Genomic DNA, 72,089 nt, shown 5'->3' on the forward strand with positions numbered 1-72,089 from the left:
CGGTAGGGGGGTGAGACAGAGGTGCGTTTTAGCACCCCTGTTGTTTATCATCTACATCAATGGCCTTTCTGGAACTCTCAAACAAGTCACCAGTGATGTACCGACAATTTTGGGGAAACCTCTTTCAGTTTTATTATACGCAGATGATGCGGTGCTTATGGCCCGCACAACAAATGCCCTCCGCTTACTTGTTCAAAGTTTTGTACAACATATGGAGGGACTGGATCTGCGTGTACATTTTTAAAAGTCTTTTATCATGTCATGTGGCCCTGGGAAGCGTAAGCTCAACACTATACACATAGGGACAGATAAACTCGAATCCGTCCCTACGTTTCCTTATTTAGGGCTGGTTTTCGCTGCGAACGGCTCGTGGAGTGGGCTTTTGGCCCACGCCACGAGCAAGTTCTCGAAAGCCACCAATTCTATTTTGAGCTTGCCTCGCCCGAAGAAAATAGGTGCCACAAGAGCCATTTTAAAAATATTTAGATTACAGTGCTCACCAGTAGCTTCATATGGAGCAGAGGTTTGGGGGTTGGGAGACAGCTCATGCATTCAGCGGGAAGAAAGCCGCTTTTGCAGAAAAATACTGGGCACCCCAATCTCATCTTCTGATTTTATTTGTCATAATGAACTAAACCTCCCCTATGTAGGTGATTTTATCAGAGCCAGACCAGCACTCTTTTGCGTTAGGGTTTGGAGGAACAATTCAGCCACTCTCACACAAAATATTATAAAAGATTGCCTGAATTGTGACCGTGGCATGGAGATCCCATGGCTCTCAGGAGTATCCACAACACTAACAGCCTGATTCATCAATCTTGCGTTTTGCGAGCCCCTAATAGCGAATCATAAGGAATCGCTATTAAGGACTTGCAAAACGGGATTCATGTAGGAATTGCAAAAAATATTGCGATTCCTACATGTTCCTTATTTGCGAGTAGCAAATTGCTAATCGCAAATAAGGAACAACTCCCCATTCATTCCTATGGGCCTACAGGCCCATAGGAATGAATGGGGAGTTATTCCTTATTTGCGATTAGCAATTAGCTACTCGCAAATAAGGATGCGATTTCAAGGGTGCAGGGGTGTCCAAAGGACACCCTGTAGCACCCCTGAAATGTAATCTACATTGGTGTTGCGCACACACATGCCCAAAGGACATGTGTGTGTGTAACATGCAACTTAGAAAAATGCATTTAAATGCATTTTACTAAGTTTTTGCTATTTACCACGAGGTCAGACCTCTCGGTAAATAGCGGCCCAAAATTGTGATTTCGCAATTTTAAAATGATTCATGAATTGCATTTAAGGAATCTCAAATAGAGATTCCTTAAATGCAATTCTTCGCAAATGTGCGAATTCTTTAATAGCGAATTTTGCATTTGGGATGATGAATCCCAAATGCAAAAATTGCACTCGCAAAAGGCAAGATTCTGAGAATCTTGCCCTTTGCGAGTGCAATTTAGCTTGATGAATCAGGCTGTAAGTGCCGTGGACAAAGGTGATCTTTTCTCCGACCCAACCAAGATTGAGCTCAAGGACAAAATCGAGGTTAAACACGCACTGTATGCACTTTTTGAATCTGAAAGGATGGGAAGAGATTCAACAAAATCAACTGTTGTAAAATATATGGGAAATGAATTGTGTAGGTATCCACTCCCGCCCTACCTTACTCTACCCATGACCAACTGGGAGAGATCACTCTTGTTCCGTTTAAGAGCGGGTACAGTGACATTTTTGTTGTCTTTCCCTTTGGGTTATCGACATAGCACTGACTTTAACCCATGCCCGTGTGACGGTGTCAGTACACAGAATGATTTGCACTTCCTATTCTTCTATAAATTTTATTTAAGATATATTAAATGGCTTTTAACTCCATATTTTAGGAAATACAGATTCCTCTCGCTGGAGAAGTCTTATTTGATGTTGGTTTCCCTGGACTCAGATGAACAAATTTTTCGCACCAGCACTTTACTGAGACTGATAACGCGAGTGCGTAAAATGATGGAAAATCCTTGAAATTAGCCTCATTAGAACTGTATTGTACTGTATTATATTTTTAATCTTGACATTCTCGTAATGATGTGTTATGCAAATGAATTGTTTTTTATGTGGTAATTTTTTGAATTTTATGAAATTCGAATAAAGGTCTTTTGAACTTGAACTTGAACTTGACTGGACCAATGAAGCTGCCCTGCAGCTCCCAAGCCTTTGTGAACCACTTCAACAAAGTACCCTTTCACTTGTTCCAGCAAACAGGAATTACCAGCTGTGACATGTTCTAAGGAGCATGGGAATAATGCTCCAACAGTCATGTGAAGCTGTAGCAGCAAGGCGCAAATCAATTCAAATACATTTTCTTTTAAACAGTGAGGATGGAGAGTGGCTAATATTAACAAGAGTAAAAACACGGTCCTGAGCATTAGCCCTCCAGGTGATCAATATGAGGACAGAAATGTCAAGTAATTTGAAGCGAGACAATTACAGCAAGTATCAATATCAGTCTCATGTCTAGTAATGTAGGACACTCTACCAAAGAGGAAATTAAGTTTGGAGTCAGGACACAGGTCTGCTGATTGGAAGACCATTTCTGTGACCGAGAGCAACATTTAAACCAAGATGATGAAAGCAAGAATTTATAAATAGGAATTGGCCTCTAGTTAAGAACAAGGTCCAAACCCCAAGGGCAGGTGTCATGGGGGCTTGAAGTGGAACAATGAGAGCGAGAGGAGTGCTATACATGAAACTATGACCTCTACTTAGGTAACATCTTCCATAAAGCACTGTAAAACAATCAATTTAAAATGGAGAGGCACTCCTGATACAAAGGAAAGGTCCTGGAAAATGTCAGCTGGGAAGGCACCATATACAGCTTTGCTATTCCACAATCAGAGAAGAATAGCTTTTGAGTTCGAGCCGTGGTGCCATTTGCCACTGCGGGAGAGTTATTTAAGCTTCTCCAGATTCTGTAATGTGCCTGAAATTAATCAAGTGGTGCGGCATCTGTAGATGTCTGAAACACGATTCCACCTCCCACTAGGAAAAATTGTTACTAGATGCCCTTCAAATGAGAGCTAACATTTTTTTTTGCTTCAGTTTCAATTACTCTTAGTTATAGAATAAGAAATATTGACTTTTGTACATAGTGTATCACTCTTTTAGACTCTTTTGCCTAGGTTTTAATTTATTTATATATTTTAATCAGATTTTTGGTCGGAAAACTATACTACTGATTTGAATTACTAAGCCCCGAACATGAAGCTGATTGGTAGATTGTATTTATATTTGTTCTTTGTATTGTATATTCGCATATGTGTGTCATGCATCTTTTATGGTTCTGTTTCAAACCGAAATAAAGAATAAATGATTCAATTACTCTTGTGACCCAAATGTGTCCCTGATCATTGATACTTTACAGTCAATGTACATTGATATATAGTAACTAATGTTTATTTTCTTTAAGCTATAACCCCACCAACTTCTACTCCGCATGTTGTGATGGAACTGTGTACTTGATGTTGCTGTTGTCCATGTAATAAATAGATATACTTCATCAGACAATTTCTGATGCTTTCAGTTTTACAGCAACAATTACATTGCTGTGTTCATCTAATGATGATAATGAATTTCAATCCATCTTATTTATTTTGAAGGCGAACATCTGTTTTCTCATCACAACAAAACTGATCTAACTTAAGTGTCAATTAATTCGTTTTTAAAGGGACCCAAACACTTACCTAAAGTTGAACTGCTACCTTGATTCGAGGTCACTGCAAGCACATAAATGAGATAAGCAAATATCATTAATTTAAGCTCTCTTTCTCTCTATATATATATAAATGTGTGTGTGTGTGTATATATATATTCACTGAAAAAAACGTAGGTTTCATACATGTTATAGTTAGCTGGACATTTCACATGTATTCACTAAGATACACATAAAAAGTCAGTTATACAATCAATTTTAGAAAAAAAAACATCCATTTAGACACTTATTTACCTATTTATTCTTCCTTCGACCTTTAGATATACGTATAAAAAAAGATATATTTTTCAGAAAGAGACACATTCACTGGATGATGTCATCATTCACTGGATGATGTCATCAATGTTGTCATCAGTGATGTCATTTGAGATGTCATCAGTGATGTCATGAGTGATGTCACTGCCATGTCATGAGTGATGTAATGTATTGCATTGCGGGCGCGCGAGTTATAGTTAGCTAAACTAACTCTAACGGGGGAATTTCAATGGTTTTGTATGAGTGAAATGTCCAGCTAACTATAAAATGTGTGAAACCTATGGTTTTTTCAGTGAATTTGCAAGGTTTTTTAAATGCTTATTCCTAACTATAACATGTGTAAAATCTATGGTTTTTTCAGTGAATTTATATTTATTTAATTTTGTAAGTTATATTTCATATTCTTAATGTGAAATAATAACAAAAGTAAATTGAAACATATTTTTTTATTAATTTTTCCCCCCCAATATATTAAAATTAAATTCTATTTAATTCATTTTTCATAGTTTTTTGGGGGATAATCGTATTGTACCCGTATGGTGATCGCACCTTACTTTGTTCAGCAAATTGTACTCTGTGCGTACCCATGCATACAATACGAATACGCTTTGACGTTACACATCACATCAACGCTTTGGTGTGACGTCATGTACGGCGCCCCGTACGTGAAAGGCCCGAAGGTTTTTAATTCTTTAAGTATTTAATGTACATACTAAGAGAAGACATTATCTAGATAATTAGGAAAATAGTTTTTTAAACTTTTATTAAGAGTATATTACTTTTAAAATAAATTACGCAAATCACGGCGGGATGTCATATGTACTCACATCGTAAGAGCACTCTAAGCGCTCGCAAAGCCATGTGCCGTTTTTGTCCCATGGTGCACCCCATTGTAAATATGACGCATCCATGGTGGTGGTGTCACGGTGCACAATAACTGGCATATTCCTGGGGATATTCCAGTTATTGTATATGTGCCCATTAGTGTTTTAATGTAGTGAATGGATTACTACATACCGATGAATGAGTCACTACAAAACTAAAACAGCAGTGACAGAGTGTTTGGTGGAAGTGTAAAGAAACAGACTGGCCAATTGAAAGTTTAAAATCCAAGTTTACAAGTGCATAGAAAAGAGCATTTATTATTTATTAATCTTCCTAATGCCCCAAGCGCCAGCACACCTTTCCGAGGATAGGCTTACGATTTACAAATGCTAGCATTTTTTAAATTAAGAAGTATAATAATAACAAATATTAATACTTTTTTTCTTCTAATGATAACAAACAAATTTTTATGTCTTCTATTTAGATGTTTTTAATCATAAAAATGCAAAGAACACAGTTTACCGAGTAACACTTTTTAAACTCCCCAACGTATGTAGATAATAATACCTTAAACGTGTTACGATCGAAATCGAAACCTTCACAGTTTGTAACTTTTCCGAACACGTGCAGAAGAAAAACAGTTAAAACGTGAGCACGTGTAAACTGCAAAACGTGACATCTAAATAGGCGGACCGACCCACAGCTTCCTTCCATAAACTACTAAACAACCAAAAACTATATAAACCACACCTACTGTGCAATTAGTTTTGTTTTCGCGAGTTATTTCTGAGTCGCCAATCTATGTTGCAGGTTCCGTTTTCTAGCATCGGATTCTCTTTTTGCGTCAACAAACATATACCGGAGTTGTAAGTTGTTTCAATATGGCATAGGCATAGTACTTAGTTATAATTTACGCCTATTTGTCAATATTTAAACATTTATATCTAGAAAAAATGTTATTGCATGTTTTTCGCTTTTTCTCTGTAACGTCAGCAGCTTGTTTTCAGAAACAGATAGATTATAACAAACATTGCTCCTTTTCTGGCTCCTTTCACCTTATATATAGTGACTTTCTATATTATAATATTGACACTGTACTTCGCTTGAGAGGTGTTGGTGACCCGTCGACGCAAACCCTGAACATTTACAATCAACGTCACCATCTTCCAGTTGTTTATGTTTTTTCCCCTAGAGATCACATACTGTTAATATGTATATTATAACACTAACAGTCTTGGGGCCTGATGTAGGTAGGCATTTACCGGTCGGTAACGGCCGAAATCGGCCGTTACCAACCGGTAAATGCCTTTTCCTATGTAGGGGGCATGCATTTACAGAATCTGTATTTTTTCCATATCTGTATTAACCGATTCGGTAAAATTACCGAATCGGTAAATACAGACTCGGTAAAAATACTGAATCTGTAAATGCAGATATAGGTGGCACTTTTAAGAGTGCCACAGGCCCTTTTGAATTCGGTATTTACCATGTAATACTATTGCATGGTAAATAACGAATTCAGGTGTACATTCACATCTGTGCATGCACACCTGTGCCATGTGACGCACAGACATGCCCTTAGGGCATGTATGTGTGCCACATGGCACACAAGCCTGGAATTGGGGTGCTACAGGGTGTCAAAGTGACTCCCCGTTCCCCATTGCAGGATTCAGTATTTACCGATTCGGTTAATACCGAATCGGTATTTCCCATTGATTCCTATGGGCTTCAAAGCCCATAGGAATCAATGGGAAATACCGATTCGGTATTTACCGAATCGGTCAATACCAAATCTTACAGAATCGGTAATTTTTAAATAAAAATTACCTACATCTGCCTACTTCCAATTTACCTACTCTTAAATACCGAATCGGTATGATTCGGTATTTAAGAGTAGGTAAATCGGAATTACCTACATCGGCCCCCTTGGTGATCTTAGTGGAGTTCACGATCTGTCGTCACAAAGAGTAACGATAAGTAAGCAACGTTACCGGCTTGCGGTTTTCAATCTATTATCCCCTTGTGATCATGTGCTGTGAGAATATATACATATTATTATTCTCACCGTCATGATCTCAGAGGAGTTTATGACCTGTCACCACGAAGATCAAACTTTCTCCCCTCCCGCAGAAAAGAAGTTCAGTAAATAATTACAGCTCAAAAGTATTTAATTATGGATGTTCTGTTAAATACATAACTTTATTTTCCTTTTCTTTTTACTGTAAATGGTATCAATCGTAATAATATTTTTTTTAAGTTTGATTTATTGAGGAATAGAAACAAGGGGGGATTGAGGGAGGGGGTGAAGGAGAAGAGTTAAAATAAGCGGATGGAAGAAATAAACAATATAATAATAATTTCATAAAAAGTAAGCATTACAAGCATGAAGAATTGTGAACACATCATAAGAGTACAAATACAATAAGTAAAACACAGTATATTGAGACTTAATAATTATAGTAATCAAATAAAAAGAGAAAAGCAGGTAATAAGAAAATCACGGGGGTTTGCGAACTTCAACTGTTTCAGGATCAGGGGAGGGATGAACAGGGGCGGAGGAAGAGATGTATGTTACCAATGGAAGCCAAATCAGGTTACGTTTGATAGCTAGGGAGATGGGAGATACATAATTGGTGTCTAAACGATGGTTAAAACAGGCTGCATTCCACCAAGACTGATATGAAATATTTGCAGCCTGTTTCCAGTTAGAAGTGATTATATGAAAGGCTACAGCAATGAAAAGGTCAAGTAAAGGGTAGTGATTGGAGGAGTGAGGGAGGTCCGAAGAAAGGGAGCCAGGAAAATCTAGTGAGGGTGAAAAGGGGACCTGAAACTGGAAAATCTTTTGTATTTGCCGCCAAACCAACTGCCAGAACTGGGAAGTAGGAGGGCATTCAAACAACATATGTTTAAGATCAGCAGAAGGGCATGGACAAGACCAACAAGTAGAGGGAGTGTCTGGTGAAAAACGGGATAAAGCAAGTGAAGTAAATAAAGTTCTGTGATAAATGAAAAATAAAGTTTGGGTAGTTTTTAGCAGCTCTAGAGGTCTTATGAAGTTTAGTCCAAATCTTATCCCAAAAAAGTACAGGCCAATTCTGAGAAAAATCCAACTCCCATGCAAGTTCAATGCGAGATTTCAATCTATCAGAAGTAAAACGAAAGGAATTATATAGAGCGGATGCAGAAGGAGAAGTCTCCAGTAAAAGGGAAGTGGATCTGCGATCTAAAGGAACATCGTTGGAGGGTGAAAGAGATTGAAGATAAGAGAGCAAGACTGGATAAAGGATAGTGTACTGCGATCGGGCAGAAGCAGGCAGAGAGAAAAGAGATTGAAGATCCTGGAAGGAGAGAGGCGTATCCTGAGAAAGTAATTGAGAAATCCAACATATTCCTCGGGAGTGCCAAGTTTTCCAATAAATGGTACGATTACGGATTTTGAGAAGAGAGTTATTCCAAATCGGTTGTTCGTGAAAAGAGAGGAGGGATGTATAGGATGAAGTTAAGTAGGGAGAAAGAAGATTACGAGAATGTGAAAGAATAGGCGAGCGAAGACAAGTTAAGGCAGACGTAAAGGACAAGAATTCACGGAAGGTAAAAGGAGAAATGAAAGAGGACTCCATACTTAGCCAAACAGGAGGGTAATGAGGCAGATGAGATGAAAACCAGCGAGTTGATTGCTTCAGGGAAAAAGCACGGTGATAGTGTTTGAAATCAGGAAAACGTACTCCAGATTGAGCTTTGTCTTTAAGCAAAGAAGCAAGGGCTATTCGAGGACGTTTACCGTTCCATAAGAATTTTAGTAATAAAGAGTCAATCTTCTTAAAGAAAGAAAGAGGAATGTGTAAAGGAAGCATGGAAATAGTATAGAGAAGTAAGGGGGATCGCATCATCTTTATAGAGTTGAGTCGACCCCACCAAGACAAAAAGAGCGGATGCCAACGAGTGATGGCCGTATCCATTTTCTTGTAAACATAGTCAAAGTTTAATTTGAGAGTATCAGATAATAGAGGAGCAAACCAAACCCCTAGGTATTTGATTTTGGATGGTTGCCATGAGAAACCTGTACAAGAAAAGAGATGTTTCTGACAAAGAGTATTCAAAGGTAAAATTTCACACTTGTCGGCGTTCAAGCGATATCCAGAGACTGCAGAGAAGGAAGAAACTTGCTGAAGAAAAGAGGGAATAGAGGTGGCAGGGTCGGAACAATAAAAAAGAATATCATCGGCATAAACCGAGAGTTTGACTTGTTGGGAACCAAAATGAAAACCAGAGATAGTGTCATCTAAGCGAATTTTAGTAAAGAAGGGTTCTAAGGCTAAAACAAAAAGTAAGGGAGATAAGGGGCAACCTTGTCGAACCCCTCTATGTGAAGAAAAATAATCAGAGGACATCCCATTAACAAAAATAGAAGCTTGAGGATCAGAGTAAAGTAAAGAAACAATAGAAATGAATTTAGGAGGAATACCAATCCAACGTAAAGCCTGAAACATGAAGTCCCACCCAATCCTAACAAAAGCCTTCTCCGCATCTAGGGAGATAGCTGCGAAAGGAAGAGTCAAGGAAGAAGATTTGCTAAGAATGTTAAGAAAAACCCGGGAGTTATCAGAGGAGAGACGCCCCTTGACAAAACCAGAATGTTCTGGGCCAATTATATCCGGTAAAAGGGGGTCCATGCGCAGTGCTAATATCTTTGCTAGAATTTTGTAATCAGTGCTGACCAAAGAAATTGGTCTATAATTTTTGCACAAGGAATGATCCTTATCTTCCTTTGGAATTAAGCAAATTAAGGCTTGCTGAAAAGAACCGCTAGAGGAACCAGCATCAGAGAAATATTGAAATAAGAGTAGGAGTTTAGGAAGAAGGAGAGAGGCAAAGTGGCTGTAAAATTCAATAGTAAACCCATCAGGGCCTGGAGATTTACCATGACGAAGTTTAGATACAGCATGGGAGATTTCAGAAAGCGAAATGTCCTGTTCCAAAGTGTGAAAATCAACATGTGAAACCGAGGGACATGGAAGAGATTGAAAATAAGAGAGGAGATCATCAGACGTTGGAACCCATTCTGGGGTATAAAGGGTGTCGTAAAATTTGGCAAATTCAGTGAGGATATCTTTATCTTTAAATGTGGATTCACCGGAGGAAGTTTTGATAGATTGAATTTGTGTGCGTTCCTTACGAATCTTTAAGTAATTGGCGAGAAGCTTCCCCGTTTTATTCTTACCCCCATAGTATCTAGAATTACATTTGAGCAAAATATTAGAAGCAGCGTCTGTTGTGAATTTGTTAAAAGAGATTATTGCTTCAAGAAGAGCCAGATTTAGAAGCGTAATAAGCAAGTTCTAAAGCTTTAATGTCAGCCAAAAATTTCTCCGACTTGGCCTCTCGAAGTTTCTTCCGCCGGGACACAAAGTTAATAATAAAACCCCTAGAGGCTGCTTTGAATGAATCCCAAACCATAACAAAAGGGGAGTCAGGGGTTTGATTGAAAAGAAAAAATTCCTTGGCAAAGGCAATGAATTCGGTACAAAAGGTGGCTTCCAAAAGTAAAGCATTATTAAATCGCCATCTGCCAGAGTGGGGAGAAAATGGGATTAGGTCAAGATCTACAAAAACTGGGGCGTGATCAGAGAGTAAGATGGAGCCAATTTCAGAACGGATAGTGTATTGGGATAAGGATTTACTGAGAAAGATATGGTCAATGCGGGATTGGGATTGATGAGGAGGGGAGAAAAAACTATATTCTCTAACATCAGGATTGCACAGTCTCCAAATATCTACTAAGGCGTTGTTTTGAAAGGAGTTTACAAATTGCGTGTGCATTCTAGAGGGAACAAAAGTGACTTTCGAGTGTCGATCAAGGAAGGGATCAACAATCTGATTACAGTCTCCACCGAGAAGTATGTAATCCCCAGAAAGGGAAGACAACTTGGAAGAGATAGCAGGCCAAAAGGATCTATCGATTCCAGTAGGAGCATACACATTAAAAAGGGTTAGTGGGATGTTATCAATAAGTAAATTAACAATGAGCCAATGACCCTCGACATCACATTCATGAGTAATCGAGGAAACATTTAACTTTTCATGTAACAAAAGTACAACACCATTCTTCCTAGACGTCGTAGGAGAACAAAAAACATGACCCACCCAACAACGTTTAAGTTTCAAAGCCTCCGGTTCAGCAAGATGAGTCTCTTGAAGGAGGGCAACGTCAGTTTTAAGTCTTGCTAAATGTGAAAGAACCCTCTGTCTTTTAATGGGAATATTTAATCCCTTAACGTTCCATGTCGTTACACGGAATGAAACAATTTAGAAAAACAGCAGAGTGCAACATGCTCATTAATGCATAAGAAATACAATGGAGAGAAAATGAGAAAAATGGAAAGGAAAAGAGAACAAAGAAGGAGAAAAAGAAAAGACGAGAAAAAGAAAAGTTGATAATAGTCCAAGAAAAGAGGAAAAGAAAAGAGGACAGCATCAATAACGATCAAGAAGACAATACACGTCCAAAACGAACGACTGAAAGACATACTTACTAAAACGAAAAAAAAACAGAAATGGGGGATGGTGGTGGCAGAAGACAACGGCAACGACATCCAGAGCGAACACCAAACCTCAGTTATTATGACATCAAAAACATCAAAAAGGCAGCACAAGGAAATAGTAAGGTAAAACAGGGTGACGAGGGGAAGGGAAATACCTGTTGAAAGAAGAGAGAACATTAGGATAAATACATGAGAATGAAATGAACAAGAAGAAAAATGGGTTGAACAATGGGAGTACAAAAGCGGAAAGGCAAACATAAGGGTAACAGTAGGTACGTCATAACATCATTAGTACAAACGAGGAGAACACCAGAACCATATTATAATGAAATCAAAAAGAAAATTAACAAGACCAGTCAGCCAGGCTTGGACATATCCATGGCATCAGGACCATGTCGGTGAAGAAAAGCTTGTAGGACCGCAGGATCCTCGTAGGTGGTTGTTTTGTCTTTATAAGTAACCTTGAAGAGACAAGGATGCAAGAGACCATATCTAGCATTAAGGGCTCTGAGCTGCGGCCTCATGTCCAAAAATTTCTTCCTGCGCTCCGCGGTTGCCTTGGAGACATCCTGCGATAAGTAGAGACGATGACCCTCCCATATAATCTGCTTCTTGAGTTTGGCAGCTGAAAGGACCTGTAGAAGGTCAGTATACTGGAGGAACAGCATGATAACACCCCTAGGCTTGGTGGCGACCTTAGGACCAAGACGATGAGCTCGTTGAATGTTAATGGAGGATAGGGCCGGAGCGTCTAGGATCTTGGCAAGGAAGGACTGGAAGAAGGTGGTAGGATTATACCCTTCTGAAAGTTCCGGAATGCCGTATATGCGTAGGTTGTTCCTACGATTCCTGTTTTCCAAATCCTCTGTCTGACGTTTAAGTAGTAGTAATACCGCCTCCATGGACGGAATACGGGAACAAGAGGACTGCAAGGAATCTGTGGATTGTTCCAAGGTGAGAACACGCGTATCCAGGGATGACCACTTCTCCTGCATCGCCTGCATATTTTTGGTGGTGGCTTCCATAAATGGCTTGAATGCGCGCAGCTCCTCCAATATGAGATCCATAGGGGAGGGTGAAGAAGTACTCTCAGGAGAAGGTGGAGCCTTTTTCAGACGCTTGGAAGAAACTAAAGAGGATGATGCTTTACCTCCTGTGGACGCCTTAGGAATGGCTCCATGTGCGGAATCAGATTTTGAAGAACGACTCTCTTCCATGTCTTGAATAGGTGAGTCGGAGTCTGAACCAACCGGCACTTTAGATGCGGAGTTGAGCTTCAAGTTGCGGAGTTTCCCCATGAAATCCCAATGAAACAGTGAAGAAGAAGCAATGAGTCAAAGGGAAAGAAGCAGGAATCTAGGCACTGTGTAAAAAGAGGAAAATGCAGGCACTTAAATTGGACAAAAAGAAATGAGTAGCAATATTCCATGGAAGCCTGAGAGAAATGAAAGGTCTGCACTGTCATGTGGTAGTCATTAGAGGCAGTGTTACAGCCAGAAAGACAACGCTGAATGAGCCATAGCTTAAATGAAGAGGCCACGTGAATACCTCTGCGCAGGATGACAGGAATGCAGTGTAGACAGTAAACAATGATAAAGGTTTGTAAAGCACGCTAAAAAAGTGAGCTGCGTTAATCAGAGACCTTGTTGAGACCTGAGGGAGTCTACAAAATGGCGGGCTGGGCCACAAATGCCAGGTCACACCAAGCGCAGAAGAGAATAAATGTCCAAAAGCCACACCAGCCACAGGTCCAGGTCATAGTGAAGAAACAACTCTCAGAAGCATGAAGAAAAAATATAACTGCAGGCAGAAAATTCACTTGTACACTAGAACTCAGTGAAAAAACAGCCAGAAGAAGGGCAGGCAGTATATAAATCAGTCATTATGTGAGGCAAGAGCAGCTAATGCAAGGAGCTTATCAAAACGAACAAAATGGCGGCCGGGGCAGCAGGAGCCGATTTGTAGTAATAAAATAACTGAAAAATGCCCCTAAAAAGGAACTAATATAGGCGCAGGGCTCACCTTTCATTAGAAAATAATGTCCATATGTGCTGAAGGATGAGTGTGCAGCCCTGAAGAATGCAGGCAGTTCGGATCCATATGCGCCCTAAAATACGCGAAATGGCGGCTGAAGCTGAGAGGCTCGGTCACGGAGAGCAAACTGCTGCAAAACTGCAGGAGGAAAAGAAACAATGAGGGCGCTGGGCTCACCTCATGTTCCGGTCCGCGAAAATGTCCGTTTGGAGGCTGGGTCCCCGATGTTGATGCTGAAAGCTGCGTTTATTTCGAGGTCGGTGCCGGAGCTCGGGAGTCACGCCGCCATCCTGGCCGACGCGCAAGCCACGCCCTCTCAATCGTAATATTATAATAGATTGTCCTGTTGCTACAGAAGGGGAATCGTAGCTTTTTCAGTGCCATCTATAATATAACTTTTAAATATTAAAAAGTACTTGATCAGATATTCTACGATACAGCAGAACACAAAAATATAGCTATCATGCATACTTTGTTCCTTTAAATATTTAATAAACCCTACATTTCTGAATGCTAGTTTCTAATTTCTATTCTTATTTGCGGTTCCTATTCACCTTCTCCCTAAAGAATATATAGGACCTGTACTTTATATTATAAGAGTACCATCCTATATATTCTTTAGTGAGTATGTAATTTATTAGCGGAACAGTCTGCAACCTCTAAGCACTACGACAGAACGTTCTTGAATTGTACAGAATACGAATTTGAAAAATAATAATGCATGCATTTCTATGTAATATGAAATAATTGTATTTAACTATTTTTTACTTGTTCTCTTGATCTGAGATAATGTAGTGCAGGAGTGTTTGTTGTAGCACTTCTATTCTACTATATCTAAAAGTAACTGATGCCCTCTTACATCATCAAGACTTTTACAAACTGTATATACCCACGCTTAACTGATATTTTATGAAATTCCATTTTTAATTGCCACCCCTTTCATATATACAGCAACAGTTTCTGAAGAAAGTTTATTTGTATTTGTTTAATAAAAACTGTTTCAAACCTAGAATGAATTTTTGCTGCGCAACCACACCTCCCCATCAGGAAAGTAAACACCACATTATAAGTAAATAGTACTCCTAAGAAGTATGTCACCCGCAAACTTGATAAAAAACAGCGCAAGTCACTGTCATTTTCCGCCGTGAATTATACACCACACGACAATTATATAAATGGCCCTTGAAATATATAAAAAAAATTGTTTCCCTCATGATCCCTCTACACCACCTTATGGGCACTGTACAGAGTTAATAGTGTTCCTAACCTGCCCTCTACTACTTTATTTCCCCATACTCTTTTGGAAAATGCATCACAATATCACTGACAACAGTGTACCGTTCCCACCCAATAATGAGCAAACTTATGCTCGGAACACTTTAGCCATTCAAACATATCGGTCATGAGGAGACGGCTAGACCGTAAGGGCATTGTATGCTCCGTCTTTTTTGTAGATAGAGTCACGTGTGTAGTGACGTATTTACAGGTGTAAAAAGTTTTTGTTTGTAACATATGAGTAAATCAGATATTTTGGCATGTACACGAACCGAGAGGGAATTATTAAAGATGACTTGCTTTCGCAAAACCCAAAAAGGCTTGTTCCAAAAAAAGTACGCACTTCATTGCCAGACGCCATTTAATGATTATCCACGCTCTCAACCTAAACACATCACAAATCATCTCTCATCACTTTGTCTTCTTTTTTTTAGTGTATTGTATGAAGTAGAGTGCATGACCCTATGCCCAGAGCCCTCTGAGGTTCTATAGACTGCCACGCCCCACGGCCAGCTCCTGCAGTGTCCCGGAGCCGCACAGCCCCTCTCCCAACATTTAAAAACCCCGGGGGGAGATGGTAAATTAATACTGAATACATTAGTACACGCCACTCTTACGCTACCAGGAAAACACATCAACAGTATAAGGCCCAAATTTCCATGGTAGTGATTTCTTAGTTGCAGGTCTAGTTGTGAGATCAACACACACACTCCCTCATGGCTGGTATACACCCACAGCACACCCATTCAGCGCATCTGTCACTACACACGTGACCCTATTTATAAAAAAGACGGAGCGCACGTGTTGTACGCCGTTTTAGAGTTGTTCCCAAAGTACCGTACAAGGGGGCCCACTACTACATGCGTGGCCTCTTTGGTCACTGAGTTAGTGGTGCCCGAAGCACTGAGTTAATGAAGAACCTGCGATGATGATGATGGGAGCAGGAGTATGTTGTTAGCCATACAGATATCAAGACTCAGCGCCAAGTATGAGTCTTCTTTGTTAGAGATCGGGACTACATCATGCAGAAGGTGTCTTATCCACGAAAAGGTGAGCAGTGAGGCTTGAGTACGCATCGGAGGTAGTCAGGGTTGTAGCAGACTGGATACAAAAACGCGACTTAGTATTTTAGACGAACGCACTCCTATATAGTGTATTAATTTACAAATATAATTTTTTTTCCCAATAGCAGGAACGTTTTTATAATCGCTGAAATGTCTGGAATATTACCAATACAAACAGTTCGTAGAAATGTGAAAAGGAACGTGTATAAAAGCGCAATGTTATATAACTCCAAATTAATATGGTAACAATTACCAATCATAACATCTTTCTTTTAATATCTTTTAGATGTAGAGATGGATTATGTAAGAAGGACGATGGCAATGGCATAAGGTGAGCAAAGAAGCTTGTTTCTGAAAGAACGACAAGTTATCTGTGAAAGGAGAGAATGTGTAGTATGCAGCAGGCGAGCAAAACACACATTGGGTTAACGGGGCTTCAGCTAGGGTGAGAAAGCTTCTTGGGCCCACACACAGTCGCACCCGAGTACTTCACAGGTCTTTTAAAGACATTTTGCTTGTTAATGAGGCTTTGATGTCCCCCCCCCTTATAGCCCCTGCAGCTCCACTCTTCTTTTTCCTTGAAGTAAAGCCCCCCCCCGCAAGGAGCTTGTAAATCTGCTCTGACTTTTCAAGAAACAATCTCAACTCCAGACTCTGCGAGACAGTTTTAATGTTGATTTCTCTCTTTTTCTCTCTCTCACTCTCTGTGACATCATTTCTCTTTCTCTTTTAAAGGTATAGACACTGCTGTCTACTTTGACATGTAGAAGCAAAGGTGTATTGAAGTTGTGAACTCCGGTGGCCGCGTGTTTGGCCGCACTAAACATACAAGGTAAGCACAGCGGCCTAGATGTAGAATGCCTCCATTGCAATGCATTATAAATAAGTTGGCGTATTTACAATCCCGTTATTCCCCTTTTGTGTCAGTAACGCTGTAGGCACTTCCATATAGACACCACTTGAACGCAGGACTATAACAGAAGTGAAATGTACTAGACACATTGCACACGTAAAATCGTAGTGTTGGCTTCACTTGTAATGCTTCGCCTTATTTAGTCACATCTACATAACTTTAAACTCTTTTTTTTTCTTTTTTGTTTTGCAGAATACCTACCCAACGTCTTTTGGAGTCCACATCACAATTTTTTTATAATACTGCTTTATTAAAGTTATTTTTCTAGTTGTTTATTAAATTATCTTTAAGTTACGTTTACAGTTATTGTTGTTTTAATAAAAGTTAATAAAAAACTATGTACATGTTTTATTTTTTTTAGGGGGGGTCCACAACAAATATATTTATTTTTTTGTTTGAATATGTTTATTGCATTTTCTTGTCAGTACGCAGTATTACACTCATAAAAAAATAAATTGTGCCGTAGTACATATTGATTGTCACAAGTCACTTCAATTAGACAGTCACATGTGAGAGTTCAATTGCAGGAAGCAAAAGAAAAGCAAAGTATTTAGTACAGCGTATCAATGTCATCGGTTATAGTTATGCAACTGAGAGAAGGAAAAATAATTAAGAGCAACATCAGTGGCAGTTCACAGTATAAAAGAAGAAAACAACAATTGTTTCCCGGAATCACACCAGTAAATTGTTCAGTACGGGTCACAGGTAACGCTATGGTAGCTGATCAAGGCAAGTTGGGCACATCGGCAATGCAACATATATTCAGCTCTTTATCACAAACCAAGTAATGTAAAGAAAAACCTAAAGATTTATAAACTAGAGACGAGGTGATGACTAACCGTGAAAGCGCGTGTACTTGTGATGGTCAGAGGACAGGTAGTGGGCGGGTATGTATGTGACCTTGTCGGCAGTGAGGATCGCACTACGCAGCCAGCAAGTGCGCAGCGGGAGGGGATGGGGGAGGGGGTCGGCCTGGGGGGGGGGGGGGGGGGAGAAACTCAGTCAGTGTTAATCAGAGAACTGCATGAGCGTCTAGACAATGCCACTCTGCAAGCATATTCGGTGGTAAACAATCAGGGCATTATCCCAGTCCTGTGCTATAGGATACATGCGGAGCCCCGCCGTCTCTTCTCTATGTAATGCTACACTTTCCGCTCTCGCCCAGTTGCCAAACGAATTACGCCATTGTATTGCACGGGGGGGTGCATTATTCTTCCATCGTCTGGTAATGAGACGTTTCACAGTGATCAGCCCCAGGACCCAGAACCTCTCCTGGACTTTCGTCTGTTTCGTTCTTTTAAACAAACCCAATAGGCAAACTTCCCATGTATTTGGTAAGCTACCTCCCGTCGCCTTCGCGAAAGTAGTCGACACTGTGACCCAGTAGTTATGTAGGGAAGGGCACATCCACAGTACATGCAGGAGTTGCGTGTCCACAAGTCCACATCTGGGACAGGCCGACGTGTTAAGCCCAAAGTAACGATTGAGCTTATCAGGAGAGAGGTACGCACGGTGCACAATGTAATATTGTATGAGTTTGAAACGGGCATTACGCGGTATGTTCTGCGCCCCAGCCAGCACCTGCGCCCATTCTCTATCAGTCTAGTCCTGGCCTCTATCTACTATCCACTTATCTCGCAGTCGCTGCGTAGAGGGCTGTGTGTGCATGTTAAGTGCCTGGGCAAGCCAGTGTACTATGTGAGAGACGTTACCCATCACATGCAGGTATTGGATTAGCAGATGTGTTGGTGGCTCCTCTGTTAGGGCATTCCAGGCTAGTGTCAGTATATGAAGGAGCGTTGCATGCGTCAGGAGTTGCCAGGCGGGTAGTCCTGTATTGTCTGCTAGGGTCGCAAAAGGAAGTAATGCGCCCTCTACAAATAAATCGCCCAGACTCTCCAAATCAACTGCCGTCCAACTGCTTAGTGCTGGTTCCGTAAGTGCGCCTCCCACCCAAGGTGTGCCTAATAGTGGTAGATTTGGGGCATAAGGTGTAGTGGTTCTGGTAAGTTTCAGGCTCCTCACATAGCACTTCCTCGCTACCGCAAGGTGTAGTTGATCAGGGCAACGGGTCCTGGCTAGGGGGTGAAACAGTGTGTGTATCTGTGCGGTCGTCAAGATTGTATCATCCGAGGCGGTATCACCCAGGTTTTTCCCACGTAACCAGTAGGTGACCCACTGTAGCTGCGCAGCTAAGTAGTAGAGTTCATGATTAGGTACAGATAGCCCTCCACTGTCTGTTGCTGCATATAATGTCTTCAACGCAACTCTGGGGCGTCCCTTGTTCCAGATCAATCTTCTGGTCAGGGTTTCCAGGTCTCGGAAAAAACAAGTTGGGACATACACTGAAAGATTTGCACAAAAGTATAGCAGCCGAGGCAGGGCAATCATCTTAGCAAGCGTAATACGACTGGGGACATTCAACGGTAACGAATTCCAAAAGGACACCTGAGCTGCGAGCGACGAAATTGCTCTCGTGAGGTTACCATCCAACAGGTCAGCGGGTTCACGATAAACTTGGATCCCCAGGTAGCAGAAAACAGTTGGATACCAGAGGAGACGTTCACCCATAACTACAATATTGTACTCCGGGATGTCCGCAGCAAAAGAATATACCCCTGATTTCGTCCAATTAACACGAAGTCCCGACATATCACCAAAATTACTAAAGATAGTAGTGAGCGCGTCTGGGAAGCAGGTGAGGTCTTCAATATAGATCAGTAGATCATCTGCATACAGAGATATTGAGTGTATCCCGTCAGCCAACGGGATACCCCAGTCCACTCCGGAATCGCGCAGTCGCAGCGCCAAGGGTTCCATCATGAGTGCAAAGATCAATGGAGAAAGGGGGCATCCCTGTCTAGTGCCTCTGCGAACACGGACCGGATCTGAGAAAAGCCTGCCTGTGCTTACACACACCACAGGATCTGAGTAAAGAAGTTCCACCATCTGAAGGTAGGCAGGGCCCAAACCAAATTTGTCCAACACCAGTTTGAGGTAGGGCCATTCCACGTAATCGAACGCTTTCTCAAGATCGAGAACCACGCATCCCGAGTGAGGCCATCAGGACACGGCTAGACTTTGCACACGGAACAGTCGCCTAATTTTGTAAGAGGTGCTGCAGGTAGGTAAGAAGCCGTTCTGGTCAGCGGGGACCAGAGGCGCCAACCTCTGGGCCAGCGTGGACGCTAGGATTTTGTAATCCGTGTTAAGGAGAGCGAGTGGCCTGTATGACCCCATATTGAGCCCGTCTCTGCCAGGCTTCAAGAGTGATATCACGTTCGCTTCATTCAAGGTCGGTGGGAGAGCAGCATTTTCAATTGCCGCTCCATACATTCGTAAAAGTTCAGGAATAAGGATGGTAGAGTAGGCTTTATAAAACTCTGCAGGTAACCTGTCTGGACCTGGGGATTTACCATTGGCGAGGGAGAATATAACTGTCCGAAGCTCCTCCGCCGTGAGTGGAACTCCCAATTCCTCGCCCTGTGTATTAGTAACCGTCGGTAAGGGTAACCCCGACAGATACTCGGAGATATCCTCCTCGGCGACCCGCAAACGAGAACGGTACAAGTTCTCGTAATGACTCGTGAAAGATTCGTGTATAGCCCTCTGCGTGTAGAAAATGGTGTCCTGAGTGGTGCGGACGGACAGTACCGGCGACGATTGGGTGTCTCGCCGTATCAGCCAGGTTAACAGTTTACCTGGCTTATCCCCAGCGCGGTGCGTGTGCGCCGAGTGTGCAGCATAGTTTAAGTTCTTCAGCCTGTCTAGGAGTTGAGTGTGTCGTTCACGAGCCGCCACTAACCTCGTGTCGTCTCCTCCCGCCGGCTAGTAAATAAGATTCTACTTTCGTCAAATCCCTATCCACCAGGCGTCTCATTCCCGCCTGTGTGCCCAAGCAATAACCTCGCGTGACCACCTTAAACGCGTCCCATTCAATCTGTGGGGTGGATGCAGTGCCATTATTATTCTCAAAGTACTGTAAAATGTGAGACAAGAGCAACTCTCTGTATGGGGCGTCTAGTAAGACATCCGGTTGGAGTCGCCATGTGGGGACCGGCGGGTGTGGGTGTTCCCAGGCAAAGTCACGGGTGTGTGGGTTATGGTCCGAGTGAGTGCGTCCAAGATAGCAGGTGTCTGCGACATGGGGCAGCAACTCGTTTGACAACATGAATCTGCCAAGCCTGACATGGAGCGTGGGGGCACCTGAGTAATATGAGTAAGTTCTTGTATTAGGATTACGACTGCGCCAGGCATCAGAGAGGTCCAATTGCGTCCACTAGTGCTTTCGATGCCCCAACTATCGGTGCAGTGGCCAAGGGGAGGGGAAGAGATCGGTCCAGTGTGACATCTAATACGCAATTATAGTCGCCCCCAAGCAAGAGTGGTACACCCGGCCATGGCGCTAACGCTGTCGATAATCTTGAAAGAAAGCGCCCTTGTTCAGTGTTAGGAGCATAAACTGAGGCTATGATTACCTGTTGTCCATCCAGTCTACCCTGTAGCAGCACATACCTGCCCTCAGCATCGATTTTACTGTGAGTGAGAGCAAAGGGGACCCCTGGACAGATCCACACCAAAGTTCCACGCGCATACGCTGAGTAACCTGTGGCATATAGCTGTCCCCTCCACCGGCGACGCAGTGTGGGTACCTCTGAGTCTGACAAGTGGGTCTCTCTTGCAATAACGCTACTTGTACCTGGTGTCATTTAAGATATGAGTAAACCTGGTAACGGCGTGAGGGGATATGCATACCAAGCACGTTCCAGGTGCAAAATGTAACTGTAGCCATTGCAACTGCGCATCCCCATGTCCCATCCCAGCCACCCACCCACAGCACCCAGGCCACCAGTGCAGCAGATCAGACCTCCATACAGTGTACAGCAAATCGTATGTAATTTCCCACTTTCACGCAAGCACACTTCAGGGGAAAGGAAATAGTAGATCACCAGTCTCATAAACATGGAAAACATAAACATAATGCCAAAAGGTCGATAGCAGAACATGTTGTCGTCCAAACGCTCTATGAGCACTAACAGTCTGAAAGTTCAAGAGGGGGGGTCACTGAGTCCTCAGTGGTAGTTGTACAAAGGGTTCATGCAATCAAGGTGAGGACTCAGTCCTCCCACCACAGGCAGACATTCGCATGTGCCCCATCATCAGCAAGAGTTCCCGATGAAGGGGGCATTCAGTTCTAGCAGCCCAGGAAGCAGGTGATCGGTAATAGCGCTGGGCAGGGCGCAAGCAGCCACTCACCTTTGGGGGGTACGTCCACCCCCCTAGCAAGTCCCAGTACCCACCAGCAGCAGGACTGTCCAGGGCAGGTCATACATGTCGGGTTCAGGACATGAACCTGTAGTGATCAGACCCAAACGCCATTATAGCGGTAAAGTAGCGCTTCCCGTTGCCCCCAGCGTCACATAGGTGTCTTGACACGTCCGCCGTAAACACGGGTTGTGTATCCAAGGGGCGGGTCATTCATACTGAAACATGTTCAATGGACTGTGTCAGCAGTTTGTGGTGTAACATCTGAAAGATCCACCGATACCTGGGAATCCGGCAAACCGTAAAGGTGCTCATCATCGCTCACAAGGCCTTCAGGGCTAGCTCCAGGGGCAGGGTCCGCCGTCGACGATCCACTGATCTCCGTAACCATGCGGAGGGCTTCCTGCTGCTCATTCTGCATAAGTTCAGGAGTAGGGCCCAGTTCTGTCTCTGCATGCTTCGAATGCGTTGATGAAGGTCTCCTGCGGCGGCGCCGACGAGTTCCCCTGTCATGTCGCATCTTCAGGGGCATCTCACCAGGGTGATTGTCGATGCCCGAGTCAAGCCAGGTCTCTACCTCCTCAGGGGTATTAAAGAAGTATGTCTTGTCTTGGGCCACGACTCGAGCTGGGAACAGTAAGGAGTATTTGAGAGTCAGGCGATGGAGCCATTGCTTTACTGCCAGAAATGAGTAGCGTTGGCGCTGCACTTGTACTGTGTAGTCCGGAAAGAACATAATTTTTGCATTTTCGACCCTTATGTCGGATAATTTCCTCTCCTCACGTAGAATGGCGTCACAATCGCGATAGTTCAAAACGCGAATGAGCATGGGCCTTGGATTTGAGCCCTCAGGAGGAGGTCGGGTCGGTACACGATGAGCTCGCTCCACAACAAAGTGTCCCGAGAGGGTACCTTCCGGGAGAATGTCCATGAGCCAACGCTCCACATGTTCCAACGCTTCTCTAGGTTCCCATCTCTCCGGCAGACCCACTATGCGGATGTTGTTTCTCCTCGCCCACCCTTCCGCATCCTCTGCGCGATCTTCCAGGAACTCCACTCTGTTAAGAAGATCCTGAACATGTTTGTCCATCTGAGTGACCTTAGGAGTCAAATCTGTCAATGTAGTCTCCAGAGTCACCATCCGATCAGAAAGTTTTTTGTGATCAGCTCGAAGGTGTGTCAGGTCTATGGCCACACTATCGATTTTAGTCTCTAGAGAGGTGCGGGTTAGTTGCATCGATTCCTCCAGCCTTTCCATCGCTGCCAACATCGTGTCCAATTTGGAGGCTGTTTGGTCCAGTTCAGCCTGGTTCGCCATTTTCCCCTTCACCTGCGCACCTCCGGTTCCAGCTCTAGTCTTAGGGCCCACAGACATGGGAAGTCCCGTAGGGTGTAGTCAATGGAATGGTTCGAAGAGCCTCCGTATGCAACTTGTAGAGAATGTCCTGTCGCAGCAGCGACGCGGTGTAGCTGCGAAGGGGCAGAGGTCATCCACCTTCCATGGACACGCAGTATGTACACTTGCTGTAGGACCAGCCCCAGGTGAGATGGGCACCAGGGTCAGGTCGATCGTGTCGTCTCCCAGGCTCAAGGATGGGTTAAAGCTGCACCCATGCAGCAGTCAGGCAAGAGGTGTGAGGATCTGGCTCGGGGGGGGCACAATCCGAGAGAGGCGGCCCTCTTCTGTAGCTGCACACTCGGCTATTGCGGCGGTTAGTATCTTTAATTCACAAGTTAGGACTGCCTGCGGTGTTCACTGTGTCCTCTTCCGCTTCAGAACCCATGCATATGCGCCCCCATGCAGCTAGTAGTCCTGTCAGTGTTCGAGCCTCTGCGCACCGGGATCCAATGAGATGGTCAAAGAGAAAAAAAAGTGAGCCAGATACTCCCCTGCCCAGTTTGATCAGCATCCGCTCCAAGCATAAGTTCTGCATGAAGTGGGCAGCAAGATTCAAATCACAGACACCGTTTCTGCTGCCGTTGTCAGGGGTGTTCATCAGAGGACTCGGTGATCCGCTTGTGTTACAGGGTTCTGTGCCACTAAGTTGCATAGGTGGGCATCACAATAGATCCACCACATCAGCAGGACGGTTGGGTAGTGATTGCGGTGGTAGGAGCCGCTCATCTATGGTCCACTGGTGGGGTAGGGTCTCAGTGTATATTTATGTTCAAGGCAGGGTCCGCACCACACAAGTCCTCAAAGTGCATCCGCACTAGAAGCGGTCGAGCGGGAGCGGCTGGGCGGCGAGTATTTTAACTTTACTCTCGCCTGGGTGGTGTTGCCCGTATCTCCGCCGCAAGTAGATGTTTCGTCACCAAACCACCCAAAGAGCAATCGGAGGGGGGGGTTAGGCGCAGCACGATCCCCGCGCCGCCTCCCCCGGTACAGGCTGCAGGTTTCGCTGTTTCTCTTATACAGTGGCGCCGAGTGATCCCCGCCACCCTTTTCTGCTGCCGGGCCTAGTAGGCAGGGCGCATCCCCGACCTCAGGCAAGTGCTGAAGCTGTCCAGAAGTGGTCGCAAATGATGGGAACTTGCCTCTAGGTCCGCGAAGTAGTCCAGAGCAAATGAACAGTTTCAGGACTCACCCGGCGAGGGAGAAGCACTTCAGATTCCCTCGGTGAAGGTGTCAGGCAAAACCCGGGGAGTCCAACTTCTTAGCGAGTGGTAGCAGGGTGAGGTCTACGGACGCACTCCCACTTCATGGCAGCCGGCGCGGGGCCAAGCCAGAGCACACCTCCAACAGCGTCAACTCCGATCTCCGTTGTGGGCACAGCAGGCGATCGGGGTCTGCCGATAACTGCGGGACACAGCCTGTTGCCGCGGGGCCTAGTAGGCCAGCCGGATCCCCGACCTCGGGTGATATGCCTCGCCGGGTGGAAGTGTCCGGGAGCAGAGCGTGCAGGTTTTCTCACCGCTGAGGTGGCTCAGTTGGTACAATCAGTCCCAAACTTCAGGAGCCGTGAGAAGGGTGTCTCAGCCCCTCTCGCTGTCGATTGATGCCGAAAATGGATATTTTTGGCGGAGAAATGGCCTGTGGTAGGGGAGCTTCTTACGGAGCTCTAGCCAGGCACTTCTACTACCATCGCGTGCTCAGCCACGCCCCCCACAACAAAAATATTTATAATTTGAAATAATATAGTAAGATGTTTGACAGTTGGGTTGAAAAGTACTAGCTGTACAATAAGTTATATTTTCTCTGAATGGACATAGAAAGGAAATCAAAGTAAAACAATGTGTACCACATTTACAAACCTCTTGCGACATTTTCATGTGCAAACCTATCCCCCTACAAAATTAACTATGTGGGCCTCAATGACGCCCCTCAAAACACAAAAACGACCACCCCCGGAGATTTCTATATAGTGTGAGGGAGGCTGCGTGGCCCACCGCCTGATGCCCTGTAGTCCGCCACACCCAGACTCGGTTCCTGCAGTGTCCTGGGGAAAAACAGCCATTACAACGCGGTCATAAGCACGCTTGATCGTCACCACGAATTCATTAGCACGCATACGGCTTTACCACACATGCCTTTACCATGCACGCTTTTACAACTTGTATACATTTACCACGCATGATAAAGCCATAAGCATGATAATGGCATTGTGGTGACGGACACGCGTTGTAATGGCTGTGGCTTACGTGCTTCAAATTAGTTTTTAGGTATGCATGTGACCATGTCTGATAAGATCGGAGGCCAAAGACAAACACTGTGGTGTCTGTGGCAGGAAATCTCATCGATCACAGAGAAGATAGGCGGAGGGTAAAATGAAAGTATCAGGTACAATAAAAATAACGGAGGAAAATTACTAAAATGCCGGTGGACGGAGTCTGTAACCAACGTTTGGCGCCTCTGCAATACGTTTCAAATAAATATAGAGAGAATATCATTATTAATATATTACAAAAGTATAGCAGCGGATGACACACACGGCCCGGGAAAAGAAAGCAGCAAATTTGATGCCTGAAACAAGGAGAGGTTTGCTTGGCAAACTTGAAGAAAAAGAAAGAAACGTGGGCTTGGAAACGAGGCTGCGCATGCGTAGAGAGTACAACTGGTGAACCAAAAAAACGGAAAGTTTTACATACTATCATAGAAATAAAGACACCCCGAGACACCGCAAGAACCGGCCCTGGGAGGTGGGTGGTCCCCAGGGCCATCAAGGACTCCAGGAGGAGGGCCGCGCAACCCCCTCCCAACATTAAAAAGCCTCAGGGAGTGCAGGTCCCCGGGGCTGGAAGGTCATTTTACATATTACTGCCCAAGGAAGGTGGCGTACCCCGGGACGTGTACAGGGGGAGAGGCAGGGGGAGCTGAAAACATTCTTTAAAAAAAGGACATCCAAAAATTCCATGGTATTTACACTGATGTGACTTGTGAACTGTAGATTTAAGTTGTTCACATTCAACTTTTCAACGAAGGATCTAACTGCGTCCTCCGTTCCACACCAAATGAAAAAAATATCATCGATATAGCGCAGCCACAGGGCAATATCGATGATTTTTTTTTCAACTTAAATCTACAGTTCATAAGTCACATCAGTGTAAATACCATGGAATTTTTGGATGTCCTTTTGGAAGTGAAAAACGACAAACTCACTACCAAGCTATTCCGCGAGAATACTGCTGGGAATAGCATATTGAATGCAAATAGCAGTCATCCTTCTAACCTATTACACAGCATCCCCTATGGGGAATTGCTGCGTGCAAAAAGAAATTGTAGTACTGAGACTTCTTTTGAAATGGAGAAAAACATCATGTGTCAAAGGTTCTCCGAGAGAGGATATAGTAAAATATTCATTAAGGAAGCTGTGGAGAGGGTGGAACGTAAAACCGGAGATGAGCTACTGACAAACAGAAAGACAAAGAAGATGAATGTATCAGATATATCACCACATTTTCGGGACAGGCAAATGCAGTGTGACAAATTTTTAGAAAGCACTGGCATGTACTGTTGACAGACAATCACCTCGGTAAGAATTTAAGTAGTAATCCACAAATTACTTTCAAGAAAAGTAGATCACTGAGAGATGAACTGAGCCACAATCATGTCAGGTCAGTAACAACAACAGATACCCCAATACCATCTGGTTTTAAATGTTGCAAAAAATGCAAAGCCTGTAGAAACAGCAGAGACTGTGAAAAACTACATATACCCAATTCCAGTAGGGAGTTTACTATCAAAAAGAACCTTACTTGCAACACCACATATAGTGTATATGTCTTAATTTGCCCATGCCAAAAATAATACATTGGCAGTACCAAACATGAAGCAAAAAAACGAGTGCTTGAGCATCTGCGGGCCATTAAGAATAAAAACAGACAATATCCGGTTTCTCGGCACTTCGCTGAAAATCATTTAAGCGATGAAACCCTGCTACAAATGGTGGTAATCGATACTGTAAATTTGGGAGCAAGAGGAGGAAATCGTGAACTCTCTCTACGTAAGTTGGAGTCATGATACATTATTGATTTGGAAAGTCTTGCACCTAAAGGTCTGAACTTACGCGAAGAAGCAGCAATTAATTTATATGAATAAGATAGTTATATCTGTATTCAGTTTAGGTGATTGTAATTGTAATCATGTTTTTATTCTAGATGTTTTGAGCACTTCAATCTTGGCAACCTGCGGCATAGAGATGAAATAATGAATTGCACAAATGAACTGTAAATGACACGGACTTGCACATTTGGAATCAAGAAGTTGATATACAGTTGGTGTATAGTGCATTTTGCCCACTTGGGCTATTTATGAATGTCTGCTTGCCCACTTGGGCTAGGAAGGAATCACGCTGTCTCAAAAAAGTTATGTGATTGAGACAGTTTACAAAAATCGTGTTAGGGCCTTATTAGCCCGTTGTAAAATCAGTATACCAACTGTTATGAATTGTATTAACCTTATGGGTACTCATATAGCGTTTCTGAAATTTTGCCAATTTGGTCAAATGAGAATATGTTATAATCGAGTGAGACTCAGAAATTGTGTTCCTTAAGTGCAATTGAATAGAAAGCAAGGAATATTGAGCTCTGCTATAAGAAACTGTATATTTGCTTATATTCAGTACGTGTCTGATGCAATTTTGCACATTACAAAATGGCCGCCTCTGTTGCTTTTAAAAAATCACATGGAGGTGAATGCATTTTCACGTTTTCTCACGTAATGTTTATTGTGTATTTAAACATGGTGGATACATGCATTTACGAGCGTGATCAAGGGCTAATCCCCGAAACGCGTCGTTATTCCCTTGCCTAATAAATATATTTGCAAGCACCTGGAGTGTCCGAGTGGTTCCTGTGTCGAAGCGAGCCTATGGAGTGAATATATATATATATGTTTGACATGCAGCATTGTGGGACTGGTAGTCCCCGTAATTAGCGCCAGCAAGCAGAACCGGAGGCAGGGCTCCAAAAACCACCGGGAGCAGGAGCCCATAAAATGAAAGACGCTGGAAGCACGCAGTATTGGAGCATCTGATGAAGAGGAATGCCGAAACTAGTTGTGCTAAATCCAATAAACAAGCCCCTACGAAATCCGCTGTGTCCTTCGCTTTCTTTGACTGTCAGGGAGGAGAAGCTGATTTGCATATTTGATGCTCTGCCTATGGAGCGTACGGAGGACCCTCTCACAAAAAGTGGACACGGATACATGGGTAATCATTTGAATGTATTCAGGGCACTGAACTAAAGCCGTGACCCGCCTTGAATACTTACCTGGTACCATAAAGCTGCTGGAGGACGGCGGACCTAGACAACTAGGTGAGACCTGGACAGTTTGTTTTGTGTCTCCCACCTTGGATGCCAGGAAGCTCAAGACAGTGAGAGAATGGAGGTAGTGAGAGCGAAAATTGAAAGAACGCAGCGGCTTCCTGAAAGCACCGGACTGTTTGACATGCAGCATTGTGGGACTGGTAGTCCCCGTAATTAGCGCGAGCAAGCAGGACCCGAGGCAGGGCTCCAAAAACCACCGGGAGCCGGAGCCCATAAAATGAAAGACGCTGGAAGCACGCAGTATTGGAGCATCTGATGAAGGCGAATGCCGAAACTAGTTGTGCTAAATCCAATAAACAAGCCCCTACTTAATCCGCTGTGTCCTTCGCTTTCTTTGACTGTCAAGGAGGAGAAGCTGATTTGCATATTTGATGCTCTGCCTATGGAGCGTACGGAGGACCCTCTCAAAAAAAGTGGACACGGATACATGGGTAATCATTTGAATGTATTCAGGGCACTGAACTAAAGCCGTGGCCCGCCTTGAATACTTACCTGGTACCATAAAGCTGCTGGAGGACGGCGGACCTAGACAACTAGGTGAGACCTGGACAGTTTGTTTTGTGTCTCCCACCTTGGATGCCAGGAAGCTCAAGGCAATGAGAGAATGGAGGTAGTGAGAGCAAAAATTGAAAGAACGCAGCGGCTTCCTGAAAGCACCAGACTGTTTGACATGCAGCATTGTGGGACTGGTAGTCCCCGTAATTAGCGCGAGCAAGCAGAACCGGAGGCAGGGCTCTAAAAACCACCAGGAGCAGGAGCCCATAAAATGAAAGACGCTGGAAGCACGCAGTATTGGAGCATCGAATGAAGGCGAATGCCGAAACTAGTTGTGCTTAATCCAATAAACAAGCCCCTACGAAATCCGCTGTGTCCTTTGCTTTCTTTGACCGTCAGGGAGGAGAAGCTGATTTGCATATATATATATATATATATATATATATATATATATATATATATATATATATATATATATATTTATTTATATATATATAAACATATATATATATAAAAACGAAGGTTGCCCCAATGAGGAGGTCGCACACAATCCATATATATAAAATTATTTTTGACGTTGATGCGGGTGCAATATCCTCCCACAGAGAAGAGCAGTCACTTAACAGCAATAGTTTTCTGCCATGATCCACCTACTAAGGTAAGGCAGTACATGTGATCTTTCACCAGCTATTATGGGATTCACAGTTCACACTATCATGATTGTTGGTTATATTATTACATACTTTTTCCAATTTTGACATGTTAATAATTTATTATTATGTATTAGTTAATCCTTCAAAAACCCATTTCACTTGATTCAATACTCAAATATACTATTCATCTCAAAGCACCTTTCCTAGTAGGTCTTTATCGTATCTGTTAGGTGGCAGGATGCATGTTGGTGCATAGTGGGTTAGCTTATCAACAACTAAAGATGTCAATTATATCCCTTGCCAATCAAATACACATCTGAGATCCTTTTCTGTGTTATTGACAATTAGAGGAATACCACCAGTTGAACTGAAGCTCTTTGTAGAATGACTTTGATATTGGAGACTATATAATATTCACTGCTCACTGCTAATCTCATCCCGTAATGCTTTGCAGGGCCTTTGGTTGGGAATGTTTGTTTGGCAATAACTGTGCTTGGGGTGGTCCTAAGAGGATGGGACAACCACCAAATTGTTCAATAAGATGTGCTTTTTTGGTTTTCAAGGCATCTGCTTGATACTCTCCCTAGGTTAGGGAGGATCCCAAAATCATCACCTCTCTCACACTTGCTAATTTTTTTGTTTCAATTTTTTGAAAGTACTATATGCACTTTAGCATATAAAGATAGAGATACTTTATTTTATCATAACTGGCACTGTGCAGGATGCAATTTGCAATTATTCTGCAATTTTTTCACAGTGCAGACAAGTACACAGGGTCATCAGCTACGCTACGCAGACTGCGTGTACTAAGTGAAGTTCAAAGTATACTACGTGAAGCGACGTGTAGTGCTGCTACGCAAACTACGCCCATGCTTACTTTTTATACCAACATTGTCTTTGTTCTCTGAAGGCAGAGAGGCCTTTGCCTAGTCCAAACCAGTTCTGGTCAGCATGGGAGCACTCTGTTTACATGACTCCTTCTTTCCTTTGAGAGAGAGGGGAAGGGTCGTCAGCCACCCAGCAGGAGGTGAAGCCAGCATTGTAGAAGGCAGGCACAGCCCTATTCAGGCCCAGGTGCTATCCCCTCCCACCACTCAAGATGCAGATGAAGCTATTCCGCCTAGTGCTGACTCACCCCGCCTCCTGAAACCACCCCAGCCCCTGTAACACACAAAGCAGACAGTCAATTCACAAACAGGCAAAGGCACACAGAAAGGTCATACAAGAAAACAGCCATTTTCTAAAATGGCTGTTTTCAAACACAGGATTTAAAAAACATCCTTCCTAAAAGATGGGTTATTAAATTCTGAGTTCAGGGATACCCGACTTCAATGTTATATAATGCTCCTATGCGAAGATATGCAGGTAAACATTATACTCAGTATTCCCCATTCTAGCCTATGGGCAAGATAGCCTTTCAATAGTGAAAAACAAAATTGGCAGTATTTCACTATCAGAGCATGTCACCCACACTAGTACATGCTCTACCTTTCACATACACTGAACGCTGCCCAGGATGGTACCTTGGGCCTTCCATAGGGGTGTCCAATTTGTACAGAAAGGGAAGGGATAGGCCTGGCCAGTGGGCACACTGGTCAGGTCAGCATGGCAGTTAGCAACTGCACACAGGCACTGCGGTGGCAGGCCTGAGACACCATTTTAGGGCTACTCATGTGGGTGGCACAATCAGTGCTGCAGGCCCACTAGTAGCATTTGAATCACCAGCCCTGGCACACTCAGTGCATGTTACTAGGGACCTACTTGTAAAACAAATATGCCAATCATGGATAACCAATCACAATAACAATTTATACAGAAAGCATATGCACTTTAGCACTGATCAGCAGAGGTAAAGTGCCCAGAGTCCTATTGCCAACGACCACAGGTCAGGAAAAATAAAGGAGGAAGAAGCAAAAAGTTTTAGGATAACCCTGCAAAAAGGGCCATTTCCAACAGTACTGCTTATTATCGGTGGTGATTTTAATCTAATATGTGATCCATTATTGGATAGCCTTTCTACAAAGGCTTTTTTCACTCTAAAATAATATTTTAAAACAACAAAGTTAGTTGATTGCTGCCGTTTACATCATCCCGCAGGGAAACAAATTTTTTTCTCAATCCTCATGATTTGTACTCTCGTTTAGACTATATATTAACATCCTGTCATCTGATTTCTACAGTTTTTAATCCTACTATTCATGATATTGATATTTCTGAGCATACCCCAATTTGATATGTTTCAAGTCCTTGCTCCTCGTGTCCTTGCGAGGCAGATGGTGCACGAACACTAACATTGTCTTCAATGATATGCATAAACCAAAGCTTTTGTCTGCTAAAGATGATTATTTTACATTTAACCCAGAATATTCAAATTTACCTGTTACTAGATGGGATGCATTTAATGTGTATATTAGAGGAACAACAATATCTATCATGGCTCATTGCAATAAATTGTTTAAATCCAAAATTACAGAGTTAGATACACAGATTGCAATGCATGAACATCTCTTTATCACTTCTAATGACATTAAATATAAACTGCTCCTGCAAAAATGTTGTCATGAGTTAAACTTAATATTAAGCAAGTGGACTGGTATACAAATTTCCAAGAGGAAAGCTAAATGTAGTTTCAATGCTAATTGTATTAAGAGAGACAAAAATGAAACGAATGTAATTCATAATTCTTGCCACTTTATATAATCAACCTCCGCCCAGTGATATGTCGATTGTCAAAAGTTTTAGATATATGTGGTTTACCTAAAATCACGCACTCAAGTAAAAATAAATTAGACTTGCAAATCACATTAGATGAATTATAACTTAAGTTGCACAAATCTCCTGGTGCAGATGGTATTCCTGCTGAATTTTATAAAGAGTTTTCTTCTCATCTTTCACCTCATTTACAAAAATTATTTTCCTATTTTGGTAGTACTGGGTTTACTTCTGGGACCTTTACTGAGGCTCTAATTATAGTTATCCATAAACCTAACAAAGATAATACAACTGTATCTAATTATCGTCCTATCTCGCTAATCAATCAGAACTGTAAACTTTAAGCAAAGATTTTAGCAACTAGATGGGCTTCTGCCCTTGATACTATTATCCATATTGATCAATCTGGTTACATGAAAACGAGACATGTGGTTAATAACGTATGATCACTTTTCCATGCCATTGAAACTGATCCATCCTTAAACATACCTTTGGTTGTTTTAGTACTGGATGCGGAAAAGGCTTTTCATAAGTTTACTGGCAATATCTTTTCCGTACCCTAACAGCTTTTTATTTTGGTACCTCATTTATTATTATGATTTCTGCTCTTTATTAGTCGTCCCCTATCACCTTTACTTTTTCTTCTTGGTATTGCACCTTCATTTACTGCCATTAGAAATTCTGTGGAAATTGAAGGCATTATTATTAATAATGTTCCTATTAAAACATCGGCGTAGGCAGACGATGTCCTTTTGTATTTTAGAAATACTGAAGGTTCCTTTCCACCCTTCTATTAACTTTAATTCATAATTATTCAAGGATTTCAGGATATACTCTAAAAACTAATAAAACTGATGTTTTTCTCCTTTGAATATTGATTGCATCCCAGATATGCTCCCAAACAAATAAATATTGTGGCAGTGTAAAAAACCTAAACATCCTGGTATTCTATTTTCAAACATCATTAAACATTCAATTTCATTGAATTGTGATTATACTATTAATCATTTTAAGGATACATTTAATAAATGGTCCACCTTACATTTGTCTTGGTGGGAAAGAAAGGATGCTATTAAAATGGTTATCGCTCCCAAAAAGTGGTATCTCCTTTCTATGATACCTATTCAAATACCTCTTCATTTTCATAAAAATATTGATTAACGTATTTCTGCTTTTTTTTGGAATAATACATCCCCTCGTATAAATTACACTAAATAAAAATTGGCTAAGATTAATAGAGGTTTTGGATTACCGGATTTTATTAATTATCATAAAGCTTTTATTTGAAACAAAGTTTCCTATGGTTCCAACGCTCCCAGATTTATCCTTTACCTTCCTGGTTTAGTGTGGAAAAATAATCTAATTGTCCTTATCCTTTGCATGCCTTAATCACTATGGCTAACTCAACTGCCTTGTTGAAAAAATATGTAACATTAAAATCTACAAAATGAGTCTTTCATGATTTGAATTTGATTTTCCAATCTCCGATTTCACATACCTTAAATTTATCATTATGGTATAATCTCTTAATGAAGCTAACTTTGCATCCTAAATTTTGGCAAATCCCGCCTTAAGGCTGCTATTTTTTATTTAAAAGATATTTATCAGCATAATGTTTTTTCACTTTTGATGAAATACAACAAAAATGTCATTTGCCACCATCCGATATTTATAAATATGAGATGCTGTGCAATTCTATTCTTGATTCGTTTCCTAAAAAATTTACTTTATTGATTGCTTCAGATTATGAAATTTCTATTCATGCAATTGCATCATCATCACATGCAATTCTTTACTCTATAAAAAAATTGGTTAATTCAAAGGGAAACAATGTATCCACTCTTGCATCATTTAGGAATAAAGAACTCAATTTATCATTATCTCATGACACATGGAAAACAAATTGGATGAATTGTATCTCTTGATGGTTGCCTGTCTCACTCTATCAAACGAATTCCTTTAAACGTTTAGATTCCTCTAGCTGTATTGTCATTTGACTCCAGGTTTGCTATGTCATATGCTTTATGAATGTAATATGATTCTTTCATTTTGGAATGATGTTTGGAAGATCATTTCTAAAATACTTCATTTTTCAGATGAACTGTAGTTTGCTATAGTTATTGGTAAATCATCTTTAATTAAACCAAAGTTATGTGTTACTGAAAGTAAACTTTTAGATGTTATAATTTTTGCAGCTTTACATTCAATTACTATCAAGTGGTAAAATGCTTCATTTATATCTGTACGTGCATGGTGATCATGGATTATATTTACCAAAAACAGGAGCTAAACGTACATAATCGGGTGTCACTCATAATAATTCTAATTATCATTTACTTTAGAAGCCTATTGATGAGTATATGGATTTAAGTAATAATTCAATTGTTACCTCATTGTTTTACCTTTTTTATATTTTATTTTCCTTAAAGGATTTTATATTATCCCATTTGCTGCTTTATAAGTACTATTTTTTGGTTGGTCTATTTACTTATTCTTGATATTGTTGTTTGCTTCTTTGGTATCTTGATGCTTATTGGTAAGTACCTATTTATTTAGTGCTATTTTTTGTATGGTCTTGTTGTTTTAATCTAAATTCAATAAAATATTGTGAACAGAAAAGCTTATCTCCTCCTACAATTCATAAAATAATGTTTGAGAGTATATTTTATCCACAAGAACCACCCCCAATGCTTCTTACCGAGTGTTGAACTTAGGCCTTCTTTCTGAGTCGTTACGTCTAAAAATAAATAGAAATACAATTGTTGATCATTAAACAGAAATCTGCATGCCTAGCAGGTCATGAACTGCTATACTCTATTGCTGTGAAATACAAAATGCCTACCAAAATGCAATGCTATGGTCTATGAAATATCTACAAACACAATTCTTGCCAAAGCCAAAAGGTTTGGTGTTGGCATCCCGCATTTTGGATTTGTAATTGCTTTTTTGTTATAATTTTTAAAAACTTAGCCAATAGCTGAAGTGGGATGACAATTGACAAAGCTGTATGCTTTAGTGGGCGGAAGTATAACATGAATGCTACAACCACAGGCAAATGAATGAAAAGAGCTGGCAGATTACATATGTAGAACTTTAGTAAAATGATCAGAGCACATGGTATCCTTTTATTTATGTATGCATAGCAGTGTGGATGATCTTGGTATGATGTTTGCAATAAAAGCTGGATCGTTAAGGGTAACAGCCTTATCTGTCCTTGTGACCTACACATTCAGCATGCTTATTATTGAAGGACCCCAATCATACTGAACATGATACACTTACGGTAAAATTTACATAAGTATATACCTTTTGAATTGTTATTGACTTTTTGTCGGATCTGACTTATATACAAGATTCTAACTAGTAACTTTGTATTTGATGTGTTTTAGTTCTTCTTTGTAAATATTTGTTGTTCCTAAAAATTATCCTCTGAGAAGGGCTTTAAGACCCAAATAGGTCCCGTTTGTTGCACATAAAACACAAATATGAATATGCTACATTTTATGATAATTAATTTAAGTAAATATTTCTATTTTGAAATACAAACACTGGTTACCTCACAAATTAACTTGCTTTTCTGCCCGCAAACCTGACCTAAAATAAGTGACAAGCATGTGCTATTTCAAGGGACCCAGAGACTTACCTAAAGTAGAACTGCTTCCTTGATTTGAGGTTGGTGTAGCTCCTACATTTTGAACAAAAATGAAACAGTTCTAATTTCACATCTTATATACACAAACTCCTTAGAGTAGTAATGTCTTCCTTGAACAATAATTTCAGTAATTGGTTTAATCTCTAGCAGCCCTAAATAGTGCCCCCTAGCATTGATAGCTTCCACAAAAGGGCTGCATGTATCCAATGGTACAGTCTCTTGCACGCAACAGTTTGTTTTCTGCCAGAAGATGTATTTGAGTCACAAGTTTGCGCTCATCAACTATTTTTTAACCAGTTCTTCCAATTAAGGCTGAATACATTTTAGCCTAGAAGGATAGATTCATAAGTATATATCTCTAGTTTCAGTTTATTATTATTATGCATAGTTAATTAAAACCAGTGCAAAAACATTATACAAAACAGTAGAAAAAGACTTTAAAATATCATAAAATTTGTACATTGTAATCATCAATAATGAGCTTGCACTAAACCCAGTCTGAATGATCGAAAGTATTTGTCTTATGGTGGGGCAGCATCTTCCCTTAAATAATGAGCTTCCACTAGAAAACCCAGTCTGGTTGAGCAAATTGTTTATCTTTGTGGCGGGCAAGCGTGTTCGCTACCATCCAGTAGGCCGCCTGCTTGTTGCCTATATCAATGATCGAAAGTTTTTGTTTTTGGAAGTTTTTGCTCGATCATTGCAAGGAACTTAACATATCTACAATTCAGTTTAGTGTTCAAAGGGTTCAGGCAAGCTAGCACTGCTTGCCTTCTCGTGCGAATCCCTAGCTGCTTGAACTGGCCCTTTAAAAACTGAACTGAAACATAAGTATGGCCTTTTGTGAGGCATCTGCTTCCAGATTCACATTCAGATATGTCTCCTGGTAGCAGGAAGCACAACTGGAAACACACCGAGGTCAACCCCCTCCTGAAGAAACCCTTGGCAGACTCCGCCGACCTCAAAAACTCCAGCAGACTCGATTATGGCAACACCCTCTACGCCGGAATAAACAAAAACCTCACCGCAAGCAACAGAACATCCAGAATGCCGCCGCAAGACTGGTCCTCGACCTGCCAAGACACTGCCACATCTCCCAGCACCTGCGCACACTCCACTGGCTCCCCATCGAAGCTACAGTCACCTTCAAAATAGTCACCCAAGCCCACAAGGCCCTCCACGACACCGGACCAGGATACCTGAACAGCAGACTCAAATTCCACGCACCCCAGAGGGCCCTACGATCTACCCAGCTATCCTACGCTGTGGTCCCCACACCAGAAAGACCAGATCGGGAGGCCGCTCCTTCTCCTTCCTCGCGGCCCGAGCCTGGACCGCCCTGCCGCTCCACCTCAGACAGACAACATCGCTCCCCATCTTCACAAGAAACCTCAAAACCTGGTCCTTCGACAGACCCCCCCCCTTGATGGACTGGAGCCTGCTAACCCCGCACCCCCAACTCCTTGAGACCCTTATGGGCGAGTAGTCGCGCTTAAAAAACGCCTGATTGATTGATTGACTGATATAGAGTGCAAACTTTGAAGGCAGATTCAAAGATCCATTAATTTAAGCAACTGCCAAAATCACCTTCCTGCATTCACTAACATATAGCGTAGAGGCTTCGAAGCTCTGAAATTTTGAAGCTGGACCCAAGACTGCTCCAGGGAAGACAATCGGATTGATCACATTCTCAAACTGGGTACAGCACAATGTGGGGAGAACTTCCATATCAGGACTCATAGATTTTACAAACAATAATCTAGAACATTAAGGTATTTTTACCTTTATACCTTTATACTTTATATCAGTGCTTCCAAAGCTTTTTACAGCCACAACCCAATGTTTAGAACATACTTTCGAAAGCCACCGACTTTAGTGGATGTGAGGCAGGTCAATTTTTGGATATAGTAAATGTATCATGTGGCAGCACATTGTCATTTAAAGACAGCTTATTTCGCAAGAAAATTGCCATTACATTTTTAAAGACCTACAGTTTTACTGATAAAACAAGATAGCACACAAATAATAAAGGGTGTGAATACTTATCTTATGTGCACCACCACAAAGTGTCTTGAATTATTTGACCCTATTATAATCTGTGTTTCTAGCACACTTCAGAAACATCTGCTACATTTTTGCTCTCCTTACTACTTGATGCTAATGGTTCACTTGCAGGTATTTACATTTAGTTGTGTGGTGCCAAAAATAGCATCCTATATCCTTTCCTTTCACATTCCCTGTACGCCAGCAAAATGTTCACATAATTAACTTGAAAAACTCCTCTCACTTTGCAGTCAGAAAAAGAAAAGGAAACACCAATCCCCATGTTAAAAGAATAAGCAGCAATTTGTCAGAAGAAACAGCCAGACATTTGTGACAAGATAAACATAGATTTTAAAGGCCGATTTATTAATTACTCTAACAAAAAATCAGCGTACCCACAGTTCGGCAAACACAGTTTTTTTAACAGGCTGCCTACAACTGAGAGAAAACAGCAAATGACTGTACTAATCCCTTCTTTTAGGTTAGCAGGAAGGTGCTTTTCAGTGGATCCTGTTCAAAGTCTACTTCTTTTTGTGTATAATTTGTACTTGGATAAGCAAACTACTTCTGTGCAAGCTGGAAACCTATGGTTCAATAAGGAATGAGATGCCGGAAATGGATGAGGGAGTTATTTTTTTTATATTGTAAACTATGTCTCTCTCATTTTAAATTAATGATTCTATTTTGCAATTCCATGTTTGCAAAGTATTGATTTTCCTTCTCTTATGTGTTTTTCTTACATAGCCAGGCATTCTAAGTCTATTGGTTGTGCAGCTTAACCCAAATGTTTTTAATTATTTCTTCTATAGATTTACTCTAGCTTAAAGATCCTTTTTGACTTCAAGTAAATCCTTGAGATTTAATACCTAAGGGATTAATTACAACGTTGGTGGTCTTGGAGCAAGGCTGCCACGCTGCGGCCTCACTCTAAGACCACCAAAGCAGTACTGACACAGCTTGCCAGATTACGAATTTTTTTGTCTCAGGCAGGCGGTTCTTTGGCAGTCCCGCAGGGGTTCCTATGAAAAATGACCTGTACTGGGAGCGTCAACAGCAGTTCCTGCACGTCATGGGATGGTGCAATCCATGCCGTGCAAGAATTGGGTGCATGCACACAGGAAGGCATAAAATGTGCCCTTCCCATGTCCCTGAGGCAACAGAGAGCCCTGTTGGGTTCCATGTGTTTCATCTCATCCACAGTTTACATGGTGGGCTCACCGCCATGAAAATCGTGGCGGAGAGGAAACTCGTAATATGCTTGGTGGTGCTGCAGCCAACTTGTAATAGAGTGGTTGGATCACCGGTGTGCAGGTTCCCAAACCACCACCATGCCTGCAGTGGTCCATTCGACCCCCGTAGTCATAATTAGGCCCTAAGTAATTTTCCTTTAGACATTACCACTGTCAACATGATGATATACTCAGTTACATGTAGTGGTATTGCGTGGCCTGGGAAGTGTCAAACTTTGTTTCAAGAAAGCCGGGTAGATTACTGTCTGCTGTCCATGATAAATAACTTCAATCACTCTTTTGCAAGTATATGTTTTCCCACAATGCATCCCTTTCTACTGGCAGTTTGCCTCAAATTACATGCAATGGAATAGCTTCTCAAAAGAACACAAACACTACCTAAAGTTGACTTGCTTATCCTGATTCAAGGTTAATTCTAAACGTTGAAAGCATTATATATTATATATATATTACCTACTGGCGGTCGCCAGTAGGTATATATAGTTAGGATTTTTTCTCTATGGGATTTTTGAAAATTCTATGTCTAATAACTTTGGCGTTTGTGGACGGAATTGGCTGAAATTTTCAGGAAAATGGCACATTTTGTTTCTGAGCAGCCCCTGAAAATTGGGGGGGGGGTTCGTCCAGGGGGGGTCGAGAAAAAAGGGGGGTCCCAAAACGTGTTTTTAACATTGAGTTTTCCATAGGGCAGTTGGCCTCACTTTTAGCCCGAACGGCTGAATGGATTTGCACGAAACTTGGCAAAATTGTAGGGACTGGTAGCCCGATGTGCCTTTTGTAGGTCTCAATATATGTGCTACAGTGGATTTTGAGAAATTAACGTTTAAAAAAAGATATATATCTGTAACAGCGGACCGGGCAGCGCTCCAGTACGCGTACTTTTCGCGCAACGGAGCTTTGTGAAGCGAAGCTGATTGGTTCTCCGGCGTCTGTAAACATTCCAAACAGTCCGTAGCGGCCGCCATCTTGTCTCTCGGTAGGATCGAGAGACAAGAGGAGGCCAAAGCGAAGGGGCAAATGACCATAAGGGGGCATAGTAGATCCTCGCTGACCCCCTAGGTTTGATGTGGAGGTTTTAAAAGGGCCCCGCGGGGCAAAAAAAAAAATAATAATAATAATCGAACGGCTGAATGGATTTGCACGAAACTTGGCAAAATATTAGGGACTGGTAGCCCGATGTGCCTTTGCTAGGTCTCAATATATGTGCTCCAGTGGATTTTGAGAAATTAACGTTCAAAAAAAGATATATATCTGTAACAGCGCTCCGCTTCGCGTACTTTTCGCGTTACGGAGCTTTGCGAAGCTGATTGGTTCTCCGGCGTCTGTCAACATTCCAAACAGTCCGTAGCGGCCGCCATCTTGTCTCTCGGTAGGATTGAGAGACAAGAGGAGGCGAAAGCGAAGGGGGAAATGACCATAAGGGGGCATAGTAGATCCTTCCTGACCTCTTAGGTTTGATGTACCATTTTGCCAAGTTTGGTGTAATTCCGTTCAGCCATTCAGGCTGTAGACGTATGTAAATGTCCTATGGAAAATTGCATGGGGAAAACACATTTGAAAGTGTTGAAATTTAGAACCAATTAAAATGTTACTTTGGTTTTGTATTTGTGTGTGATGAAAATTAATTGGTTATGTATATATGTCAAATGAGAGGAAACCACAGCCATTTTGTGATACTACTGTCTAAGGTACATTTGTGAGGAATTTTTGGTGGTGAATTTCTGGTGTTTGATTTACACAGTACTAACACTTCTCCTACTTTTAAAAAGGTGAGTTGTTAATTTGTAAGGGGAACTATGTTGTACACTTGAAGATAATTTGAAAAATGTTTTCTGTTATTTATTTGCAGTCCTTCTGTTATACTAAATACTTGATAAAGTTAGTTTTATATTATGTATTACTAAAAACGATAAATGAAAGTGATTATTTTTTTCTGCAATTTACAGCAAGCAATTTCAAAATAAAATGGCTCACAATGAAGAGACCGTGGCAATTTCTTTTGAATTGTCCACTACATTGATTGAAATTGAGAGCACCAATAATGAAATATTGTCACAAGGAGGAGATGACTTGTATGATTCCATTAGATTGATTGAAATGGACAGCACCAATAATGAAATATTGTCACAAGGAGATGACTTGAATGATTCCACTACATTGATTGAAATTGAGAGCACCAATAATGAAATATTGTCACAAGGTGGAGATGACTTGTATGATTCCATTAGATTGATTGAAATGGACAGCACCAATAATGAAATATTGTCACAAGGAGGAGATGACTTGAATGATTCCACTACATTGATTAAAATTGAGAGCACCAATAATGAAATATTGTCACGAGGAGATGACTTGAATGATTCCACTACATTGATTGAAATTGACAGCACCAATAATGAAATATTGTCACAAGGAGGAGATGACTTGAATGATTTTTTTGATCAATCTGTTGATGGCGAATTTATCGAATGTTTGGAGACCATAGAGTTAGAAGAATCATCATTGCAGACTTTTCATGAGGAAATTGCTGATGAGGACATGTTACTAGTTCTTTCAAATTTTGAAAATTCTGAAGAATAAATTTATATTTAGAAATCAAAAATTGTTTGAGACATTATTCATTTTTATTTTTAATTTATGAGGTTGTAGCGAAGTGATTGTAGTATAAAATGAGACTTATAGTATAGAGTGCAACATTTTTATGTTACATGGTAAGTTTACTCATATTTACTTCCCTTCTGCCACTATATTATCTCCAATGTGTATTTGACATCTCTTCTTCATCTCCGGCCTCCTTTCTCTCACTGTGTGTCTCCGATGCATCTTATCGCTGCTATTTTGTGTAATTACAGAAGAGAGTAAAATAAAATAGTTCGGAACGTGAAAAGGGGGCAAAGTAGAGTACCCCTCACCCCCTAGGCCTTTTTAGGCGGTCCAAAAAGGATCAGTTTCTGCTTTCCTGAGAGATTATGGTATGAGTTCCATATACCACAATAACTTGCATTACAACATGCAAGATATCTATCTCCTATTACCAACTTTTGGAGATATTCGCGCTAAGCGCGATTATCTCCAAAAGCTAACACCTGCCCTGAGCAGTTCTTAGCCATGTTATCCAATGGGAGGTGGATAACATGGCTAAGAGCATTACCTCGGTAATGCATGAATATCGCTGACTTTTTAGCGATATTCATGCATTGCGGCCGTTTATTATCGCATTTGCGATAAACCTTGATAATAGCAAGGTTTATCTTCGATAATTTCTGATGATGCTTAGCGGTAAAAAATTCGTTGGTAAGCATCGTTAGCGATAAATATCGCTTAACTTTGGTAATATGCACCAACGTCTGTTAACGTTCGATTCGAAGGAAATGAGGAAGTGTTGAAAAACATTGTCTGCGCCATCTTGCCTTTTTTGAAATGCCACACTTTTGTCGTGCACGGCAGCCATTTTAGATGCCTTGACCAGACCCACTCTCTGCACGCTGTCGATTCGTAGCATGGCTCCCCACCCTCGCAAGCATCTTCCCCAGGCACTGGTCACCCCCGCTCTCGGTCTTATGCATCGGCAATAAACCTCCCCCCATCTGCGCTGCTCTTCCCTGAAAATCACACTCTGTGCCCGCCCGACACCTCCCTTTCGCCCTATTCACTACCGCACCCTCTGACACTCCTCTTCCTCTGTGTCCGATTGTCCAGGCTATCACCTAGCCCTGCAGATGTAGTTTATGGCTCCAGCTGTAAAGAATCACCCCTCTTTAAAGGAGTTATAGTAGATCAAGGCCCACACCCGATGAGATCCGTCACACCACACGTGTTCCTACTATCTGAAAACCATCCTGTATTGTGATTGGGGAGGGGACCGAGCCTGAAGCGGAAGATTCCAGGAATGACTCTTTGTACATCAAAGTTTTTACAATTATGTGTCACATTAAAAATATATAGCACTCCAACAAAGTAGTAGGAATTTAAAACTTTAATAACATATAAATATATACAACAAAACAAAAACAGTAAAAACATTTAAACAACGAAGAGACCGTGGCAATTTCTTTTGAATTCCTGATGAGGACATGTTACTAGTTCTTTCAAATTATGAAAATTCAGAAGATGTTGCCTGGGGGTGGGTCGTCAGTAGCAGTCTGTTGTGCGAATAGTTCCAAGGCAGCAGAACGCGCTGAAATCTAGATGGCACGAAAGTGATGTCTAGCAAGTTGCCGCCCAGCAAATAACGGCGTGGGGCGCCGCGGGGGTGAGTGAGTCCAGTAGGCACCACAGCTATTCTTACCGGCATTGCAGAATTACTGCTGGGGACAATGCCTGTGCTGTAGCAGGGTCACAGCAGAAACAAAAACGATTCTGTTGAAGATGTTGTTGGTTTTCAATTTGAAAACAGTTCTGGTGTCAACTGCTATGCTAATGTAGTGGTTAATGTTTTGTTTTCTCTAGAAAATGTAAAAGAGGGGGAGGCAGTCCAAAGTTCCGTTAAAAGGGCAAAGGAAAGGATCGGTGGTTTGAACTATCAGTCAAAAAGGGGAGGGGGTGCAACAATTTTTCCTACCGGGTCACACTGTGCTTTCACCGGAACTGAGGTCTGCAGGATTCTAGTAATTCAAAGTGAGGCTGGCGCCAGCATGGGAGCGCCGACGTCCCGCGGATACAGTTTCGTCACTCCACGGGCGATCATGGCAGTCATTCCCCATCGGGGGTCGGAGACTCCCGCGGCTCCTCTAGAATCTTCAAGGTCGTGGAGGACTACGGTGGTGGAGTCAACCAGTGACCGGGCCATTTCTTTATGCTGGGCCCGCTCTTGCCAGGTCGACCGCCATTTTGAGAGTTCGGTAGCTACTGGCGATCGCGGGGTCAAATGAGCGGACGGGCTCCACCCTGCCGGGCGAGATGTTGCAGCATGGCCACAGTGGAAGAACCCTTTTCCGGGCGCCTGGAGCGCTGAGGGTGCAGCTGGGAAGCCTCCACCTGGGGAGGCGGGAGAGGCCTGTTCGCATCGTCTCTCCCTCCCAGTGCACCCCACGGCATCTCGCTTGAGATTTGTTATGGCCGGACCAGGCGATGAGGACGAGGGGGGGGGGTCGGAGGCATGTGCAAGACATCCCCCCCCAGTGTTGTCGCAGCCATTATTCAAGAAAGAAGAAGTGTCCCGTCCGTCTTCGGGCCGGGCTTCCGGTGGATGTCGGCCGGACGCCCCTGGCTCTGGCCCCATGAACGGGTTCCTTGGTTTATCGGCTGCAGCCGGATCCCGTCGGCCTCGGCCCCCCGACCGTTGGTGGCCGGACCGGAAGAGCATGTGGCGGGACTACCTGAAACTGTCAAGGGCCACCGCGGCCGGACTGGGAGAGAGAGGGGAGGGTCGAGGAGATATTCCCCCCCCTGCAACTCTTCAGCGTTGTAAAGGCAATCCCCTGGCCGGGTCCCGCTGGCCTCGGCCTCTCCTCCGGCTACACCCTACGTTAGGATCTCCTGGCCGAGGCGTGGCAGCAGGACCCGCCTTATATGGGCTGCTCCCGGCTGGGCGTAGCCGCAACCCTGCCCCACCTTGGAAGTTTCCAGAGTGGGGGCGGATGTTCTACTGACTTGCATTTTCCCTAGTCTATCGATTTTTTTGGCGTGGCAGGCGGTGGGACAGCGAGGGGTGATTTGGTTTCTCTTACTGTTTTTCTGGTCTCTCACCACTGGCATATTTTAACGTTTTCTTGTTTCTAGGACATTAATAGGTTTTATCATTACGTTATGTTATCGTTTCTTTGTTCGTTGTTTAATAAAAGTTCATGTTCATCAGTGGCCTACTGATTTTCGTTTTCCTATTCTTTTCTTTCCAGGTTGTTTCATGCTAAAGTTTCTGTTAACAGGATACAGTGATCACTTCGTTATTATTGCATATGTCCTTTTCACTAGGGGTGCTCTCTGGTCGGGCCAGATGACGTATCTCTAGTAAATGGTCCGGGTGAAACAGGTGCATCAATCAGTGGGGAGTAGATAGGCATGACAGATTACAACGGGGGAGAAAGGTCCGCATTACGTACCCTTTCACTATTTGCAAAGATTTTCCTACGTATATTTGCAAACAGGGAATACCTCCAAAAAGAACCAATTCCCAAACAGTCAATGTTTGGGGAAACAATCAATCAATGAGGAACGAAATAGGCACGACGTGTTAAAGGTTTGCGTTACCTACCCTTCACTATCTGCAAAGGGAGAGAGAATATTCCTATTCTTCCTCGTTTGCAGGCAGAGAAGATTCTTAAGAGAATCAACTTCGAACAATTCAATGCTCGATTCAAACAATCAACAAGGGGTACTGTGAACACAAATGAACGCCGCTTATGTACATACACATTGGTATTATCAACAGGTTGTTCCTAATGTTTCTATTTTAGGGAGGTCAAAAAGAGATCCCATTAGTGCCCTACTGATTTTGCTCGATTCCTTTTGTTTTTTTACACGATTTTTCGCTATCTGCAAAGACTAAACAGAGTATTGCGACTCTGTGCTTGTTTGTAAATAGAGAATGAACCAAAGAGAACAATCAATCAAATGGAGAGAGAAGCAGGCACGACGGATTACAACGGGGGCAACGGGGGCAAAGGCCTGTGTTAACTACCCTTCACTATCTGCAAAGAGAGAGTACTCCTAATAGAAATGAGGGGTGGGGGGCAGCATTCAAAGCAGATCAGTGTGCATAAACACGAAAATGTTTTTACTTACCACGTACTTGACATTCGACAGCTTATGATATTTGCTATTTAAAAACCATTGAAATTCACTGAAAAAACCATAGGTTATAGACCATATATAGTTAGGAATTAGCATTTAAAAAACCTTATTTTACTCACACAAAACCATTGAAATTCCATATATAGTTAGTTGCACTAACTACATATCGCGCACCCGCCATCCACTGCTGATCATGTCACATATTACATCATTCATGACATGGTCAGTGACATCACTGATGACATCTCAAATGACATCACTGATGACATCTCATTTGACATCATTCTTGTGCTAATACGATAAACCTCTTCAGACTCTAATATAACCTTAGATACACTCAGTGTATACAGACACTCACACACTGCCACTCATCCATGGAGTTACTCACACACCCAGTCAGTCATGCAAAGAAACAATCTCACCTCCATTTCTTCAACTATACAGTTAAACACACCTTACTTATTGAAACATATACTAACACATATTTACTCTCTTATACAATCCCTGATACAAGTTCACAATGATCGATACAACCACTCACTCATTCAGTGGCTCTCATGCACAGTTATTTATATATGCCAACTCTCACATGTACTGTGTTTAACATATGTACTTACTATGACATGTAGCATTGAGATATCCATTCACTCATCAATACACTCATGCACACAGTCAACTGCCCATGTAGCTGTTTCCACATGCAGTCTTGAACTCATACACCTAGTGAATAAACTGCTCACACATCTATGCATAGAGTCACACACCTTCCAGCCACCCCCACACAAACTCAATCTCCCATAGAAATACTTGGGCAACCAATTAATAACACATATAGCCTCTCGTATAGCTAATGATCAACACATGCAGCAGTTTACATCACAACAGACATAATGATGCACAAATTAAGACAGTTTAGTCACTAACCCATGCATTCAGTGAGACACATTTAATCACTCACTCATACAGTCAGTCACGCACCTACTAAATCCTTCATCCAGACACTTATACATCCACTCATTCTTCAATATGTAAGACATATTTTAACTTTACAGAAACATACAGTCACTGGATGTTGTCATCAGTGATGTCATCAGTGATGTCATTTGAGATGTCATCAGTGATGTCATCAGTGATGTCATTTGAGATGTCATCAGTGATGTCATCAGTGATGTCACTGACCATGTCATGAATGATGTAATATGTGACATGATCAGCAGTGGATTGCGGGTGCGCGATATATAGTTAGTGCAACTAACTATATATGGAATTTCAATGGTTTTGTGTGAGTAAAATAAGGTTTTTTAAATGCTAATTCCTAACTATATATGGTCTATAACCTATGGTTTTTTCAGTGAATATATATATATGTCGAGTGAGCAAGCGGCTGTGGCTGCGAAACGCGTCTTGGCATAAGGGAATAAAACATCTTTGAAGCACTTACTTTGGGTCCATGTCCAGATTTCGTCAAGCGGCGCTTATCATCCAGGCAGCGCGAGTCGAACTTTGGAGTTGATATATATATATATAAACATATATATATATATATATATATATATATCTTGCTCCAAACTCCACAGTGCTCACCCTCGGCAACAAACAGAGAAACGGACTCTTCAAGTTTCTTCAGTTGCAGGTAATATTTAATTTTTTCATTTCAGTTTTAAGTGCAACGTGCAGTGCCTCCAAAAAACACCATACGCGTTTCGGCGGGCTCCGCCGCCTTGCTCACCAGTATTCAATATATATATTGTACGCAGCCCCTCGAGTGGAAAGGGAAATGAGCCGCACACATTTCAGCAAGATTAGAGGCACTTTATTGCGTGTTGCAGCGCTGGCAAATTCCGTAGTGTTTCCGATGCATTTTGGACGAACATCGACCTTTTTCAAGGGAGTAATCCACAGCATCACACCGGCTGAACAATGCACTAGCCGTGCTCGCTCCTTTAAGGATGTTCGCCCTCTCGTGGTCGCCTTAAGAAGCTGGTTGTTACCTAAAAGCATGCTGGTTTTCGTAGTGCATTAGTAGCCTTTTGAATGCTTCCCTTTAGTGAGTGATGACAATTTTTAGTGCTGCTTTCTAGTATCGCTGAAATCCCCACATATACCATTTTTAGGTTGCAGAAGACCTGCCAAAGTCCAGTCCTTGGCGGCTGCCTGCTGCCCTGTAAGCTTGCGCAGAAACCCAGGAGTAGTCCAAAATCGGGCAGCCACTGCGCTCTTGTTAGGTGGTGCGTAGCTCGAGGCAGGACCAAGCCTCTCAACATTGTACACAGCCTCTCAAGTGGAAAGGGAAATGAGCCGCACACATTTCAGCAAGATTAGAGGCACTTTTTTGCGTGTTGCAGCGCTGGCAAATTCCATAGTGTTCCCGATGCATTTCGGTCGAACATCGACCTTTTTCAAGGGAGGAAGCCACAGCATCACACCGGCTGAACAATGCACTAGCCATGCTCGCTCCTTTAAGGATGTTCGCCCTCTCGTGGTCGCCTTAGGAGGCTGGTTGTTACCTAAAAGCATGCTCGTTTTCGTAGTGCATTAGTAGCCATTTGAATGTTTCCCTTTGGTGAGTGATGACAATTTTTAGTGCTGCTTTCTAGTATCGCTGAAATCCCCACCTCAAAGCTGCTGTCCAATCCTTAGTTATTTCCAGACTTGAGTACGGTCGTTCCACCCTCGCGGGACTTCCCAAACTTTCAACCGCTCCTCTAAAAGCCTGTCTTAACGCTGCAGCAAGACTTATAACAGGATCCAGGAAATTTGACCACATATCGCCACACCTGAACGCACTCAACTGGCTACCCTACGAAGCTCAAATTCACCTAAAGATGGCTTGCATCACACACAAGGCGCTGCACCACAACACCCCTCAGTACTTAGCTCAAATACCCAGCCTATCTGGAGGAAACAGACATTCTAGGAGTGGGAATAATCTACTTCTGAAAGCCTCACGTTTCAAAAAGTCTAAAACCTCCAACAGAGCATTCTCGGGGGCAGCGCCAAGAATTTGGAACTCCCTTCCACCTCACATCAGAAAAATCTCCTCTATTCCTCTCTTAAAAAAGGAAACAAAATCATTCCTGATGAGCAAATTCCTACCTTAAACCTGTTTTCTTGTTGGTTGAACATTCTAATCATTGCTGCCTCAAGAACTTATGACCCACACGAACTTGAATGATCTTTGAAATGTCTTTCAGATTAAGCTTTCGCATTGTTGTTACTCCATGTTACTTATTTTGAATGTTCCCATTTTCATTGTTTCTCAGTACGCCCTATGTAAAGCGCTCTGATACCCTAGCGTGGGTCTGGTTCACGCTATTTAAAACTCTAAAAATAAATAAATAAATAAATATATATATATATATATATATATATATATATTACCTACTGGCGGTCGCCAGTAGGTAGTTATAGTTAAAACCTCGTTTCCATAGGAAATCTGCAACATTCTATTTGTAATAACTTTGGTGCCGTATGGACGAATCTTCGCGAATTTCTCCAAGAAGATGGCCTGCTCCGCTCCGCTCCTTCCCTGAAAGTCTGGCTGTGATTCGTGAAGTGGGGGCTGAGAAAAAAGGGGGGTCCCACAACGTGTTTACGCCATGCAATTTCCCACAGGACCTTTAGCCAGGGCTACAGCCCGAACGGCTGAAAAGAATTACACCAAACTTGGCAAAAAGGTAGAGTTCTGTACGCAGATGGGCCTTTTTGTTAAATGGTGTAAATCCATTCAGTAGTTCCTGAGAAAATCAAAAGTAAAATCATAAGTATATCTAGAGGTGCATACGGTAAGCTTACTGTAAGCTGTAAGGTAACTGTAAGGTCCATATATGTTAGTCCTCAAAATGCCTCGTATACAGGCAGGCGATGCTTGGAGCAAATGTACTGCCCATAGTAGTTCCATGGGTCTGGAGGTATAATTGGTCTTCAAATTTAAAGAAGTTTTAAGTTAGTGCTACTTGCATCAGGTTAATAATCCACTCTACTGGTGCTGTCCATTCCCAGTTCCCTTGGTTGAGTAGTTCTTCTGTTACTTTGATACTCTCGGATTGTGGTATGCTGGTATATAATGCCTCAACATCCAGACAGACTAGTATATTCTCTGTGGGGTTATACTCGCTATTCTTTAGTAGGTTTAGTAGATGTTTGGTGTCTTGTACAAAGGACTTTATTTGTTTAACCAGAGGGCGTAGGAACCAATCAGTGTACTTGGAGAGGAGTTCTAACACCGATACGATCCCGGATACAATGGGTCTGCCAGGTGGAGGTGTTTTCCCTTTATGAATTTTTGGGATAGTATAAAACAGTGGTGTTCGTGGTTCATCCTGATTTAGGAATTCATGTTCCTCATGTTTAGGAAGTCATGATGCCGGCCCAATATTAACACCTCAGTTTTATCGCCGTTAAGCTTTAAAAAGTTGAGATTCATCCAGTCAGCAATTCTCCTCAACCCTAGCTGCAGGCGAGATGGCGAATCCTGAGCAGTGGTTGAGAGAGAGAATGCAATCTATGAATCGTCGGCGTAAGTGAAAAGTGTGAGGCCTTCTTGTTCTGCTATAAAAGATAATTGACTAACATAAAGATTGAAAAGAAGTGGGCTCAAAACAGAGCCTTGGGGTACACCATAGGGAGACATGTGTTGTTTAGAGGTTGCAGAGTTAGAGAAAATCTGAAATGTACGTTTCTCAAGAAATGAGCTCAGCCAACCCAAAGCAGGGCCGCCTATGCCCATGTCAGCTAATGTTTTTATGAGGATGGAATGTGAAATGGTGTCGAAAGCGGCACTGAGATCTAACAAAATTAGTGCCACCGTCTCACCATTGTCCAAAAGCCTACGTAAATTCTCTGTAACCCCCAACAAGGTAGTCTCTGTAGAAAAGCCAGAACGAAATCCAGATTGTGAAAAATGAAGAATACAGTTGTCCTCAGTAAACTGAGCAAGATGGTGATGGATGTGTTTTTCAAGAATTTTAGAGCAGACTGGTAATAAGGAGATAGGACGGAAGTTGGATAAAACATTTGGGTCAGCTGAAGGTTTTTTCAATAATGGTGAAACCATTGCATGCTTCCAGACCGCTGGAACCACGGCAGATTGTAGTGACAAATTAAGGGAGTTACAAATCACAAGGAGCTGCGAGGTGCTAAGTTGTTTAAGTATAGTCACAGGAAGTGGATCATTAGGTGATCCTGATTTTAGTTTCCCTAAAATTGCCATCAAATTCTCAAGACTAAGAGGTGGCCAATGATTAAGGACTGGTGACGCAACCGCAGGGTAAAAATCTGGCAAAGGGTTTGGTATAGAGGTCTGGGGAGTATGGGCGAGGGGACCCTGATGAGACACTATTTCCTTATAGATGTTATCAATTTTATTTGTGAAAAATTGGGCAAGTTCCTCACATTTAGTAGCATTTAAAGGAGGTGTACTGACAGTGGTTTTGGAGCCGGCTAATTCTTTCACGACCGAGAATAGAGTTTTATGTTTGTTGGAAGACTCTTTAATAGTCGAGGCTACGTATATAGTTCGAGCAGTTGTACATGACTTATGATATAGCTTTAATTCTTTTTTATAATTTTCTTTGGCCTCCATGGAGTAATCTTTCCTCCATACTCGTTCTAAGTGTTTACACTTAGACTTTCCTAGTTTAAGAGTTTCGGTAAACCAAGGGGCTGGGGCATTGTGCAAATTACATTTTTTAATTGACAGAGGAAGACAGGCATCTACTGCTTTTAAAAGCGAATTATCTACACTTTGCGAAATGTATTCCATATCATCTCGGACGTATGTAAAGGATGGCAAGCACTCGTCCAAGTTCTGCTTTAAAAGCTCAATGTTTAATTTCCTCCAGTCCCTTTTACGAATACTGGCCCTTGCATGGTGAGCTTACGACGTGACATCCGATGTATTAATGAACTTAATCAAAAAATTATCGGACCATTGTACTGGTAATGCAGGGGAAGAGTCAATATATGGCAAATTAGAAAAGATTGGATCAAGCAGATGTCCCGCTCTATGCGTGGAACCCGAATTACATAACGACATATTCATGGCGGCTAAATCAGCTATCAAGTTCTGACTGGCCAGATCATGCTTGTCCTCCAGATGAAGATTAATGTCTCCAAGAACCGAAAAGTTAGATGAATTCATTAAACTTAAAGATACCAAATTTGACAGTTGTTCAGACCAGGAAAAAAGAGGTCCTGGGGGGGCGATAAACTAAGATACCAGAGTAAGTGAAGCTAGGATTTAAAAAAAGTTGAAATAGCTCTGCTTCACTATTTATCAGATTTAATGGAGTAAGTTTGCACTGATATTTTTTATTAAAAATTATAGCAATTCCCCCGCAAATTTTTTCGTGTCTATCTGTTCTAACAATAGCATAGTCCGCTGGTAATGCTTCTGCAATGTCGGGGCCTGAACTAGCATGAAGCCATGTTTCTGTAAGAAACAAAGCAGCAGGGGAATCATTAACCAAGTGATCAAAGATATCTCTTTTGTGCTTTGCAAAAGAGCGGCAATTTAAACTAAAGAAAGAATATTTCAGCAAAGGCTTAGTAGTAGGCGAACAACAGTTACACAACTGAGGAGTTTCAAGTGCAAAAGTACAATTAACGCACTATAAAGGACCCTGCCTGGATGCTTCAAATATGCTACAACTAGAGTTCAATCTGGGTCTTAACGCATGAATTTGTGAGGAGGTATACCGTAAATGAACACTGGAAAAACTGCCAGGGTGTGTGTCCCCTGGTCCCGGTCGGGCACGGACGGGCGAAGACGGGCTTGCCTTTGGCGCGCCTTCGGCTTGCCTTTGGCGCGCCCGCTGCGCCCGTCCGCTGCGCGAACGCAGGAACCGTTTCATATATAGGCCCTCTCCATCCAATAACTGTGGCCCTAACCACGTAATGTGACTGGAAGTGTGCCTGAAACTGCCCGTGCCAGCCCTCCGAAGCAAACGGCACAACCCGTGTCGGACCGGGGCTGCGGGTGTCAGGTGCTATGCAACTCAGGTAAGGCTATCTAACCCAGTGGCTACACAGTTAAAAACACACACAGATAAACAATTTTAAAAATAGTGAATTAGAACTCCAAGGAGTAGAGGCGGCGAAATAACGCAGCCTACCTTGTCCGGTCTAACCCCTGAATGCTCTGCGCCCTAAGTAATCTAATGCGAGCAGAAGCTGAAACGCTGACCCAATCTTCCGGCGGAAGTGGGTCTGAAACTGCCCGTGCCAGCCCTCCGAAGCAAACGGCACAAGCCGCGTCGGACCGGGCCTGCGGGTGTCAGGTGCTATGCAACTCAGGTAAGGCTATCGAACCCAGTGGCTACACAGTTAAAAACACAAACAGATAAACAATTTTAAAAATAGTGAATTAGAACTCCAAGGAGTAGAGGCGGTGAAATAACGCCGCCTACCTTGTCCGGTCTAACCCCTGAATGCTCTGCGCCCTAAGTAATCTAAGGCGAGCAGAGGCCAGAGTTCTGCACCCCACTGTCACGCGAAGCAGTCTCTGCGTTTTTTAAGCCGCGAATTTCGAGACCTTAATAGCTCAGTAAAGCATGGAGTGATACTGTCTCTCCTGGAGTGATCAGGCTGCGACATCTGCACACTCCATGAGATGCACCTACTGGCTAAGGACACTTACTGCATGCATTCAATATGGTACCCATGACAGTTCTGGTCATCTGGCTCGACTAAATGAATGGGGTGGCCATCCTGCTTGCCCAGAAGTTCCATGGGAAAGTCACCTCCACATCAATGGAAATTAAGGGCAGAGCTCTAGGGCTTTGGATTCAATGGGGGTCCACACATTTCATGGCAGCCACTTTATACGCCCCAAATGATAATCAGGAACAGTTCCTCATCAATACACTAGAGCTATTCCTAACCTCTCCATATCAGGCCATATTGATAGGAGGAGACTTCAACCTGGTGATTGACTCAGACCTAGGTGGATCTAGCAAAATCATGACTCAGACAGGGTCATTTTCACCTTCTGGGCTGCAATGGCTGGCAGCTCCCTTAATGACACCTGGAGACTACTACACCCCACTACCAGAAACTACACTTTCTATTCAGCAGCCACAAATCCCATGCTCTCATTGGCCACTTCCTCACAACGGCTGCCTGAGCAGCCTGCGTGGGAGAACCTGCTATTGAACCCCGCTCCCTGTCTGATCATGCCACAATCATACTAACGCTGAATCTTGGTGCCCTCCACTGCCGCCCATCTCGTTGGCGCCTGCGGGATGCCATGCTGCCATTCAAACAGATGGTAAAATAAATTTGCACAACTATTACAAACTGCCTCAGCATAAATGATTGTGAGGAGACTCGCCTCGCTTCGGTATAGGAGGCACTGGAACTTGTCATCTGATGTGAATTAATAGCTATCTCAGCGGGAAATAATAAATTGAGCACCAAGAAGCGACAACAGATAGAGACGTGGGTAGCAGAGCTTGAATCAATCCATAAGCTCATAGGCATCCCCAGGGTGTGGAGGGAGCTGAAAAGCAGTGCCTGATTCTACGGTGGCTGGACCTCAACCGAGCGGAATACACCCTGCTCTATCTCCAACATAAATTCTTTGTCAATGGTGATCGTTCAAGCTGTATGCAAGCTCACAATCTATGCAACAAGGTCATCTCTGAGTCGGTTGGCACCCCCAACGGGGTGGAGGTGTGCTCAGACCCCGAGATTTCAGAGGCCTTCCAGGTTTTCTACAGCAGGCTCTATGCAGGAGCGGATTCTCCCTCCGGTGTCATCAACTCGTATCTACAGGACGTGCAGCTAGCGCAGATCCCATCTGAGGTAACCTCCCACCTGGATCACCCTATCTAAATCGACAAGGTGATTTCAGTGATTGCGTGCCTTAAATCATCCAAAGCTCCAGGTCCAGATGGCTTCTTCACATCGTTCTATAAGACGTTCTGTCAGAACCTAGCCACGCTGTAGGCCCAGCTGCTCAACTCGCTCCTCCACTCAGGACACCTACCCGATTTGGTGTCTGAGGCATCCATCTCCATAATCCTAAAGCCTCACAAGGATCCCAAGGAATGTGGAACATACCGCACCATCTCTCTGCTCAACACGGATGTGATAACATTCATGTGCATTCTGGCTACATGTATCCTCTATGTGTTTCAGACCATTCCCCTGTCGATTCTACGGAACTTACAGTGCGGCATCAATCTTTTTGTCTGGGGTGGCAAGCAGCCGCGTCTTAGTTTTCATGTTATCACTAAACCTAAACGGAGGGGGGTATGGTGCTACCCCTGCCTTATAGATACTTTCAGGCTTCACAACTAAGCTTTATAATATAATGGAACCGCCCGCTCTCACAAAAACACTGGTCCTTTATGGATCAGACACCAGCAGGTACAAACACATGGAGAGAGATTTGGCATGAGGGCTCCACTCCTCTCCCATGACGGCCACGACTTTAGAGACCTAGGACGCAGTAGCAATTTGATACAATCAGACAACGTTCCCCTCACCGATGACGCAGAAAGTAGACACCCGGACTCCCCCCACCCGGGTGCCAATCCGAGGTATTTCAGCATGGGCCCGAGCAGAGCTGCAAGGGATTAGGTTCAATATACGATCCCAATGGGATCTTTCCATTTGACCAGCTCTGGCGTGACTATTTGCTCCTAGCATCTGACCTATTCCCATTCAGTTAGGTGACACATTGAATGTCTTTCCTGACATGAGGCCAGGAGCCTCCCGCTTAATGACCCATTTCGAAAAATGGCTAATAACCAAAGATGGCGGCAAACGCATCATCTCCAATGCCCTCCTCTCAGTGACCCCACAAACCCACCAAGTCCAAAGGCCAACTGAAATGGGAGGAGGAGCTGGGGTGCACTTTTTATTTTTTTATAATGCGTACCCGACCCGAAGATATCAGGTATCAGAGCGCTTTACATGAGGACCAGTTTGTTATAGATGGACACATTAATTTTTGTTAGGCATGGGGAAATTAAGTGATATGCCCAGAATCACAGGATAGTGAGCGTCCCTTCCGAGGCTCGATCCTGGTTTTCCAGCTTCAAAGTCAACCGCTCTAGTCGTCAGGCTACATCCTCTCCCTCTCTTTATCCGACAAAGAATGGCAGGACATACATTGCATGAAGGCAGCCTACAAAGTTGCCTCATATTGGTACCTAATACCGGCTCACTTACTCAATTCGAATAGAGACCTTTTGACGCTCTGCAGGCAGGAATGCAGACAGACTGGCTCCCTTCTCCACCACCAAGTTGGTGCGATATTGGGAATTGATCCTAAATTATATTGATAAAGCCTTCAACACAGCTATCCCATGCTCCCCAATCTACACACTCCTATGGCTCCCCAATCACCTGACTTTTGCCTTGTTCTCACTCTGGGAAGACAAATAGCTATAGCTCTAAATGCCACAAGACTGGTTCTGTTACCAAACTGGGGCGTGGAGACAATCCCTGAGCACACTTCATAGCTAAAGAAACTGTGATTACTGCTAGCTATGGAATGCATGTTAATATAAGTGGCAGTATCCACACTGTGGTTACCAATAGGTGGACGACAGATATAGATTTTGATGATATTTATCCCTTCATAACTTAACACCAGCTTGACTAATGTCCTTGAAACTTTGCCGACCTGCTGCCACTATTTCACTCTCTGAGTCTTGGACGTTTTGTAACATTTCATGAAGGGGGTGCAAAGTAAAACGCAGGGTCCCAATACGTGCTTGAATTCCAATGCATTTTTCATAGACTTTTGTATGTTGCATAGAGTAAAAACTGCCACCTGGATTTTTGTGAAATTTGATATTATATAATAAGGGGTTTAGATGAGTATGTGGGCTAGTGCATCAAAGTAGAATAAGTAGAAGTTGAGTTATAAGGTATTTTTTTAGCTATATCTGTGGCCACGGTAGTGCCACAGTACAATCTCGGTACATAGTGATGAGAAGGGATTATCTGATTGGCTACTGCGCACTTTTCCAAATCCTGATGCCAGCCAAGTTGTTTTGTACAGCACTTTCACTGTGTTTTGCACCCAGTGTTATGAAAAAAATTGTGGCTTGTAATTGCTGTTGTACTGAGGTCGGTACTGTTGTGATATGTACTCAATTATGTTTGGAAATGTATAAATGTCCTTATTATAAATAACAGAGTACTGCACTACTTTTGCACTTGTCTCTAGAGAGTGCTACAGTACCATAGAAGTATTTTCTTTTAAAACAACCCATATATGTTCATATTTACTTATGCTTCTGGCAGGTTGGCTCTCAACAGAGCCTTTTATCACATATGTGTATTTTGGATTTACATATGGTTTAGTAGGAGTTGCCAGATGTTATTAATGAATATGTTATTGTCAGTTGCTTGAAAGGTACGTTTTGGAAAACATAATATTGAGGTGACATATGGAAGACATGGTGTGATCTCTTAGGAAGGCAGACCAGGCCTGGGTGTAGTTTGCAGAGTTTTGCTTCGCGGAAGTCTGCAAAGTTACAAAAAGCTCTGCGGTGTTCCGCAAGTGGCAGTGTGCAGTGCAACTGGTCTTCCTGCCGCTCGGGCAGAAATTCTACCCGAGTGGCAGCTCGCGTTTGCGAACTTACTTTGTGCGAGGTGGGAAACAACTCTGCTGCACTACACGAAGCAGAGTCCTGAGTGGGGAAAACCCTGCAAACTCCACAAAAGGAGCAGAGTTCATCGCCCAGGCCTAAGGCAGACACAGTTTTGTTTATATGCCTGTAATTATTTTATACTTTGCTGCATTTTTTACTGAGTACTTTGGCAAATATTAGAATATATAAAATAGCTGTGAGTAAATAAACTCATTAAAGATTTGAAATTAGCTTTCATCTCAATTTCAATGTGTACAACAGTGAGGTGACCAATTTCCTTCCCTCCACAATGAATAATTATAAAATGGGGAGGATCACAATTACTAAGAGATGAAATGAGAGGTAGGATGTTATGATCGCATTATAGCCCGCCGTACTGGGGTATACCAGCTATTAAAGGCCCGCTCCAGTGATAAAGGCCTGAGCCGAAGGCGAGGGACTTTAACAAGGGAGCGGGACTTTAATAGCTGGTTTAGCCAAGCTAGGAAGGGCAATAAGGCTATTAGAACATGCTGTCACTAGAGGGCAGAATGTTCTAACAAATTAAACAAAGGCTTTAGGGAGTGCAAGGGGATTGAAATCAACCAGGCTCCCTGAAGCCTTTGCTCACAGCCACAGCTGTGAACAAAGAAGCATTTGAATGTTGGAGCTCCGGGCTTCTACCAGCCATTATAAGCCCGGAGCTACGCCATTGTTCCAATGGAGCGTCCAACATTCCAATGTTCTAATACACCTTAAACCTCTTTCAGCCACTCATGTAATCTCAACATTTTTCATACCTAAATTATGCTTAATTCCTCTCTTTTTTGGCATAATCTCTAACCAAAATGGTATATATAACTGTGTCCAATTGTGCACCCCACAAACCAAGTTGTGTCATGAACGCATGTAGTTCAGGTGTCTCTGCACCAGTGCACTCCCTCTGTATGTAACAAAAAGATGTATGTGTCCAGTATGATATATGTGGCAGTTGTAGGCACTCAACAATGTTCTAAAGACTAATGTGTTGCCACAGTTATGTAGACCCATGTGTACCATCCCTCGAGGCAGTGGTAAGCATCTTGCACATTTTGTCTGCTTCATAAATCACACACTGCCTGTATCTACACCCTTAAACCCCACCTGTTTGCAACCAAGAGCAGACGAAAACAACACCCACACACATTTCTATTCACATTCACTGTCCCCCCACCCAACAGACACTCAGGCACCCATACAGATACTCAGACAACCAATCAGTAACCCATATAGACAGTCATGCACTTGCTGTACTTGTGCACGTCACAGACATTAGCATAATCCTTAAAGACCCTTGCCACATTGATTTATAAGAAGAATGGACTGGCCATAGTGGGCAAGGGTCGTTTCCCCGGTGGGCCAGAAGGATGGAGCCAATTTTAGACTGGTGGGGGCCATGTGATCCCAGTCCACCCCGTTCATCAGCAGCACTTACCTGGCTTCAGCTCTGCTCCATTCCAGACCACATTGGAGACTCTACGATCTCTTTCCCCCTTCCTCACCATTGATTTTGCTGTGCTGCCTCCAATTATTATAATGTCTGAAAGGGAAGCACAGCAGCATTACTCAAGCGTCAAGCATGGCGCTATCAATGTGCTTTCCTCGCAGCATCTACTCAAGGTAAAACCCATTTTCTCTTTGATGCATGCATAATTAAGAGAGTAAAACTATTCCGGCATTGGTATTTATGCCGCATTTGAGCCAGATTGAGCAGAGAAAGAACTCTGATCAGTTATATCTACAGAAAGACCGTATTTCATTTAAACAATGTGCATTAGGGAACTGTTATTGTCATGGACAGTGCTGTGTAATATGAACTATTATTGCCATGCAGAACTTTGAACACAAGAAGTAAAAAAGACTTTGAAGCAGAGCCTAGTGGTGTATTCTAAATAGCAGTATTGTATTTTGAGAATAGAGGTGTATACATTCTCAAACAGTAAACAATAAGAAAGATTACATGAGTATGTTTGGAAATGATTGTGCACATGTCAGCTATGTGGAAGAGTATTATGTATATATATATATTCACTTAAAAAACCATAGGTTTCAGGCCTTATATAGTTAGATATTAGCATTTTAAAAACCTTGCAAATTCACTTAAAAAACCATAGGTTTCAGGCCTTATATAGTTAGGAATTAGCATTTAAAAAACCATTGAAATTGCTCCTATATAGTTAGTTGTACTAACTATATTTCGCGCACCCGCAATCCACTGCCTAATCTAATTGCCTATTTTCCTTATATTCCGGTTGGAAACATTACGACCAACTGATTATGATGCTTGCGGTCGGAAGGGGACTGTTTGTTCATACTGAATTGGTTCTGCCCGGCACTCAGAGAATCCGAGTCTGTATGAGAAAATTCATACAGCTGTATGGACAGTGATTCCGACCGACAGCCGTTCCGACTCGGTCTGACCGTCATGAAAAGGCTGCTGGAAACTGACTTTGGGGACCTCTAGCAAGCCTTCCTTCATTCTGAGTCCTCCGGTTTGGGCTGGAGGGGATACCCAAGGTACCCCCTTGTAAAACCATGCACAGTGTGGCAGGCACCATGGGGTGCCCGCAACAGGGTGCAAGGTGTTCCGCAGTTACCCATTTTCCCCATGGAAATTGTGTTTGGAAGCATCATAATCGATCTGGCAGAATCGCCGACTACTGAGGACCTCAGGACACAAGTGGCCTTCATCCTCCAAACAGTGTGCCAGAAGCCGCGTTTGCAGTGTGGTGTAAAAGGGGTGTGGCCTCAGAACACCTCTCTGCAATGCAGCTCTGTGGCACTTACTGGAGGTACCTGGTGGACTAGTTGGCCCCCAGGAACCCTCAGGATTCAAGGGGACTTAATAAAGACGTTATAGTTAGAAATTGGCATTCAGAAAACCTTAGAAATCCACTGAAAAAAACATAGGTTTTAGGGACGTTACATTTAGAAATTAGCATTTAAAAAACCTTAGAAATTCACTGAAAAAACACCAGGTTTCAGGGACTTTATAGTTAGTTGGACATTTCACTCGTACAATACCAGAGAAATTCGGCCTTTATTGTTAGTAGAGCTAACTAGAACTCACGTCCCCGCAATGCACTGCTGATGATGTCACATTTTACATCACTCATGACATGGACATGGTCAGGGACATCACTGATGACATCACTCATGACATCTCAAATGACATCACTTATGACATCATCCAGTGAATGTGTGTTTTTGTAAAGTTTAAATATATATATATATATATTACCTACTGGCGGTCGCCAGTAGGTATATATAGTTAGGATTTTTTCTCTATGGGATTTTTGAAAATTCTATGTCTAATAACTTTGGCGTTTGTGGACGGAATTGGCTGAAATTTTCAGGAAAATGGCACATTTTGTTTCTGAGCAGCCCTTGAAAATTTGGGGGGGGTTCGTCAAGGGGGGGCCGAGAAAAAAGGGGGGTCCCAAAACGTGTTTTTAACATTGAGTTTTCCATAGGGCGGTTGGCCTCACTTTTAGCCCGAACGGCTGAATGGATTTGCACGAAACTTGGCAAAATTGTAGGGACTGGTAGCCCGATGTGCCTTTTGTAGGTCTCAATATATGTGCTCCAGTGGATTTTGAGAAATTAACGTTTAAAAAAAGATATATATCTGTAACAGCGGACCTGGCAGCGTCCCAGGACGCGTACTTTTCGCGCAACGGAGCTTTGTGAAGCGAAGCTGATTGGTTCTCCGGGGTCTGTCAACATTCCAAAAAGTCCGTAGCGGCCGCCATCTTGTCTCTCGGTAGGATCGAGAGACAAGAGGAGGTCAAAACAAAGGGGGAAATAACTATAAGGGGGCATAGTAGATCCTCGCTGACCCCCTAGGTTTGATGTGGAGGTTTTAAAAGGGCCCCGCGGGGCAAAAAAAAATAATAATAATAATAATCGAACGGCTGAATGGATTTGCACGAAACTTGGCAAAATATTAGGGACTGGTAGCCCGATGTGCCTTTGCTAGGTCTCAATATATGTGCTCCAGTGGATTTTGAGAAATTAACGTTCAAAAAAAGATATATATCTGTAACAGCGCTCCGCTTCGCGTAACGGAGGTTTGCGAAGCTGATTGGTCATTCTGTCACTGGGCTATAGTTGGGCTACATCTGGCTGATATTTGGGCTACATTTGTTTTTTTGTGTGTCTGGCGGCCATCTTTGGGCTACATTGGGCTACATTGGGCTTCATTGGGCTACATTGGGCTACATTTGGGCTCCAACATATATATAGGCCAATGTAGCCCAATATATATTTTTCAAAGTTAATTTTCGTAAAAACCACTGGAGCATATATCTTGAGACATAGCAAAGGCACATCGGGCTACCAGTCCCTACAATTTTGCCAAGTTTTGTGGAAATCCATTCAGCCGTTCGAGCTAAAAGTGAGTCCAACCGCCCTATGGAAATGAAGGAAATGAATGGGTAATTTGTAATTAGCAAATAGCTAATCGCAAACTAGGAATGGTAAAGAATCGCTATTTATTCCTTAAAGTTCGCTATTTAGGAAATGCAAAAAACTTTGATGATACATATGGCGGTTCATCTCTAACAAGATAAGAAGCATAGGGATACATTTATGATGACTGGCGCATCACCAGGGATGTGTTAGTCATTCTGTGCCGCTGTTCCGTCACCTATGGTGTGCTGCATTTACAATGCGGCGCATCATGGGGCAAAAACAGCACAGATGCGTGATGTATCTGTGCCGTAAAGGTGGCGCATTGCTGGAGTTGTATCGCAAGTGTGATGAAGCTCCAGCAAGGGTCGGGGGTGCCCCTGTCGCAGGGTTTCTGTTCTCACACAGAACTGTGGACAGAGGATTGGAACCTCGGCGAATTAGGGTGTCCCAAAACTCACGTTAGTAATCAAAAACTCCTTAGCAAGCTAGGTACAGTGTCACATTGGATATAACAAACTCTCAATGTTTAGACAATCCAGAATATGAACTTATAGTACCTCAGGATACGTGGAACTCATGATCAGTCGGTCGTTATATATTTCTTAGAAACCAGAACATGGAGTTAAGAAGAACACATGTGTATTTGAAATGTTTATTTACTAATGCCGTCTTCTCAGGCGTAGTATCTTAGATAATACAAGTACACATATTATCAGTAGCAAAATTACCAGCATAGTTACTAGTACATAAAAAGCGAATGGTGATAGTATGTTAACATGCTGTAAATGAATAAGAGTTAGCAACACTTATAAGCAGCCGCGGGCCGTGGAGGGAGTTACGGTGAGGCAGGGAGGCGGGGAGGGGGAGAAGCAGGGTGGAGAATACAAGTACACATATTATCAGTAGCAAAATTACCAGCATAGTTACTAGTACATAAAAAGCGAATGGTGACAGTATGTTAACATGCTGTAAATGAATAAGAGTTAGCAACACTTATAAGCAGCCGCGGGCCGTGGAGGGAGTTACGGTGGGGCAGGGAGGCGGGGAGGGGGAGGGGCAAGGTAGAGAGGGCTCCACCCTGCTTCTCCCCCTCCCCGCCTCCCTGCCTCACCGTAACTCCCTCCACGGCCCGCGGCTGCTTATATCTCACCCTCCCTAATACACATATTATATTATTTGCTAAGAAGGTCTCTTTGTGTTGGTTTAGGGCGTGCCCATACTTTAGTGTCTTAGATTTGAAGGAATCACATCAGCATACACCAGCTCTCTCTTCATGTGAACCGCATCAACTGTTGTGTATGTGTGTTCGGCAAAGCAATATAAAACCCGCCTCATGCCCAGAATTGGCAGAAGTTGCACTTATGTTATGAGTATGAAGTCGTGGAGATCAGACCTCATAACAATTCTGTATCGTGTTGTTCTTGAAACTTTAGCACTCGCTGTACAGATATAGTTTAACAAGCAAAGCAGATAGTAGAGCAATAACATATTATTCTCATGTAAACCACGATGAACTACTAGGTGGAAAGCTAAAGCAACAACTAAGTGTCGTGTGCAGAAGTTGCAAAAAAGGAAAAATGGCGTTTAAACCGGTAATGAGCCCATGCTAACTTAACACGGTGTAAAGATATCCAGGACCTAGATGACACCTCCCCATGATCCGGAAACGAACTGAATAAGATAATAGAAGTGCCATCTCATGAGAGCAGATTGCAAGTTTATATGTGGACGGTCCGCAAGGTAAAGCATTAAAAACTAGGAAAATTTAATGCTAAAGAAAAATAAAACAGCCAAGTACTTTATCGAGTCTTAAGCCAATAGGCAAGGTAAATAATAAAAACTTGACAAATAAGTCAATGAATTGTCAATGAAATGCTAGTACTCAGCATATCAAACATGAAAAAGGTCTATGACATAACTGTGTATGCAAAATAAGCTGCAACAGCCTCCAATAGGAAGTCACCGTCTTCATCCGAAAACAGTTCAGCCATCCAATTTAAAAGCGGAAAAGAACATACGTGCTCTCCCAACACCGGATCCTCTATCACCATCAGAGGACAGCTCGGTGGGTTTTCAAGAAAGCTCTGTTCCAAGAAAGACTGTGCTGCCGCCAGTAAATTCCAGGGACCAAGTAGTCCATGCATCAATGCCACAGCCATAATCCTTTCGCCAGGACAAACCAACTCGTGAGTAATGATAGGAGTCATCAGCTGATTAAAGTCGACGTCAGGAGAAACCGGTCCGCAGAGACACAAATCAATGGCCCAATCGAAATCACAGGTCAGGCAGTGAAATACAGGCTGGACACAGGTGAAGTAGGAGAATCGAAAAGATAATCCATATGCCGTGCTTAATATCGCCAACGGCATTGTGCCATAATATTCTAGCATGCGATTGCGGAACAGTGTCAGCAGCTGCAGGGTGGGAGGTTGCATAGGAGGGACATCCATATTTAAAAATGTAAAAAAGCACAAGAGCGTCCGCTGGTAATGCAAGTAAAAATGCCAATCCACGAACCAGAGTGGAGAAAATAGAATGAAAGGAAGCAGGGATGACTCCAAAGATTTTCTCAAATGAAGTCACGAGACCACTGGTAACAACTTTAAAAAAGTGCGCCAGGGTCTTTGTGGAGGATGCGTTAAAGATAGTCGGAACCATCTTGCTGAAATTGAAAGGCAAATCTGAATTGAAAAGGGTCTGTACCTCTGTACGGGTGTTCGCTATGTGAAGCACGAAAGTTTCACGGGCCGAACTCAAGGCCACCTCTCTCTGAGACAAAAGAGCTCTTATTCTTGCCATGCCGTTGAAATCTGTCCCAAGGTTGGTATTTGTGGCCAGATTGAAAACTCCCTATGTTCATGTGTGGGAGGAAATAGAACATTTCTGCAGCAAATAACCCGTTCACTTACTGTTACGATAAAAGGAATACTTTTAATTAACTCAGAACAATCTTCATTATTGAGCATCACATAACTACCATTTTCCAACAACTTGAACGTGGGGATGATAGCAGGAACTGGCGTGCCCTTGCAACACGCAAGCCATATTTGGTCGGTGTTTGTTGCATGAACCGTGTAACTGTATGTGCCTACACATTAGTGAATGATCTGGCGTCTCAGTGCATTCCTCTCCATTCAGATAAACTTCTTGATCATCTTTGAAACATCTGTATGTGTATGGAAGCGACCAGACCTCATGAAGAAAAGCACTACCTAAAGGTTCATAACGACCTATTGGTATATATTTCATACAATTTGAAAACTTATATAAAGCAAAAGGCAGCGTTATTAAACCGTGGATAAGGCACGTTGCCAAAAAACCAGCAATCCTCTGCTGATGATGTCACTGAGCATGTCATGAATGATGTAATATGTGACATCATCAGCAGTGGATTACGGGTAATAGTATCTCTAGTTTACTCCCCTATAGCTGTCTTTCTTTTAACATAAGTGTCTGTTTCCTTCCCTTATACTTACTGTTTTTGGTTCGCTTCCGGTTCGCGTACCGGCGAGCGAACTGGGAAGCGAACTAAGAGAAATAGAGGTTGGCACAGTTCCAAATATTGTACCAATTTTTTAATAACGGGGAGGTAGTTCTGAAAATAACTTTTTTTTTAATTGTTTTTGTTGTTTTATATTTTTTTTATTATTTTTCGGAACATTTTTTTACTTTTTTTGAATTTTTCTGAACAGTTTTATATTTTTGGGGGTTTTTCTTGGAGGGGGCAATGAAAACGATTCATTGTAAAGGGCTCAACAGGAGCAACAAAACAAAAAAAGAAGTATTTATTATTTTGGGCGTTTCGTACAAACTTGCATATGATAGTCAATAGCTCTGTTGATCAGAGTGATGCTTCTTTCTCCGTAGCAAATGAATCCATCGCAAAATACGCAGATGTGTTTTACTTCACCAAATCTCATTTGTATATTTGGCACCATCTCCCTGCCCTCTGGTCCCGTTACTTCCGGTACAACAGATCTTCTGGCCATAATAGGGAGATTATCTAGGTCGTTCCGAAACTGTGCAGCACTGTAGTTGTTAGGATGCCACCTAGTCATATGGCGATGCATTGTGTAGTTTCCGAAACTGTATTTTTTCTCGGTTCCTCTGGACAGTCTATCTTGACATATAAGGCAAGTTACGTATCTTGCATTTACTTTTTTCTGACCTTTGGGAATTTTAAAAAATTGCCAAATGAAGTTTTCTTTCCGGTGAGACGTCCTGGGCTGCTCAGGCAAAAACTGCCTCTCTTCGTGCTCGTCGTCCTGTTCCTCTTCTTCCTCTTCTTGTTGAATTATAACTTGAGCAGGTGGTCCACTCTTCCTTGGATGTGGTGGAGGTGGTGGGGAAGCACCAGCTGAAGCTACTAAAGAAGCCATTGCTCAGTGATCACAAAGGGTCTTTCTCTCACAATGATGAAAGTCAGAGTGAGGAAAGAAGGAGGGATTTTCATCATTTGGGAAAAACAAGAGTTCTCAACCAATCAAAAGTGTTCATTTTAGATTATATGACCTAGTCTTACATCATTAGGAAACCAAAAGTGAAATGAACCAATGAAAAGTGTTATTACCAAGTCACATGACTTGCTGTGTTTACGTTAAGCGCTTTGCAGGGCCTCCCGGTTTGCTTCCAGAAACCTGCGCTTTGCGACTCGCTTCGCGTACCAGTTCGCTAACGTAGCACGTCATATGACGTATCACGCGAGAACGTGAAACGTCATGCGGACGGGAGGCGTCACGATGTTGTTTTCTAACGCGGCACTTGCGGTAAAGAAACGTTTACCGGCTCGCGGTCTATTTCGCGGCATCAAGGTCAGCTAACGGGAAGCTTCCCGATTCGCGAAGCGGGAACGAAGAAAAAAAAATATTTAAAAAAAAAATTATTCATAAACATATAAAATATATTTTTGGATTTAAAGAAGAATACATTTTACAGCTACAGATATTAGCTGTTAAAAAACCAATGAAATTCACAGAAAAAACCATAGGTTATAGACCATATATAGTTAGGAATTAGCATTTACAAAACCTTGAAAATTCACTGAAAAAACCATAGGTTATAGACCATATATAGTTAGGAATTAGCATTTAGAAAACCTTATTTTACTCACACAAAACCATTGAAATTCCATATATAGTTAGTTGCACTAACTATATATCGCGCACCCGCAATCCACTGCTGATGATGTCACATATTACATCATTCATGACATGGTCAGTGACATCACTGATGACATCACTGATGACATCACTGATGACATCTCAAATGACATCACTGATGACATCATCTAGTGTCTGTGTGTTTTTGTAAAGTTTAAATACGTTTTACATATTGAAGAATGAGTGGATGTATGGAAGACTGAGTGTGTGTGTGGCTGGCTGGGAGGTGTGTGACTCTGTGCATATCAATGTGTACTTGTATCAGTGATTGTATAAGAGAGTAAGTATGTGTTAGTATATGTGTGAAAAGTATGGTGTTCTGTGTTTAACTATAGATGAGGAAATCGAAGTGTGATTGATTCTTCACAGGACTGACTAGGTGTATGAGTGCATATGATAGTGTTCTAATAATAACTGACTGTATGTATGAGTAATTGTATGGGTGAATGAGTGAATGTGTGTGTAGACGTACGAATCAGTGAGTGCGTATGTAGTAACTGGTATTGGTGTGTCATGATGTCATCAGTGATGTCATTTGAGATGTCATCAGTGATGTCATTTCAGATGTCATTAGTGATGTCATCAGTGATGTCACTGAAGTATGGTGTTCTGTGTTTAACTGTATAGATGAAGAAATGGAAGTGTGATTGATTCTTTACAGGACTGACTTGGTGTGTGAGTAACTCCATGGATGAGTGGCAGTGTGTGACTGTCTGCATAGGTGTATGAGTGCATATGATAGTGTTGTAATAATGAGTGACTGTATGTATGAGTGATTGTATGGGTGAATGAGTGAATGTGTGTGTAGACGTAGGAATCAGTGAGTGCGTATGTAGTAACTGGTATTGGTGTGTCATGATGTCATCAGTGATGTCATTTGAGATGTCATCAGTGATGTCATCAGTGATGTCATTTGAGATGTCATCAGTGATGTCATCAGTGATGTCACTGACCATGTCATGAATGATGTAATATGTGACATCATCAGCAGTGGATTGCGGGTGCGCGATATATAGTTAGTGCAACTAACTATATATGGAATTTCAATGGTTTTGTGTGAGTAAAATAAGGTTTTCTAAATGCTAATTCCTAACTATATATGGTCTATAACCTATGGTTTTTTCAGTGAATTTTCAAGGTTTTGTAAATGCTAATTCCTAACTATATATGGTCTATAACCTATGGTTTTTTCTGTGAATATATATATATATATATATATATATATATATATATATATATATATATATATATATATATATATATGTTCAAAAGACGCCATCCATCACGCTCCTTTACCTCACGGGCAAATAACGTCGGAACAAAACCACAAGTACGTGCAGTATTTTCAGTGCTTTATTTCGTGCATAAAGTTCAGCCAGCAAAATGCCATATATTTATATATATATATATATATATATATATATATTCAAAGCTCTCTTCCCTGCCGAAGTGACGGGTCACTCGCGAGTGGGTGCAGTCTGCGGCGGCGGGGCCCCGCACTCACATCACGCTCAATTTCCTCAGTGATTCTTTCAAAAATCAGCACTCGTAGACAAAAGGGTAATGCCTCTCCTGGGTTTATTTTTACAGTGTCAACAGACGCGTTTCAGCTACAAGCCTTCGTCAGTGTTGTCTACGCGCGCCTGGCAGCCAAAACATTTAAAGGGGTGTCATGTGATCGTATTCACATTTAGAAGAGGGACTGTGACCGATGTGCTAGGGGTCGCGCCATATTGGAAAGTGCAATGCTATAATAGCATGTATGCATTTCCCTGCTCTGCAAAGCATAAAGCCGTGGATCAGCCAATCATCCTAGTATTGGGGTTTGCATGTTTCGCCATTGCCCATGTTATTACACATCCATATCATTATATATTAATAAATTGACATTCAACGATGAAAACATTCGTAGGTCTACGTATTGCCGTGTATCGGCAGGTCACCCCAATAATGGGGGTTCTTATGGATGGCCGGCAGGCCCCTATACCTAGGATGAAGAAAAGGGCACAGCTTACCCTGGCCTCGGTCTCGAGATATTCCATTCTCTACCGCACTTAGACGCTTAAAGTTATGCAATCCATAATAACTCACTACTGCTATTGTTCTAATGCCCAACCAACTAATCAACACAATGGTTTAGATGAAAATTAATCAAATTAAATTTAAAGTCATATAGTTCATCGTAAAGGTGGAAAAAGAGTTCATGGATGCTCTTCTCCACTCCCCATGGATGTTTCAGACAAGTCTCAAAACTTCAAGCAAGATTACATTTCAGTCATGAATCGTATTTCGGGATATTCATCATCATCTTCCATTCAGTTATCGTTTTGATCCCTAATGTATTACTTGTATCCAGCTAGTTCAATTCAGTTTATCCAGTAAGTGGCATTATTTGCCCAGGTGTACTGCAAGCTCTTCTCCGCTGTTGAGCCCCAGCGGTGCCTTGGTCATCATGTCGATTATGTACCTCGATTCAAGGCGTCTGAGCTGTTTCAACCTGTCTCCTCCCCTGATATTTGCTGGAATGTAATCTAGGCCAAAATATTGGAGTTTATTCCTATCCTTATTATGTTTTTCACAAAAGTGTCTTGCAACTGGATAGGCTGGATCAACTCTCTCAATGGCCCGCTGGTGTTCAAGTATCCTGATCTTTAAGGGATGAATCGTGCTGCCCACGTATCGAAGGCCGCATGGACAGACAAGGCAGTATACCGCAAAAGGTGTGCTACATGTGAGAAACTTCTTGATGGGTCTACTCATCTCAGCCCCAGCCACCCAGTATGACAAAATCCTTCTACTCCCTGCGCAGGCCTTACATTTGCCGCATGGGAAGAAGCCCTTCATTTCTGCCAGTCCGCCAGCCTTAGGTTTCTTCTTTTCATAATGGCTTCTCACCAGAGTGTCTTTGAGGGATCTTGCTTTGCGGAAGGTTATTAAGGGTTTCGGAGGAATGTCCTCTTTGATTACTGGATCCGTCAAGAGCACATGCCAATTCTTTGTAAAAATTCGTCTGAGGTTCTGCGACTCGGTACAGTATGGTGTGATCATCCTAAATTTTCCACTTATATCTGTCTCCTTGTTCGATTTAGGTTGTAGCAGGCTTGCTCTTGGCATCTTTCTTACTTTTATTAGGGTTTTGGTGAGTGCGCGTAGACAACACTGACGAAGGCTTGTAGCTGAAACGCGTCTGTTGACACTGTAAAAATAAACCCAGGAGAGGCATTACCCTTTTGTCTACGAGTGCTGATTTTTGAAAGAATCACTGAGGAAATTGAGCGTGATATATATATATATATATATATATATATATATATATATATTACCTACTGGCGGTCGCCAGTAGGTATATATAGTTAGGATTTTTTCCCTATGGGATTTTTGAAAATTCTATGTCTAATAACTTTGGCGTTTGTGGACGGAATTGGCTGAAATTTTCTGGAAAATGGAACATTTTGTTTCTGAGCAGCCCTTGGAAATTTGGGGGGGTTTCGTCAAGGGGGGGCCGAGAAAAAAGGGGGGTCCCAAAACGTTTTTTTAACATTGAGTTTTCCATAGGGCGGTTGGCCTCACTTTTAGCCCGAACGGCTGAATGGATTTGCATGAAACTTGGCAAAATTGTAGGGACTGGTAGCCCGATGTGCCTTTTCTAGGTCTCAATATATGTGCTCCAGTGGATTTTGAGAAATTAACGTTTAAAAAAAGATATATATCTGTAAGCGCGCTCCGGGCAGCGCTCCGGTCCGCGGACCTTAAGCGTACCGGAACTTCGCGTAGCTAAGCTGATTGGCTCTCCGGTGTCTGTCAACATTCTAAACAGTCCGGAGCGGCCGCCATCTTGTCTCTCGGTAGGATTGAGAGACAAGAGGAGGCCAAAACAAAGGCGAAAATGACCATAAGGGGGCATACTAGATCCTCCCTGACCCCCTAGGTTTAATGTAAAGGTTTTAAAAGGGCCCCGCGGGGCAAAAAAAACAAAAACATTTTTTTGTTTTTTTTGCGTGGGGAGCGCCCGGTCCGCGAACCGGGAAGCGTTCTGGGCAGCGTACTGCAATGAAAAATGAATGATAGACTTTTCAAATGCTGTATGTTAATTGATTGTTGTTTTTGTTGATTATTTTTTATTTTCTTTATTTTTTAAGCATTTTTTTTATTGTGATTGTGTTTCATAATTTATTAAACTTTCTAACATTTCATTGTCAGAAATTTCATAATTATCATGGAATATACATTGTAGTCTCTGAGGGTGTAAAATGTCCTCATTTGCAAGGAGGTTATCTACTGCTTGTACACATTGCAGTAGTTCATTGTCCCAAGTTTCATCGAAAAATTCAATGTCAATTTGATCAATTGTATCAATCAATTCTTGGCTGCTCTCTTGCAGGTCCATTTCAAAAGAAACTTGGTTTTCGCCTTCCATTTTGCCTGAAATTTGGATTAAAAAAATATATATTAGTAGAGATAGGTCAATGTTGGGAATAATTTTAGATAGGCATTTTTTATCAGTGAATTTATCTTTGGGCAGTGTATAGTATCAGAGTGGAAGTAGGAATATAAAAAAGTGTATGTGATTTAACGTAAGTAAATTCATAATTATACAAGAGAAGCCTAACTCCATCCATAACTATAACAGAGAAGTCTCT

Source organism: Lissotriton helveticus, chromosome 5_1, assembly GCF_964261635.1.
Source record: "Lissotriton helveticus chromosome 5_1, aLisHel1.1, whole genome shotgun sequence".
Classification (NCBI taxonomy): Eukaryota; Metazoa; Chordata; class Amphibia; order Caudata; family Salamandridae; genus Lissotriton; species Lissotriton helveticus.